Source organism: Centruroides sculpturatus, unplaced genomic scaffold (assembly GCF_000671375.1).
Source record: "Centruroides sculpturatus isolate CEXI.00-Female unplaced genomic scaffold, Cexi_2.0 scaffold7, whole genome shotgun sequence".
NCBI lineage: Eukaryota > Metazoa > Arthropoda > Arachnida > Scorpiones > Buthidae > Centruroides > Centruroides sculpturatus.
Window position 1 is genome coordinate 256,694 of NW_019384510.1, and position 59,492 is coordinate 316,185.

Below are 59,492 nucleotides of genomic sequence, written 5' to 3' on the forward strand. Positions count from 1 at the left end.
TTTCCCCGAAAAACCGTGTTTCCCCGAAAATAAGACAGTGTCTTATATTAATTTTTGCTCTGAAAAATGCGCTAGGTCTTATTTTTTCCAGGAAGAAGAATTCACATTTATTATTGAACAAAAAAATTCCCAAGTCGAATTTAGAGAGAGTGACGTATATCCGGTGTGTCGAACTGTCGCCTTTTTATAGCGTCAACATCGGACTCGCTGACCAATTAGTGCTTACTGAACCCACATGACATTTGCATAGTGCTACGATAGCACTATGCAAATGTCATGTGGTTTATCAACCTTCTTGGCCCCTGAAATGTTTGGTGAAGAAAATATGGCCCGTGGGCTACGATAAGTTGGACAGCGCTGCTGTGGAGAAATGTTTTCCTAGTAGAACACCAGTCGAAATATTATAAGTTGCTATGACCATGCTCCTTTTGTCCAGTCCCGTCTCACGTGATCGTGTCTCGATCGTCCATTCTGGAACTTTACAGTATCGCCGCTCCAGATAATGGACGAGAGACGAGGCGCTGTCGTCCAGAGTTACGACGACCATCCGTTTGACGTCGGGTGTATGCGACTCCTCCTCCACATCTTTCGGAAGCACCCGTATTACACGAAGCAAAGACCAGGCGCCATCCTCGGGCTCGATATGACCCGAGGTGTGCCACTTCTTCAATTCTTTGAAATTATCCATTCTGCAAAGAAAAATGAGCGACTATTGTGAAAACAGAGCTTGCATTAATTAAGAAATATCCTATTCCTTAATATTGATTTATATAAGTACGAATGTTATCTTACGTAAGGGTCTATAGCACCAAGTGCCTAATGTCACGCATTTTAAAAATTCTTTAAATTGTGTACAGTAGTTGAATAAAGAATTTTGAAAATGTGTTAGGTAAGAGTTTATCATACCAAGCGAACAATGTAAGATAACCTTTCTAGTTATATAAATCAAGTACTGTAATGCAATAAATACTAAAACAAAAGACATATAAAGAGTTTGGTTTTTTAGCCTACCATTGTCACGTTTATCACGATACTCGAACGGTACGAAACGACTCGATTTCATTGGTCAAGTAGACACTAATTGAAAATGTGGTATATTAAATTTTTTCAGATATCGTAACTTTTTCTCTACCTCTAAGAATGTTACTTCTAAGAAATGATGCAAGAACTTTTCACTTTTTACATTATCTTAAATTGTTATTATTTAAGATAATGATGTAAAAAGTGAAAAGCTTTTGCCCGAAACTATATACATTGACTCCAGAATTCTAACTTAATATTTGTTCTTTGTTATCCATCTCAAAGTGCACTACTGTATTAGTAAAGAGCAAACGGGACGTATCGACGATGAACTATCGCCACTGCGAAATAATCACGAAGCTTATCCCGAGAAATCTTAGAAACCGGATAGATTTTTACTGTAGATTTTATACCACCCACTTATAATATGCTAAAAATTTGTTCTTTAATTAATGTCGGTCTTTCCTGATTTTTCACAAGAATACGAATCTCGGCATCGTTTTCTTTCTTGGTCTGTTCTTGTCTCATCCTTGATGTAGAATTAATAATTCCGATAAAGATGAAAATAACACGTCTCACTGAGATCCATTGTACAAAATGCCAAAAAAGTTTACCGTTGAAATATGAAAGAAATTAGTTGGGAAAGCGAAACTCGTATTGTTTTTCGTATTGCCCTCTTGTTTTATTTTTCTTGTAGAAATTCAAAACTTCTCACATCGATATATTTTGAATAAATCGATCCCGATAAATATCAGGATCAATTTATTAAAAAATATATCAATTTTTTCTCGGAATCTATTAGTTACAAAAGTTTTAAATGATGAAAATGTGATTTAATTAAAAAGAATAAACACTGTAAAATACGAGATTTGGTGTTAATCCAGAATATCTTAATAAACAAAATTTCGGTTAAAGATATGTTTCACACGCTAAACTCCGGTTTCAACTGTTTATTCCTCCGCATTTAGAAATGTCTTAGAAAGAAATTTTAGATCGAGTCGCAAACTGGCGGCCTGTTAAGACTTCACATCTGGTCCGCGGCCTTGGTGAATTCTTTTCTAAAAATCAATGTTTCTAACATCTTGAGAAGATTAAAACAGAAAAAAATTTTATTTACATTTTCAACTGTTTACGTAAGTCTTAAGGGCCTGATAACAAAAGGGCCTTTGTCAGAGTCTTTTTTTTTTAGTTTACAGTATGTTTTAGCTTTTTTTTTTAACTCTTTCCGCCCTGTGGGCACTAAGAGGGCCTCTTTTTGCAAGCCCATTATGGGTTCGGCCAGGCCCACAATGGGGCTGTCGGGTGGTGAGGGACGGGGCCCGACATATCCGAACGGGCCACCCCCGTTCGGATATGTCTAAGATTTCTAAGATTATCCCGTTCGGATTCGAGCCCGGGTCCCCCAGAGCGGTAGGTTGCCACCTTGACCGCTCGGCCATCCGGCCGCTATGTTTTAGCTTACCAAAAGATTATATACATGGCCCGTTTCGAAAAGTATAGTGGGTGATTGGCTAACGAACATAATCCATTCCAAGACTTTGTTCGCTATCCGAATTGTTCGTTAACCGATTTACCATAGGTTTTTATGGGAATTTGGTTAATTCGTTCTGGAGATCCAAAAAAATAAAATAGATATACTTTCTTATTACGTTAATTTATATGTAATAATAAAAATACATATATACACAGTCTTGCATTTTTATTAGTCATATTTTTTCCGTTTATGGGGGTTAAAAATCTGTAATGTCGAAGTCTATTAACCTCAATCTGATAGGCCGGATGGCCGAGCGGTCAAAGTGACAGCCTACCGCTCTGGGGGACCCGGGATCGAATCTGAACGGGTCAAGGAATCTCCAGGAACTTTTCGGGGAGTGGTCCGTTCGGATATGTCGAGCCCCGTCCCTCACCGCCCAGCTGCCCCATCGCGGGCCTGTCCGAACCCATAATGGGCCTGCTACAAGAGGCCCTCTTAGTGCCCACAGGGGAAAAAAACCTCAACCTGATTTGGATGCCATTCTAAGATCGTTGTTCTGACATCCTCTCACTTCTTCAAAAGATTTTTAATAGAAGATATCGGCATTAATTCTCTTTTTCAGAAGAAAGCATATCTCGCAGAGTTTCTTGGTGTTCTGTCGTCAGATCAGTCTCGGGTTCCATTATGAGCTCTTCAATACTCTTTATTTTTCAGATGTGATTTTTGTTACTCCTTTAGCCGCTCGAGTCTTCTCGATTATACTGTATCTTTCTTAGATAAGATTGAACCGCGGCCTACTGTAGACCCATTCGAGCCTGCCCAGAAACATCGGACATCTTCTGTCCACTGTCTACCTTTGCTATTATACCTTTCGAAAATAAAATCGCTCACATTTCGAAAATAAAATCCCACGCAAAACTTAACGTGTGCCCGCCCGACAGTCTCGCGAATACTATAAAAGTATTGTTTTTGCCAAAAAAAATAAAAGGCTGAAATTACGAGGGAGAGTTTCGGAGTTCGAAGGAATACAATCCAATCAGTATGTACCGGGTCGAGCGTCGATGTCGACGTCTCCCGCACTCCGAATAGTACCAAATTGTTGCCCGAAGACGAGGGAGGACCAATCGGTATTCGTTATTTTACGTCGCTTCTTCTGGTGTTTGTTCCGTGAGGTGTACGTTGTCCAACATAAAAATCTTTCGCGAAAGTGTTCGTTATTCGATTTGTTCGGTAACCGATCACTCCCTGTACTGTACATCAGGGGTGGCCAACAAGTCGATCGCGATCGACCGGTCGATCACGAAGCCAATTTTGGTCGATCGCTCGCGATGTCTTGAATTAGTGTGTTACACTTGTAACCGAACGTAACGCGCAAACGCAAATATAGTGATATTGGACCACCGCGTCCTCCCTCAGATGCGGTTTTGCCGGTCCATGTGCTATTCATTTGCGTACAGTTGTAAAAAGGGAATAAGAAATGTAGACAAATGATCGTAAAAAAAAAAAAGGTGGGAAGAGCGACAGAGAGACTGGTCAGGACACGGTAGAAAGAGGAAGGGTGAAGTGATGGTCCCCGAAAGTGACAACGTTGAGTTTCAATTTTTCTTCTGTTTACAATGCAAGTACTGTACCTTTTCTTCAGGTTTTAAATTAAATTGTGACTTTTCTTACCTATCTAAACATAGTATATATTTCACACCATCCCCTTGCCACTTAGACTATCCCTACGACAACAAGTCGATCGCGACACATTTTTAAGATAAAAAGTAGATCTTACGTACACAAAAGTTGGCTACCCCTGCTGTACATGAATGAATTCGAAGAAAATTTGACATCGATTAAATTTAAAAGTCATCGTTCCGATAAGCTAAAATAATGCAAATTAATAAACAACGAATAAAAGTAAGCGTTAAAATAATAACAATATAATTTATAAAAGTATAAATATATAAGTGGGCAATTAAGAAATAATAAAAATATGGGAAATTGGCAACACGTAGGCAATTTATTCATCGGGATATAAATATTAGTTCGGATCTTGTATTAAAACTAAAGCAAAAAAATACGAATAAAATGTATTTTTATTATTCGAGTGTAATTTAAGGCGGACGACGAATTCTACGGGGAATATTAATTACAGAAAAAAAAAAAAAAACAGCAGCGATAGCGATTAATTATCGGACAAGATGGTCGGTTAGGCGGATGACGTTTCGAAGGTAGACGGAATGAATGAAAACAAGGAAATTAGTTGATGATTATGTAACTTAAAATGTCTGGTAAATATCAATAACCGTAAAACTATTCCTATTCCTATTAATTAACGCCTGAAGGTGCAGTAGTTTCTGCTTTCGGGACAACTCGTCCCGTCTACCACCGTTTAAAATCTAAATATGGGCGTATGTGAGGGGTGTATATTAATATTTTTAGGCGAAAAAAGTGGTGGTAGAGCGTGGGATTGGAAGTGGGCGCGGCCGTTTTATTATTAATATCCAAACAATGAATTGAAGGCGATACGAAATCCACTTGGACGTAAGCCAAACCAAATTGTCAGGAGTGAGAAAATCCGCAGATGTTTCGCTTTTTTCAATTAATTTAAAAATATATTTGCGCGATTTCGTCATTAAAAATGTACTTTTTACGTATGTAATCGAATTCTACGAAAATGTATTTAAAATCTATCCTTTCTATACCCAAATATGTAAAGTGTTTTTGCCTAAATTACATTTTTTCCGCTTGTTAAACCGTTTCGTTGCGAAAAAGTTCTTTACAACGTTGTCGAATCGAATTAGGTCGTGTTGTTTCTTGATTTCTTCCACTGGAAAATATCAACCGATCGGTCGATTTATGTCCCGTAACGTATATCGCAATTGTTATATCTTTGTTTCTGATAAACTAATTTTGAGGCTTGTTTTATAAATATAATGATTCGTTCGTCTCGTGATTGTTTTTTGGTGAAAGATAAATTCAAAAAAATGAATTTAAACATTTTAACCATCCTAAACGAGATATTGAAAAAATCTCTAGTGATCAGACAAAAAATAGTTTGTAGTAATCTCTAGTGACGTGTCGATTGTAATTATAAACCCGGAGACGTCCTTAATTTTTTAATTACGAAAAATGTTCCGATCGATAAAATAAAAATCCTGCCAAAACCTTAAATTATAATATTTTTCCACGTAAGGAGCGGTTATTACTTCTGCAATTCTGATTTTTCTTTTATATTTCAAAGTAATAATTTGGATCCTTGAAAATTAAGTTATTTTTAACAAATATAAAAAATAAGAAAGAACAATTAGAATGCTTTGGAATTTTTATGGTCAAATATACTAATTTTGCTTTGAATTCTTACCACTAATTTGTAATCGTTACGAAGTAGAAAAAAATTGCTTCCTAATTATTTTTATCTGCTAATTCTAATAAAATAGTTTACGTTTTTATTAAAATGCATTTTTGAAGGTCGAGTCTTGCCTGTGACTTTTTTAAACTCTATTTTAGAATAAATAAAATATAATGAAAATGGACGGGAAGAAGTCTTAAAAAAAAAATAGACTTGGTAACAAATGCAAAAATTATAAATATGTCGTCTTTGTTGATGAGAAAATAAACTATAGTAGTAGCAATATAAATAGACTAAATATAATTTAACTTTTTAAAGTTTTATTATGCCTAGGATAACTATGGTGTCCGAAAGAGGGATGCGGTCTCCGATCTAACTTATAGAATGTCCGAGAATTAATGCCGAAATTAAAATAATGCCGAATGAATAAATTAACTGACGATGATTAACGTATTTTTTGTAATAGAATTTGTAGAAATTACTCTTTTATTAATTTCTATGAATTATTTTAATTGAGCCTATTCGAACGTGTGGTAACGTTCTTTTTGAAACGGTACGTTTTCCGTTTTGTAACCGTTTTGGTCCGGCGAACTCGATTGTCGATGTGTTTTAACGACGACGACCTACGATTTCTTTAGATATCCGACGCAAATATGTATTTTGTGTAGTAATTTTTATTGCTTAGATAAAATATTAGACTCGAGTTCATATTTTAAGATTATTAAATAATTTTAAGTCGTGTTATATGTTATGGATTTGTAAGTTATGTTACAACTAATTTAAATGTAGAAAAAAAGCTTAAATTTAAAGCTGATGAATATAAAGCTTTAAATTTATGCCCGTACTGATTGATGTTATTTCCTACTTTTGACAATGTTCTTCATTTATTTTGCATATATGTATGTATTATTAATTTCATATATTTTAAATTTTACTACCTTTATAATAGTTATTTTATTTATACAAAAAAACAAAGGGTAAATTTTTAAATTGAATTCATTTTACTACAGATACTAATTGATGATGATATGGTAGCAAAGTAACAGTTAAATGTTGAAGTTCATACTGCTAAATAAATTTAATTTGTCTAGGAGGAAAGAATTTTGTTAATATAGTAATTTATCTTGAAAAATCATTCATTTTTATGACGACAAATGAAAAAAATGTAATACTCAAATGAAAATCAATATAAGTTAAATAATGACATTTTTTGTACAAATTCCTGCAATTCTTTAAAATTACTAATGTAACTTGGAACTAAATTATATGATATTGGCATTTTGTATTAAACATAGTAATTAGAAATTATTCAATTAATTGAGAAATTTCTAAAAAACAGATTAGTTCAGAATGGAATTTGAACCACATAATTCCTATATACAAGCAGATGTGTTATATAATCTGACATCATTTGACTTATTGTATTTTGGACTAATATTTTATTTATGTAAAATTAATATACTAAAATGAAAGAAATGCATAGTTTAATTAAAACAATGGTGTCCAAACTATGGTCTCTGGACCAAATTCGGCCCGTGGACATATTTGACACGTCGCTTATGACTTGTGCACAATTGGCCCACTAATTGAAAAGTTTTGGCACTGCATATTTTTGCCCAAAAGAATAAAAGTGAAAGTAAAATATTTCTGTAATTTATTAAAGTAATAATATCTAGCCCATTTGCCATCTGTACTTGTTTGATATGCAGCATTGACATTATTAGTTTTAATACAATATATGTAAATTTTTATAAGAAAGAAAATAATTTAGATCAAATAAAAGAAGCCAAATGTAACATTCATATAAATGTTACATTTGGCTTTGTTACAAATATGTCAATTGTGAATATTCAGCATTTTTATAAAGTAATTTAAAGATGATATACAGTATCTTTTCTAACATTGAAATTTGTAATCACAATTGTCTTTAGTAAGTAATATGTGCAAGAAGTAGTTTACTAAAAAAATAAATATTTACAAAAAGAAAATAATGAATCCTTTTCTATCTGAGTAATTAAACTAATAAAAGTTAGAGAACTTTCTTAAAAGTTAATTCTAACAAGTAATAGCAGTGTGTCGGGTGAAAGCAATTGAATTATTGAACTGTTTGATACAGTGAATCTTGCTATAAATGGTAATTTATTTCAAATTTAACATTATTTCCTATTATCATCATGACAGATATTGCCATTTATTATCTCTGTTTGCTAAAAGATTCTAGTTTAGATACTTAATTAAAATTTCAATTTCTTTTATGTGTATGAAATTAATGTTTAAACTAAATTTACAAACGTTGTTGTTTGGTAATTTAAAAGATGTAGATTTATGGTGATTTTAAAAAAATGTTAAGATATATAGATATATAAATTAATTTATTAAGGCGGACGACGAATTCTACGGGGAATATTAATTACAGAAAAAAAAAAAAAAAAAAACAGCAGCGATAGCGATTAATTATCGGACAAGATGGTCGGTTAGGCGGATGACGTTTCGAAGGTAGACGGAATGAATGAAAACAAGGAAATTAGTTGATGATTATGTAACTTAAAATGTCTGGTAAATATCAATAACCGTAAAACNCAGAAATTTTTACATTTTTTTTATTTTGATATATTAACATGAGTCAATCTATTCCTGTACTTAGATTAATATGTCATATTTGATATTTCACAATTGATTTTCTATTGGCAAAATTCTGCATATTGTGTACTTTTTGTCAAATTAAATGAAATATTACTCTGCACAATTTCAATAGACTATTGCATTTGTCTCTTAATTTTTATAAATAATTTTTTAGATTTTTAGAAGCATAGTGTAGCAAATCTCTATTGTAAAGAAGTGATATCCAGTGATAAACTGCATAAAACCATGCTTATCCAATGATAAACCTGGTTTTATGTGGCTCAACACTTCCATGTTGGTAATCTTTGCTGTCCAGCTATGCATAACAACCTGTGCCAGCACCACATCTCAAAGGCATCTATAGTCCTCCTATCTTCCTTCTTCACAGTCCAATCTCAGATCCATAAATGGCTGTTGGGAAAACAATAACTTTGACTATTCTGCACTTGGTTTTGATGCTGATGTTTCTGTTCTCCCAATTTTTTCCATACTTATCATTGCACTTCTCCCTAAAGCTATTCTTCTCTTGATTTCTGGGCTCATTTCTCCATCACTGTTTATTTTTGATCCCAGAAAAATAACATTCTAAACACATTCTATGGCCTTATTGTTGATTTTTAATTGAACTTGACCATTAGACCATGTGAAAAATATATTTAAATGTGAAAAAGACCAAAGTCATGGTCTTTTTCACATTTAAATATAGGCCCATGAGGATATAGACTTTGAATTAAGCATGTTGATTTCTTTTATTGCTAATTTTTACATAAATATATGCTAATTATTATGTATTTTACAATTCACAATGCATTTTTATTAAATTCTTTGTTAGATTTCAAAATTAATTTTGTATTTCTTTCTATATATAGTGAATCCAAGAATGTAAAGCTCTCTCTTTAGTCATTTATTGCCTGTATATCTCAATAAAATAATTCTGACTTGAGTATTAAACTCTTTAATTGAAAAAAATGTATTTATATTGCTATTACTGTTTGATTCCATTATTATTAATACTATTATTTGTTTCAAATTTTTCTATTATATAAAAATATTTAATCACTAAATATAAATACAATAAAATCCATCATTAAATACCAATTATCACAAAATAGAATATTTATATCATATTCCACATAAATATTTACAAAATGTTATTATATTGCACTAGTTCATTTAAAATTAAATATGTTTATCGTTTAAAAATTTACTTGTAATTAAGTACTGTTTCAAAATATTTTAGAATACCAAATTAGGTTTACTTCAATATTATAATTGTTCTTTTAGTTTATTATAAATAACTACAGTGTCAAGATTTATATGCACATGATTGTTTAGAATTAAATTCTTTAAATGTAAAAGGCAGTTCGATTAAAATCAAAAAGCTTTATAACATCTCGACTTATTTCCAGAAAATTATTATTTATTTAAAATATTTAACCTGAAAAATATAAATTATTTATTAGAAATAATTTAAGACACAATTTGTGGCAAAGACAATTCTACAATTTCTTCATGCAATCATTTTTGCTTTTTTAATAATTTTAAGAGTAAAAATGATTAAAGCTAGATTGCTAATTACTTGGCAGTTGCCATGCATCTGAATAATAAAACAACAACAAACAAATAAATCACAAGAATATCCTCTTGAAAAATACAGCATATGAACAGTAGTGGAATTCAAGTAGTTTAACAGCCAGTTGGTTATACTAGTGATTCTTTTAAATATAAGAAAACAACTTGTAACAATAAGTATAAAAAACAAACTTATAAATAAATTTATTTGAGGGTTTTGTGGTATTTTTTTGCACCAATTCACCCTAAAAATTAAAAAAACATATACAAAATACTAATTGCCAAATCCATGATGCACTTGAAAAAGCACTCTGTGCCCACATGATGGAAAGAAAAAAAAATGTCAGTTATGTCTAATTAATTGTAAATGTTAAAGTAACAAGTACTGAAAATAAATTTTTTCTATCTTGGAAGGATTCCTAACAAAATTATTGCTTTGTTGGTAAATCAATCTGTTCTTTTGATATTCTAAAAAGTTATTTTAAAAAGTACACATAAAATTCATTAATTTTTGAATGTTGTATATTTGAATTATTATTATTATATCCAGTAGGATTCTTCCACATGTGACCGATATGTTTTAAAACCTCTTGACAAAGTGAAAATTTGCGTAAAATAGCAAACCCTATTAAGTATTTCCTGTACTAAAACACCTACCACAAATTTTTTCATATAAGGCAAATAAACAAAATAACAAAATAGCATGATACTGTAAATGACAATAATAATTTTAAAAATTTTTTGAAAGCAGACTTTTTCTTTTCTCATTAAATAAAAAGTTTAATTTTTCCCTCTAAAGTAGGTACTTTGTCTTTTCTTTGCTGTTTTAGAGCTACCGGCGTCATTAGCATTGTTTTGGAGCCATATTTGAGAAGTAATTAGCACAAATGAAACAAAAAGGAGTACTGATGTCACAGACTGATGTGTTACAAGTGAGAACTCCAGGCAAAGACTGATGCAAGTCCCTCTGTTTAGAGCAAAACAAAGAAATAAGTCACAGTAATGCATTTCCAGAACAAGAATGAGTGAAATACTGCAATGAACCTTAATTGTACACTAAATTCATGCCACTTTTTAAGAATTTTATTATATATATTTTGATTATTTATTTATGTTTTTATTTTCTCCGATTCTTAATAGCATAAATCTGAAACAGCAAGTAATGATTTTGCATGGTGGGTTCCTACTGTATATATCTTTCAGTTTACAGATATTTTTAAAAACAGAACTACAAATATTCCTGAATTCCAGTACTTCCCATAAAATACTCAATGATGAGAAATTGGAAAATTTCAGAAACCCTAAGTGATACACAAAATCATCCAGGAAATATCTTTATTGTCCTGCATTTCCCATATCCAGATGTTTGCGCCTATGGCTTATCACTTTTACCCATGAGTTGAGCAGAAAACATCAATTGCTTGATTATGATAGGTGGTTGCAGATTAATTGCAGTCACAGAGCAACAAGTTCACACTTATACTTATTTCTCTAAATGCAGACTTTTGCAATAAATTGACTAAATAAATGTTATAAGTACAATGTTAACAGCTGTCTTGCCAAACTAAATATATTTTAGGAAGAAATTCTGCCAAACAAGTGCAAACCAGCTGAATCCTACTATTGCATATGAGCCTATGAAGAAAAAAATTTTTTAAATGATGATTATTATCACAATTTGAGTGTCTTAATAAATCAATACTTAAATAATATATTTTACATATTTATACAAAAAATTTGCATTGTTACATTTTGACTATTGAATATTGTAGTACATCCATTGTAGTACTTCATTGAATTGCTATATATAATTATTAAAAAAATAAATAAAAATAATAATAATGAATTTTTGTAATGTTTATTTTAACATGCTTTAATTTTCAAGTGAATATAATTGTGAAAACCGAACTTCTGTGTTAAAAGGCTATATGATATTTATTTTATTTATTCAATTTTCACAAAAATTTATTTAGCATTTTAATTAAATGATCAAGTATCACAGCAGTGTCCAACGTGCGGGCCGCATGCGGCCCAAGACAAGTTCCAATGAGGCCTAATAAATGTGTAAACAAAACCGACAAATTTTTTTATTTTATTTATTTATTTCAATGGCATAAATTCAAAAAAGAAGTTTCACAAAGCTGTAAACCTTTATACATATTTAATTTTTGAGAGGAAAGGAAATAATTTCAAATACTTGGAAATGTGTGAATGAGGAAGTAATACTAAATAAAGCTAAAGTTGAGACTCAAAGAATTATAGACCCAAATTCGGAAAGGAGAATAATGCCAAAAGATAAAAAGTAGTGAGACAGGTTACATAGACTTTCTGTTAAGCAAATATGGACCCTTAATTTCCCAAACCTTCCTCACTTCTTTATCTTTTGTCCTTTCTCTCCTTTCCTGCATTTGGGTCTATAATCCTTTGAGTCCAACTCAGGCTTTATTTAGTATTCCTTCCAGTGTTGCATGATTTGGCTACTTTGTGCCAAAGTTGGTTATCCTTTTTTTTTAGTTTGGCGTAAAAAATATCATTTGGTGCATTGGCTACTTTTTGGGCTACATATTATTTATAAATATATTAGTCGAATAAAAATGCACTTTAAAATAGTGTTTTGTCATTTTTTATTAATTAGAGACCCAAATAAAACAAATATTTGTGTTTTTCAAATACATTTTTGTTTGTCTCCTGTATAATAAATGATTTTTTCTATTTCTAAGTAAAAATTGGAAATGTCTGTAGAAGTAATTTTTTAAAATATCCTTTTTTGTGATAAAGATTTAATACTTATTACTGTAATCTAGACATGTTAATCCTTGAATATACAAGCATATTTAAGGATTGGGCCACAGTATATTATATATACTTGTGGCCCAAACCTCCATGACATCTTCCAATGTGGCCCAGAGAAACAGAACGGTTGGACATCCCTGAAGTATCACTTATATTAGGACTGAATGATGTTCTAGGGCTGTTATTTCATTTTGGCTCATAAAGTAGATTTAGATGAAATAAAACATTATAATTTAGACAGTTAAAGTAGAGAAAGCATGATTAAAAAGTTAGACAATTATAATAATATAAAACTTAATATTTAAAAAAAGATCCTCCAAATGAAATATTAATTAATTTCAGTATAAATTTTAGGATTTTCTTTATGAAAGATTAATGTATCTGCATTTTAAAAGATGTGAAGTGTACCTTGAATATGATAGTTTTTATTTCCTTATCAAATGTATAGTTTATGAAAACTACTTTTACAAAATCATATTCAAATTTTGTTATTTTAATCAGAATAAAAATAAAATCAACTGATGCTCCAAATATTTATTTAAATCTGAAATTTTTTCAGGTCTTTTGGCTTATTTTTTTATCTGTAAAGTTTATTGTATTTTTTAAACTAAATTGATCCAATAGAGTTCCATGATAGATAATTTATGAATTCTTTAATCTTCAGTCTTTTTTTAATTCCTAAGTAAAAACATAGATTATCTATATTTATTTACACTATTTATATTTATTTAAACATTATTTACATTTATTTATAAATTAGTTCTCTAAGTTTTTAACAATTTTAGAGTTATTTACTCAATTTTTAAAATTCATATGCAATGTACAATTGAAAGTACAGTATACTTAACTTATTTTGCATCATGCAGTCATGTACAGGTAGTAGACTTGTTTACATAAGGTAAGCTATCAATATTATAAAAATAAATTACTGCAATTTGTTTACTATTGTATTTTTATAGATCTCTTGGAATAATAATATTTTTTAAATTAGAATGTTATCTTCATAGATTATGATCCTGCATTATAATTAAGTTTACAGTATTTGGCTGTTTATTAAAATTAAAATAACTGTTTAAAACTAAATAATAAATAATCATATGAAAACTTGAATATATTTTATAACAGTAATGTATAGTTAATTGTTGTATGAATTAAAATAATCATTGATAGCCTTTTAATCAGAAATTTAAAAGAATAGTGGTTAAACAGTGTACAAAGTTAAATTATGTTTATATTGATTAAATTAAATTTAGCTGTTAAAACCATTAAAAATTGCTAGTTTGGAATATCATTTTTGGTTTTGCAATATGAGACGTAATGATTTAAAATACTGATTATATAAAATTCTGTTTATCTTTGATCTTTTCTATTATTATTATTTTTCCTGCTAATTATAATTTTTTAAACAAATATATATCTGATTTATTTTTAATTGGTATTTTTATTGTCTATGTAATTTTCCTCTGTACAAAATTCAACATAATATTTTCATTGTCTTTTTTTTTTCTGATAAATAAAAATTACGTAAATTTCAAAACTTGCTAATCATTATAAAAATTTTTTCGAATTTTTATTTGAAATAAAATTAGATTTTTAAAGTTTAAAATTGATAAGGAATTAACTATAAATGATAATTTATTAAAAATATAATTTCTAAAAATTATTACTGGAAATAGGAATTAGTTATTTAATAGTTATTTTCTATAAATATGTAGAATGCAATTAGAGATATAGGTCTATTTAACAGCCTAATTCTAGAGTATTTATAGCTGATGACAACAATATATACCAGTAATATAAAAATTAGGATAAAAATGTGTATGAAGTAATTAAAATTAGTATATATCTTTCATTTCAATTGTTAATTTTATCAACAAAGCTATATTTAATAAATGAAATAAAAGTTGATAAGCTGTTTTTAGTTATAATGTATTTTTCTAAAATATGACCTCCCCCAAGCAGAAATAAACCCTTCCTGACTTAGATCAATACACTGCAGACTGTGACGCAATAGCTAATGCACCTTTTCATGGCTTCATTCATTTCCACTACAGGCATTCTGAAATGTTATTTTCTCCTTGCTTATAGCATTTATCCTTTGGTAAAAACTTTTGATAAACAAATAGTTTGGAAATTCAAACATTTTATGTAGAAAAGTAAGTTGAGAAGGATTGTTACAATTTTGAGGAAAATTCTGAAAACATGATTCAGTCACATATACTTTTTCAACGAATGAAAGGTCTAAATGTTCCTAAACAGAGACCGTCTGTATTTTGGATTGATTCTCTGAAAGCTTTATGGAATTTAGTTCACCATCTTCATTAAAGTATTAAGAAATGTCAGTATTGAAAATGGATAAAGTAACTAAATTTACAATATGGAATGTTTTTTAAATTTTGTTCCCATTCAAACATAAAATAGTTGTTAAATGGAAAATGAATGGAAATTGATTGAAAAATATACTACCTCCAGAAAGCCTTTTTTTATTATTTAAAAAATGGCTTTTCTGTCACCCAGCTTTCAATGTTGTGCCCATCGTGGATGGTTTGGATCTATTTTAAAGCAGTGTGATGCACCAGATTGTAAGTTTTGTTATTTTTATTTAATACAATTTTTATATCTAATGTTGATGTGTACAGGTCTACAGTTAGATTAACTCATAAGAAATTATACATATTTGAACATCTATTTAAATTATAAAATTAGTGAATATTGTTGGTTTAGATTTGAATTTTTGATTGCATGATATAACTTGCATGTTGCAAGTTTTATTTTTATTAAGAGCATTTTATTTAGTAATGTTTTGTTAAATTTATTGCATTAGTAATATTACTTAATTATTTTATATTTCTTACCTTTTGGCAAATCCTTTTAAAGATATAGTTTTCTTAATATGCAGTTTTTAAAATCTTCAATACAGATTTACATTATAAAAATTATAATAAAAATTTAAAGGAATACTTGATGTTTAAATTACATAGACTATGCTTTTAAAGATAAAGAATTGAAAATTATTTTTGTACACCACTTCAATTAGAAACAATATAAAATAATTATCTGGCTTTATTTATTAAGTATATTTATTAATATTTATTTATATCACTTTATTCAAAAGGTCTAAAAACTGATTCAATTTATTCTAGACCAGACTAACTTCTTTGGACTTGAAAATAGTTAATAATTTATGAAGATGGGTGGAAAAAAAAATGTTTGACCAATAGCTTTATAGCTACTGGTCAAACATTTTTTTCCACTTATCTTTATCTAATAATAGAACTACATTTTACTAGGTAAATTATTTGTGAAATTCATGTGTGTATAAATAAGTTGTTCTATTAAATGTTGTTAATAAATTTTTTAAACTAAATTCATTTAGTGGTGGTGTTGCATATTGTGTATTTAAATATACTTTATATGATGAGTAAATTTTATTTAGAATTTTTTAACTAAAGTAATAGAAATGGGTAATAACTTTTTGTATCTTATTGGTGGACAAATTAATGGAAAAATTAAGTTTTTGTTTTTATTTTAGGAGTTTTAGAAAATATATGATTGTATTAAAAATGTTTAAATAACATTGATGGTTTGGATATTTAATATTTAGTGTAAATAGAAAAATCATTAATCAGATAAGTTTCTGGTAAAAACTTTGATCTTTTAAGTTCAAAAACTTTTTAATTATAAACTGTTAGAACTAGATTTTTTTTGAGAGTTTATATACATTAATAAAATATTTTAGAATACATATCATCATAAGTATAATTTTCAAAAATTTTTAAAATAAAAGACAAAACTTTTTAAATGCAGGAACTATTCTATTCTTAGCACTGGGATGAAAATAACGTCACACTATCGGAACCTGTGACCGGTGCTCTATCAAGTTTGTCAAGCGATATTTAACATATATGCATAGAGCACCGGTCACAGGTTCCGATAGTGTGACGTTATTCAAAACTTTTTATTATTCTCTTTTATAAGTAAATGTTTTTAAATATATGATGATCTGATTTATGAACTAAATAGGAATTAGCTGTATGAATGGATGAATTGGTAATAGAAATTCTATTTTGGAAAGCTTTATTATTATTTATCATAGCATAATTAAATTAAACATTATATTTACTAAATTAACAATTTATTTTTGGAGTTTCCAAATAAATGCTTATAACTACTGTAGCTCATTAACAATTAAAAATTTAATATAAATTATCTTCATGTATACATGTACATCATACATACATGTACACTTGTATACGTGTACAGTTAGATACATGTACACATATGCGGTGACTTATAAAACTATTTGTAAGGTAAAACTTTATTCTATAAGTGCTTATAACAATGAAAGTATAGGAATAATTTTACAGATATTTTATTGAAATTAAGAGTAATTTATTAATTTCCATATTTTGAAAATATAAATATTATTCAATGTGTTTTAATAAAAACAAGATTTAATTAGAATTGTCCTTGATATTGCTCACAAAAGTAATCATACACAATCCTTACTCTTGTATATTTCTGTAAGAAAATGGAAATTATTAAAAATTAGGTATTATAACTATTTAAATTAGATCAGTAGTGTATGATATTAAGTTTCAAATCAAGTTTTGAAATGGTAGAAAAAGCAGAAGTAATAACAGTAAAAAAATTTTATCTTAAAACTAATTAAAAAAGATAAAACGTTTTTTAAACTTTCTGAACTAATTGGAAGATCCTTTAGTGCTGTTCATAAAAAATCAAGAGATTTTTTTTTTAAATTATAAAAGCAAATTTAACATATTTGGCTTTGAGAATGAAAAATGGTGTTAAGAAAACCCAGAAGTGATATTGAAATGAATCATCTAAGATCTGGCCCATGGATGCCAACTCTTAAGGGTCCAGAATCTATTAGGTCCTTCCTGATAACATTTTAAGTGGTGTTGGGTTGTCTGATGATAAAAATTTTTATCCTTTAACTTTGGGGCTTGGCAGCACTTAAAATATTATTGAGGCCAAATGTGTTCTAGCTTAGAGTTGGTGCCCATATCTAGGCTTATAGTTGTAATGGAGGATCAGTTTTAGTTTGAGAATGCATGTCTGTATTTGATATTGGAAATATGTATTTATTGATGGAAATTCCAATTGAAGATTATATATAGAGATTGGCAAAAATAATTTGTTCACAACCATTAAAAAGTAAATTTTTAGCAGATAATTTATTTTCTGGCAAGGCATTCACTCAAAACACACTGGGAGATTAGAATATGATTGCTCTGTATTGTCTCATTGTTTTTACAGTTAGCCTAATCACCACATCATAATGTAATAAAACATTTATGAAGTCATTTGAAAAACTAAATTTGGAAATATATTTGTAGCAAGAACTTAAAATGTTCTTAAGAAAGGCATGGAAAAATGTTCCAATGGAAAGTTATAAAAAGATAAATCTTTTCAATGTTAAAATGATTTAAGCCATTATTAAATCTAAGGATTATTCCACTAAATATTAAATTTTGAATACATAAATGAATTATATGCTCATTCTGTTGAAAAAATATTTACTGTACAAATAATATTGTGAGTGCAGTTAAATACAGATTCTAATGAACACTAATTAAATGATGATGCCATATTCATTGGGCTATAACTTGGCTAATTATTGTAAATATATATAAAGGAATTTGGACTTGTATAATTTTAACAATATAATTTATGTAATTGTAACAATATATATAAAATTTGTAATTTGGAATTAAAAGAAAGGTAACTTAATTGCCTTACCTTTCGTTCAAATTATCAATACTTTATATATACAGGATGTCCAGCTTATAGTAGGTTTAATAAAAGAAAAATTTATAACTTGCATTGTGTTCACATGCAAGTTATGAACATGAAATGAAATCGATGTGTGTCAGTCTTTATGTTGGCACTTTTGGCCATTTGTGAGAAATACCATACCTTGATGCTGCACGTGTACTGAATGGAAAATAAGTGCACGTTAATGAAGGACTAGGAGATAAGTCACAGTGACTGGAGAAAGTTATTTGGACATGCTGAAACTTAAGCAATCCCTCAACTTCCTCCTGTCACTATTTTGCAAAAAGATGTGGCTCCTCCCCACTTTGCAAGTTAGATAAAACAATTTCTGAATGAAGTTTCCCAGACAGTAGATTGGTCCTTACCATATGGGAAACTTTATTCAGAAATTGTTTTATCTAAATTGTTATGAAATCTTATTCAAGAGAATCCACTGTTTATTGTAATAATGTTCTAGTTAAGGATGGACAACTATTTTAAATGACAGGGCAAATCAAATATGAAAGTGCATATACAGGGGCCAAATTTTCTATATTTTTATGATTTATCAGTCAATCAGGTCAACAAGTCAACTGCAATTGACTAATTGATTGAATGCAAAGGCAAAAACAGTCAAAGGAAGTATTGGTGTATAGTAAGAAATCTAGCAAGAATTTGCATAACTTTTCTGTCTGTTATGAGATTTTATTTAAAAAATAACATTTATATGATTAATTTAATCATATTAAAAAAAAGTGTGTATGGTGCCATCTGTTATGAAAAAAGTGTACATATGCTCAAAACATGCCAGAAAATAAATTATCTGCTAAAAATTTACTTTTTAATGATTGTGAACAAATTATTTTCGACAATCTCTATATATAATCTCCAATTGGTATTTCCATCAATAAATACATATTTCCAATATCAAATACAGACATTCATTCTCAAACTATAACTGATTCTCCATTACAACTATAAGCCTAGATATGGGCACCAACTCTAACAGATGGCACCACACACACTGTTATGAATTTTTGTTATAAAAATCTTTTTGTATTATCTATATCTATATTTTTTGTATGGGGATTGATTTCTTCGAAATATTAGATGTAATAAAGACAGACATTTTTCCAGTTTAACAAAAGTGACTGAAAAGTTGTAAAGTTTGGAAATTTCCATGGATACCTGGTCCTAAAACAAATTAGTTATAAAACAAATGACAGACAATCATAGATTTTTACAGCTATGGTGAGAAACGTTTAAAATTTACAATCCTGTCATGTCCTTTGAGGTATACTGGTGATGTGACAAAAGAGACATTTGACATTGACGGGTATCGGCATCCTCAAGATTTGGCTGCCCACGTGCATGCATGCATGCACTGCACACCTACCAGGACTGTCTCCGATTCCATTCATTAGCCACTCGTAGGGAGCTATTTCACTAAGTGGATTGTTTTAAGATTTAAAAAGTAAAGAATATTTTGTTATTTTTATGTACATTTCTTTACAAAGTTATATTTAACTAGCAGGTAGGCATGGTGTTGCTTGGGCAAAAGTAATGATAACTAAGATTAAGATTATTATGTTACAGTCACAGAATGCAAGAATTGGGTCCCCTTGTTTCCAGACTAATTAGAGAATTTTTAGATGGTTCTAAAAATATGTTTTATTTCCTGCAAAAATGAAAAAAACTGCATCTGTGTCTTGCACGTCGCTTTCTCTTAACAATTCCATTGTTACTTAAAACTTTCATTGTTACTTAACACTTCCATTGTTGATGGAAGTGTTAAGCCTTAATCCTGTCCCTCTCCCCGTGGAGGGAAATTTCGAAAAATTCCTTCTTAGTGTTCGTTTTCGTGACGTACCCTAACTGTACCAAATTTCAACTTTCAACTCCTAACCGTTTGGGCTCTGTGCTTATTATTATCATTATCATTATCAACTTGTCTCGATTATATATATAGATTATAAGTTTCTTTAAAAGTATATTAATACAATTGAAGAATATTTTGTACCAGGTATGTATATCCACAACACATTTTATTTTACCAAGTAAGTTTTTATAATTTTATTTTTAATTTTAGCCCTTGTATTGTAGCTAGCGATTCAAAATGTAATTGTTATATTGAAAATTTAGTTTAAAAAGTTTTGGCTCGAGACCATATAATGAAAAAGAAAACATTATTAAAAGAGAAAGACCAATGCCTAAATTAAACATAAATACTTCAATAAAAAAATTTGTTTGACATTTTTACAATAAAATTTATGAAGACATAAAATGGCTTTGTGGATGAATAAAAATGCAAAAATTGTTTTGTAGGCCTTGCTTACTATTTTCAAATAAAATTACTGTGTGGAATAAGAATGGCTTTGACGATTTAAATAATTTGGGTAAAGCTGGCAAAAGACATGAAAATCGTAAATGTCACATTGATTCTTTGATAAAATTGAAGTAATTTGGAAATCAAAGCAGAACAGAGTTTAACATTAGTAGACAATTTAAAATAAATATTGAAAATTATAACAAGATAATTACAGCTAATAGATATAACATCTATTAATTTAAATATAATATATGTTTTTTCTCAAAGCAAGAATTGGCATTTAGAGGGAATCTATTGAATCTAATAACAGAGGTAATTATATTGAACTTGCTTATTTATTAAGTATGTCAGATAATCTATTAAAAATACATTTAGAGAAGTGTACGGTTTTTACTGGCTTATCGAATAAACGAACATGAATGGACCCTGACGTGCAATTAACTGGTTGCCCCTGTAAGTCAACTTCTTACAGAAACACAGCTTCATCATCAAATGTCACGCCACGCCACTGTTAAAAAGGCTCTGTACATCCAGAATATTTAAAGCTCTGTATATTCATAGCTTAATCATTGACAGTATTTAATACCAAATCCTAGCAAATCACAATCTTAAGTTACATTTCAGGGTACTTTACATTAGTACTGCATATGATATAATTGGCTAAATTATTGCAATTATCCAATGGATATATTAGAATGGCAGGCATTTCATTTGAGTAATGAAGGGTGAAGTGACAGATTGCCTGCCTGAATGGCAGGTAGTTGAGAGGATTATGCAGTTAGTATTTGAGAGGACTCCAGATATATAGTATATAGTAATACGTCTTTTAAGCATATATTGTATCTGTTAAGCTTTGAAATTTTAGGCTAATATATTTTATTTAGTATATGATTTTTATATATGTGAGTTTTTAATGTTACTGAATGGACAAAGATCAACATAAATCTAAAGATTATTATATATATATATATATATATTAAAANTTATTGTAATTTTTATTTACAAAACTTTTATTTTTTATGTAGGTGAATTTGCTAATAATCTTCCAGACTTCCAAAAAATAGAAATTATGATGTTTATCATGAACAAAGTGCCATTACTTATGGATGATTCTCATGAAGCAGATGTTTTATTACAACATATTTTATTAAAAAGTTTGCTGAAGGTAAGAAAAATAATAAATTTGAAAAAATTGAAAATGTTTGAAATGTGAAGTAAAGTTTCAGTACTCTCTCTCTCTCTTCTATTTTAAAAATCCTAGCCCAAGATTTTTAATATTTTTAATATATATGATTATTTACCTTTATTTCAGAGGTTATAGAAGTTAAATGAAATAGGTTAATCATAAAACAATAAATAATCATAGTTTATTATGTCTTAATAAGATTACATCATATTAAAAATACAATAGAAGTTTGTTAATCTAGCACCTATGAGAACAGAGTGGGCCAGTATATTTTTGTAAAATTCATTAAGTGACATGCAATTTAAACATTGCAGATGTTGCTGTACATTTTGTACTAGCTGATGCTGTTATATGCTTCCCATTTGTTTATACATACTCTTTATTCAGTATAAATATGATATAGTTCACGACTATATTGTGTTAAGATTGAAAAACCTGCAAAATGCTAATGAACATATTATTGCACAGAATCAACATTCACAACGATTCATGTTCATATAATAATTATTTTCCAGACATGTAATGTCTACATATGATTCATAAAAGATACACATGCTTCAAGTAGAGAAATTGTTTTTAAGTCTGTTGTCCTGGAATTGGCGTGTGGAAAGGAGAATATGTCAGTCATGCATATTACCTAACACAAAATGATTGCTAACAAGCTGTTTAGTGTACATGTGTTCTAATAAGTTCTGATTTGTGGAGTACTAGAATGCTGGACTATCATCAGACAGCTTGTATTATTGGGTGCCAGATTAACATATAGTGTACATTATAAAATTTTTGTAAAATGCACTGGTAATATTTATATATACATATAATCTATTTCAGGTTGTTGTGGTTGCTGTTCTGCTCTTAGACCTAGATATCGAAGATTAGTTGATAATATCTTTCCTGCAAATCCTCAGGTATAGCAAATAATTAAAATTATTATTAAGTTTTTAAACATGTAGGAATGTTTTTCTTAAATTAATTTAAAATTTTTTAATTAACTATTTTGAATTGATTTTAATATTTTTCAACTCTGATGACTTTAACTTAAATGAGAAAAATAATTAACAATTATTATTCAATTAAAGTTTTTATTAATTCGTTAAAATAAAATTTTTACCAGTTCAATCAATGCTTAAATAAAAATGAAAGAAATTTTAAATGATTTGCATGCATAAACATTAAAGTACTAAACATAAAATGGATCTTTTATTTACTATAATAAAAGAAGCACTGATACTGTATTTCTTTAAATTTATTAGAACTTTCTATGTATCATATGAAAACTAGAGTTCAGAGGTGGATTCACAGGAGGGCTACAGGGGCTTAAGCTCTCCATGTTGACGCACAAAAAATTAAAATTTATTTATTCATGACATTCAAGATACTTATATTAATTCAAATATTTTTAATTTTTGAGTTAATCCCATTTGGGTTCTTCTGGATCTGGTAATGTTGAGATATTAATTAATACAAAAGATTATCATTAAAAATATTAAGTGAATAATCAAAAATATTTTTACAAATTTAAGTAAAATAACATGTAATTAAACAGAAAATTAATTATATGCACTGTTCCTCAAAAGTTTTATATAAAAATAATTTTCAAATTTAACAATTTAAGGTTATTTAACTAGATGTTTTGTTCATTATTATAAGAAATTTATTTTAAAAAATGTAAAATTACTTTAAGTAATTTATAATTTAATGGTATTTAGGATGGATTGGTTCGAAGTAATATGGAAAAACTTACATTTTATGCCTTATCTTCACCTGAAAAATTAGATCGTATTGGAGAATATCTTGCATGGAGAGTTTCAAGAGATATTTCAAGGCATAGAAATGGGTATGTGACAGAATTTTAATTTATGTTAGATATCATAACCTATTTTGCACATTCCTGGCATTTCAAGAATGGATCTGGGATCTTTGTCATTTGTAATGACCCTTCTGAGTACCACTTACGCTCTTAGTCAATAGAAATCACATCCCACTTACAACCTAGAAAAGATACTCTCCTCATTCCATACATTCTTATTAGATCAAAACTATTGTTAACCTGTATTTCTTTGTACAATACCAAAACAAAGATACAACAATCTTTTTCTAATATACATCTCTTGTGTCTCCACTTTTATAAAATAAATGTAAATGCTTTGTATTCTTCCATTTAACTTTTGTAAATAACATGATTTCTTCAAAACTGCTCATAGATAGTCTTTCAATGATGACTTCTCTCTGTTATTCTCATAGCATTACTTTTACTCTTTGAGAATGGGTAGTCACAAACTTTTCAACACTTTTCATATATTTTACATTTAAATGTGTGTAAATAATATAGTAAGTTTTAAAACTTATTAAAATAAAATTAATCTTATAATAATAATAATTTTATTTTTATAGTTTCTATNGCGATATTTAACATATATGCATAGAGCACCGGTCACAGGTTCCGATAGTGTGACGTTATTCAAAACTTTTTATTATTCTCTTTTATAAGTAAATGTTTTTAAATATATGATGATCTGATTTATGAACTAAATAGGAATTAGCTGTATGAATGGATGAATTGGTAATAGAAATTCTATTTTGGAAAGCTTTATTATTATTTATCATAGCATAATTAAATTAAACATTATATTTACTAAATTAACAATTTATTTTTGGAGTTTCCAAATAAATGCTTATAACTACTGTAGCTCATTAACAATTAAAAATTTAATATAAATTATCTTCATGTATACATGTACATCATACATACATGTACACTTGTATACGTGTACAGTTAGATACATGTACACATATGCGGTGACTTATAAAACTATTTGTAAGGTAAAACTTTATTCTATAAGTGCTTATAACAATGAAAGTATAGGAATAATTTTACAGATATTTTATTGAAATTAAGAGTAATTTATTAATTTCCATATTTTGAAAATATAAATATTATTCAATGTGTTTTAATAAAAACAAGATTTAATTAGAATTGTCCTTGATATTGCTCACAAAAGTAATCATACACAATCCTTACTCTTGTATATTTCTGTAAGAAAATGGAAATTATTAAAAATTAGGTATTATAACTATTTAAATTAGATCAGTAGTGTATGATATTAAGTTTCAAATCAAGTTTTGAAATGGTAGAAAAAGCAGAAGTAATAACAGTAAAAAAATTTTATCTTAAAACTAATTAAAAAAGATAAAACGTTTTTTAAACTTTCTGAACTAATTGGAAGATCCTTTAGTGCTGTTCATAAAAAATCAAGAGATTTTTTTTTTAAATTATAAAAGCAAATTTAACATATTTGGCTTTGAGAATGAAAAATGGTGTTAAGAAAACCCAGAAGTGATATTGAAATGAATCATCTAAGATCTGGCCCATGGATGCCAACTCTTAAGGGTCCAGAATCTATTAGGTCCTTCCTGATAACATTTTAAGTGGTGTTGGGTTGTCTGATGATAAAAATTTTTATCCTTTAACTTTGGGGCTTGGCAGCACTTAAAATATTATTGAGGCCAAATGTGTTCTAGCTTAGAGTTGGTGCCCATATCTAGGCTTATAGTTGTAATGGAGGATCAGTTTTAGTTTGAGAATGCATGTCTGTATTTGATATTGGAAATATGTATTTATTGATGGAAATTCCAATTGAAGATTATATATAGAGATTGGCAAAAATAATTTGTTCACAACCATTAAAAAGTAAATTTTTAGCAGATAATTTATTTTCTGGCAAGGCATTCACTCAAAACACACTGGGAGATTAGAATATGATTGCTCTGTATTGTCTCATTGTTTTTACAGTTAGCCTAATCACCACATCATAATGTAATAAAACATTTATGAAGTCATTTGAAAAACTAAATTTGGAAATATATTTGTAGCAAGAACTTAAAATGTTCTTAAGAAAGGCATGGAAAAATGTTCCAATGGAAAGTTATAAAAAGATAAATCTTTTCAATGTTAAAATGATTTAAGCCATTATTAAATCTAAGGATTATTCCACTAAATATTAAATTTTGAATACATAAATGAATTATATGCTCATTCTGTTGAAAAAATATTTACTGTACAAATAATATTGTGAGTGCAGTTAAATACAGATTCTAATGAACACTAATTAAATGATGATGCCATATTCATTGGGCTATAACTTGGCTAATTATTGTAAATATATATAAAGGAATTTGGACTTGTATAATTTTAACAATATAATTTATGTAATTGTAACAATATATATAAAATTTGTAATTTGGAATTAAAAGAAAGGTAACTTAATTGCCTTACCTTTCGTTCAAATTATCAATACTTTATATATACAGGATGTCCAGCTTATAGTAGGTTTAATAAAAGAAAAATTTATAACTTGCATTGTGTTCACATGCAAGTTATGAACATGAAATGAAATCGATGTGTGTCAGTCTTTATGTTGGCACTTTTGGCCATTTGTGAGAAATACCATACCTTGATGCTGCACGTGTACTGAATGGAAAATAAGTGCACGTTAATGAAGGACTAGGAGATAAGTCACAGTGACTGGAGAAAGTTATTTGGACATGCTGAAACTTAAGCAATCCCTCAACTTCCTCCTGTCACTATTTTGCAAAAAGATGTGGCTCCTCCCCACTTTGCAAGTTAGATAAAACAATTTCTGAATGAAGTTTCCCAGACAGTAGATTGGTCCTTACCATATGGGAAACTTTATTCAGAAATTGTTTTATCTAAATTGTTATGAAATCTTATTCAAGAGAATCCACTGTTTATTGTAATAATGTTCTAGTTAAGGATGGACAACTATTTTAAATGACAGGGCAAATCAAATATGAAAGTGCATATACAGGGGCCAAATTTTCTATATTTTTATGATTTATCAGTCAATCAGGTCAACAAGTCAACTGCAATTGACTAATTGATTGAATGCAAAGGCAAAAACAGTCAAAGGAAGTATTGGTGTATAGTAAGAAATCTAGCAAGAATTTGCATAACTTTTCTGTCTGTTATGAGATTTTATTTAAAAAATAACATTTATATGATTAATTTAATCATATTAAAAAAAAGTGTGTATGGTGCCATCTGTTATGAAAAAAGTGTACATATGCTCAAAACATGCCAGAAAATAAATTATCTGCTAAAAATTTACTTTTTAATGATTGTGAACAAATTATTTTCGACAATCTCTATATATAATCTCCAATTGGTATTTCCATCAATAAATACATATTTCCAATATCAAATACAGACATTCATTCTCAAACTATAACTGATTCTCCATTACAACTATAAGCCTAGATATGGGCACCAACTCTAACAGATGGCACCACACACACTGTTATGAATTTTTGTTATAAAAATCTTTTTGTATTATCTATATCTATATTTTTTGTATGGGGATTGATTTCTTCGAAATATTAGATGTAATAAAGACAGACATTTTTCCAGTTTAACAAAAGTGACTGAAAAGTTGTAAAGTTTGGAAATTTCCATGGATACCTGGTCCTAAAACAAATTAGTTATAAAACAAATGACAGACAATCATAGATTTTTACAGCTATGGTGAGAAACGTTTAAAATTTACAATCCTGTCATGTCCTTTGAGGTATACTGGTGATGTGACAAAAGAGACATTTGACATTGACGGGTATCGGCATCCTCAAGATTTGGCTGCCCACGTGCATGCATGCATGCACTGCACACCTACCAGGACTGTCTCCGATTCCATTCATTAGCCACTCGTAGGGAGCTATTTCACTAAGTGGATTGTTTTAAGATTTAAAAAGTAAAGAATATTTTGTTATTTTTATGTACATTTCTTTACAAAGTTATATTTAACTAGCAGGTAGGCATGGTGTTGCTTGGGCAAAAGTAATGATAACTAAGATTAAGATTATTATGTTACAGTCACAGAATGCAAGAATTGGGTCCCCTTGTTTCCAGACTAATTAGAGAATTTTTAGATGGGTCTAAAAATATGTTCGATTTCACAGAATGCAAGAATTGGGTCCCCTTGTTTCCAGACTAATTAGAGAATTTTTAGATGGTTCTAAAAATATGTTTTATTTCCTGCAAAAATGAAAAAAACTGCATCTGTGTCTTGCACGTCGCTTTCTCTTAACAATTCCATTGTTACTTAAAACTTTCATTGTTACTTAACACTTCCATTGTTGATGGAAGTGTTAAGCCTTAATCCTGTCCCTCTCCCCGTGGAGGGAAATTTCGAAAAATTCCTTCTTAGTGTTCGTTTTCGTGACGTACCCTAACTGTACCAAATTTCAACTTTCAACTCCTAACCGTTTGGGCTCTGTGCTTATTATTATCATTATCATTATCAACTTGTCTCGATTATATATATAGATTATAAGTTTCTTTAAAAGTATATTAATACAATTGAAGAATATTTTGTACCAGGTATGTATATCCACAACACATTTTATTTTACCAAGTAAGTTTTTATAATTTTATTTTTAATTTTAGCCCTTGTATTGTAGCTAGCGATTCAAAATGTAATTGTTATATTGAAAATTTAGTTTAAAAAGTTTTGGCTCGAGACCATATAATGAAAAAGAAAACATTATTAAAAGAGAAAGACCAATGCCTAAATTAAACATAAATACTTCAATAAAAAAATTTGTTTGACATTTTTACAATAAAATTTATGAAGACATAAAATGGCTTTGTGGATGAATAAAAATGCAAAAATTGTTTTGTAGGCCTTGCTTACTATTTTCAAATAAAATTACTGTGTGGAATAAGAATGGCTTTGACGATTTAAATAATTTGGGTAAAGCTGGCAAAAGACATGAAAATCGTAAATGTCACATTGATTCTTTGATAAAATTGAAGTAATTTGGAAATCAAAGCAGAACAGAGTTTAACATTAGTAGACAATTTAAAATAAATATTGAAAATTATAACAAGATAATTACAGCTAATAGATATAACATCTATTAATTTAAATATAATATATGTTTTTTCTCAAAGCAAGAATTGGCATTTAGAGGGAATCTATTGAATCTAATAACAGAGGTAATTATATTGAACTTGCTTATTTATTAAGTATGTCAGATAATCTATTAAAAATACATTTAGAGAAGTGTACGGTTTTTACTGGCTTATCGAATAAACGAACATGAATGGACCCTGACGTGCAATTAACTGGTTGCCCCTGTAAGTCAACTTCTTACAGAAACACAGCTTCATCATCAAATGTCACGCCACGCCACTGTTAAAAAGGCTCTGTACATCCAGAATATTTAAAGCTCTGTATATTCATAGCTTAATCATTGACAGTATTTAATACCAAATCCTAGCAAATCACAATCTTAAGTTACATTTCAGGGTACTTTACATTAGTACTGCATATGATATAATTGGCTAAATTATTGCAATTATCCAATGGATATATTAGAATGGCAGGCATTTCATTTGAGTAATGAAGGGTGAAGTGACAGATTGCCTGCCTGAATGGCAGGTAGTTGAGAGGATTATGCAGTTAGTATTTGAGAGGACTCCAGATATATAGTATATAGTAATACGTCTTTTAAGCATATATTGTATCTGTTAAGCTTTGAAATTTTAGGCTAATATATTTTATTTAGTATATGATTTTTATATATGTGAGTTTTTAATGTTACTGAATGGACAAAGATCAACATAAATCTAAAGATTATTATATATATATATATATATATTTAAGNACTTTTTGGGCTACATATTATTTATAAATATATTAGTCGAATAAAAATGCACTTTAAAATAGTGTTTTGTCATTTTTTATTAATTAGAGACCCAAATAAAACAAATATTTGTGTTTTTCAAATACATTTTTGTTTGTCTCCTGTATAATAAATGATTTTTTCTATTTCTAAGTAAAAATTGGAAATGTCTGTAGAAGTAATTTTTTAAAATATCCTTTTTTGTGATAAAGATTTAATACTTATTACTGTAATCTAGACATGTTAATCCTTGAATATACAAGCATATTTAAGGATTGGGCCACAGTATATTATATATACTTGTGGCCCAAACCTCCATGACATCTTCCAATGTGGCCCAGAGAAACAGAACGGTTGGACATCCCTGAAGTATCACTTATATTAGGACTGAATGATGTTCTAGGGCTGTTATTTCATTTTGGCTCATAAAGTAGATTTAGATGAAATAAAACATTATAATTTAGACAGTTAAAGTAGAGAAAGCATGATTAAAAAGTTAGACAATTATAATAATATAAAACTTAATATTTAAAAAAAGATCCTCCAAATGAAATATTAATTAATTTCAGTATAAATTTTAGGATTTTCTTTATGAAAGATTAATGTATCTGCATTTTAAAAGATGTGAAGTGTACCTTGAATATGATAGTTTTTATTTCCTTATCAAATGTATAGTTTATGAAAACTACTTTTACAAAATCATATTCAAATTTTGTTATTTTAATCAGAATAAAAATAAAATCAACTGATGCTCCAAATATTTATTTAAATCTGAAATTTTTTCAGGTCTTTTGGCTTATTTTTTTATCTGTAAAGTTTATTGTATTTTTTAAACTAAATTGATCCAATAGAGTTCCATGATAGATAATTTATGAATTCTTTAATCTTCAGTCTTTTTTTAATTCCTAAGTAAAAACATAGATTATCTATATTTATTTACACTATTTATATTTATTTAAACATTATTTACATTTATTTATAAATTAGTTCTCTAAGTTTTTAACAATTTTAGAGTTATTTACTCAATTTTTAAAATTCATATGCAATGTACAATTGAAAGTACAGTATACTTAACTTATTTTGCATCATGCAGTCATGTACAGGTAGTAGACTTGTTTACATAAGGTAAGCTATCAATATTATAAAAATAAATTACTGCAATTTGTTTACTATTGTATTTTTATAGATCTCTTGGAATAATAATATTTTTTAAATTAGAATGTTATCTTCATAGATTATGATCCTGCATTATAATTAAGTTTACAGTATTTGGCTGTTTATTAAAATTAAAATAACTGTTTAAAACTAAATAATAAATAATCATATGAAAACTTGAATATATTTTATAACAGTAATGTATAGTTAATTGTTGTATGAATTAAAATAATCATTGATAGCCTTTTAATCAGAAATTTAAAAGAATAGTGGTTAAACAGTGTACAAAGTTAAATTATGTTTATATTGATTAAATTAAATTTAGCTGTTAAAACCATTAAAAATTGCTAGTTTGGAATATCATTTTTGGTTTTGCAATATGAGACGTAATGATTTAAAATACTGATTATATAAAATTCTGTTTATCTTTGATCTTTTCTATTATTATTATTTTTCCTGCTAATTATAATTTTTTAAACAAATATATATCTGATNGTTGTTATTGCAATGGAGGCTATGGATCAATTGTTGATGGCTTGTCATGCTCAGAGTCTGAATTTGTTTGTGGAAAGTTTTTTAAAAATGGTACAACGCTTGCTTGAATATCATGCACCCGAAATGCAGCTTTTAGCCACTCAATCTGTAAGTTTTTAATTTCAGTTTTAAAAGATTGTGTAAAAATTTTTCTTTTGATATTCATAATTTGTTTGTTTATAAATTATTTTATAGTTTATTAAATTTGCTCATATTAAAGAAGATACTCCCTCTTATCATCGTCGCTACGATTTTTTTGTTTCAAAATTTTCTTCCCTTTGTCATAATAATCATAAAGATCCTGATATAAGAAATAAGTAAGTTTACAAGGAGTATTTTTATTTAATTTCTAAGAATTGTGATTTTAATGATGATTTTGTACATTTTATAACATTCTGTACATTTGACAGATTACGAGTTGCTGGACTAAAAGGGCTTCAAGGAGTTGTAAGAAAAACAGTTAGTGATGATTTGCAAGTCAATATTTGGGATGAGGCTCATATGGAAAAAATTATTCCTTCCCTTTTATTTAATATGCAAGATCACTAGTAAGATTTTAAATGATTATTGTTTAGCTACTTAAAATTCATATTATATTAATTTTAAAACAATTGTTTAACCTCTAAATAATTTTATATTATGAATTTCTATACATTTAGAATACTTTTATATTTTAAAAAACAAAAATAAAATTTTTGCTCTTAAACATTTTGATTAATTTCAATTCCATTGTCATGCATAGTTAAGTAAAATGTAATAAAAAAACAGTCCAAAATTTGCTATGTAGTCAGTCAAATTTTGGACTATTTTTATGATTAAAATAGAAATTTGTAGGGAAATGTTTGAATGTAAGCATTTCTGTATGTGTTCTGAAATATGAATAAGAAGAAATTTCTCTGATTTTATAAATTCTTAGAATTTATACAAAAGTGTTGGCAGTCAAATGTCACTAAACAAAAAGATGCAAAATCAAAAGCACACTTAATGGCAATTTCACAATAGATACAATGAACAATGAATGTCTTTTGGCATTAAAGATTCTTTTTATTTAACACAAAATTAAAAAAACAAGCACTTTCAGCAATGCATTACCATCTTCTTTAGCCAAATTATTTAGAATGGAATGTTGAATGTAAACTTTCAAACAAGAAATTCAAAGAGAACATACTGTGAAATTTTTCTGACATATGTAAATTCTTAACAATCTTTTTAAAATCTCTACAACAGACTGAGTACAAAATGAACTCAAATTGACACATAACAAATTTTGAATTTTGGAATAAATTTTAAATGTGTGTAGCTAAAATGGCACAAATGTTGGGTTTAAAACTATAGTGGCAGACCATGTTATATAGCCACAAGTTAAGTTCTGAGAGATTTGAAAAGTGACATCCAAATTTCTAGGATGTCTAGCATGGACCTGTTACAGGTGTTCATAATTGATACATATAAAGATTCACAGATAAATATGGTTCACCTTTTCACATTGTTGCCGTAATGAGGCTTCCAACTATAAGGGTTTATAACTATGTTCTAACACATTTCTAGTAAGCTTGGAACATCTATTATTCAAAATGTCCTCTTGATGCTCTGCTAAACAGTTTACAAGTTTCCCAGTAATGGCACTTATGTAATATAGCTTTGAACTTGTCTACGAATGTTGCATTTGGAATTGTGTACACCAACCTCACCAAGTTTGAATACCTATCTCTATCATTATAGAGGATTCTTTGCAAGGATAACTGCAGCTTGATGGGTAAGGTAGCTTTTTGTTTTTTTGAAATGGCTTTAGTCAAGTTGCTTACTACTTTAATTTCTTGCTCTGTCTTTGTGGTTTCATCTGCCTTAGAAGCTAGGATTATTATTGATAATGTGGTTGGATGCTTACCATCATGATTTTATTATCTCTGTAAATTTGATGATGATGCTTTATACCATTTAGTACCTTATTTCAGTGCTGTTACATCTGCTGCTCAAGAAAGGGTTAGTGTCCAACAGGTATTGCATATATAAGAGACCCTTTTGTTAGTGCCAGGAAATAATTATTTTTGTTTTAATAATGAATGTTACCAACAAAAATAGGACATGTCTATGGGCACTTCTCTGTAACTCAGCAAGAGTACTGTACAGTTTAATCAAGAAGTTTGGTAGCATGCAACTTGATATTAAATAACAGAATAATGATAAGAGGTTCAAAATGTTTAAATACAATCAAGTATTTAAAAAAATTACATAAAGAGATTGCCTATGCCAGAACCTTTCATTTATGCTATAGAAGAAATTCTACAATTTATAGCCTTCTTGGGAAGGTATAGATCCACTAGAATGTCAACATCTCCCATGATATACAATATTCCAATCAAAGATCATAGTTTTAATACTGACTTAAAATACATTGGTACAACCTCTTGTTTCGTCTTTGTGAGAATTAAGGAACATGAATTAATTATAAGAAAAAGGCATCCTCCTACTGCACTCACAGCCTATGCAATGGATAATGATGCGGAGGTCAACCTGCAAGAGGGAGGATTTTGAGACCAGCCCATGAAATAGCTGACCTGAAGTATCTAGAGTGATTAGAAATATACAGAATTCTTTAAGGGCAAATTCATCAACTATAAAGCATAAACACTGATGGAATATCATATGCATGGAGATCAATTTATGAAATCTCTTAGCACATAACTCTGTTTATTCTTGTCCTAATGTGTGATGTGGTTTTTGTTAATTTATACCTATTGTAATCTACAATTGTATCATTGTAAATGTTTCCGCTGGTTTTTAAGTTAACCTTATATGTAAAGATTGAAGGCATGTTAAAATTCACCAATTGTGGGTATGTTTCAAAATTAAAAAAAAAAAAAACTCTTAATTTGTTTGAAATGATGTCATTTGAACAGCCTGATGGTGGTTATTAAAATATGGTTGAAAATTTTAGTATGATTAAGTTTTTGGTTTAAAGTGTTGGAATTTAAAGGTTTTATAGCCTTTCTTAACGCTTCCTCCAGTTAAGTTTTTACTATAGAAATATAACTGTAAAGACTGCTTGCCATGCCAACTGGAACAATTCAGTACACACAGCCCAGTCAATATTCCCAACCAGTTAAGGCTTCATTCAGGCATCAGAGCATACTAAATAGTTAGTATGCATAGCAATGATGAATAATTAATTACAAATGGTTTACCTAAAGCGCAAAGACATTCGGCAGAACACTGTTGAAAGTGAACTGTCCATAACTATCATTGTCATGTACTAAAATCAACATAACTACATCCAATTCTCATGAAATAACTTTCAAAATACCAATAAGATACTACATATTTCCGTTATGATTGCAAAGAAATACCATAATATCTTGTCTCCAGTTCAAAACATAATGAAACAAAAAATCATAACTATCATTGTCATTCACTATGACCTACATCACTATATCCAATTCTTTTTAAAGAACACAGCAAGCAGCATGCATGTCGAATACCATCAAAAAGAGTCGAGCACGGATTCTGGCAATTCCTAGGTTTGCCACTATGCTTTGCTGGTGCTCGATACGCCGACAAAGATTAGCCATTTTTTCAGTTTTATATAGTAGATAGATAAAAATAGTAATAATGAATTCCTATTACAAATAAAAAAAATAATATACTGAATTATATGGTAATAATATAAAATATATATATAATAATTTATATTGTTAATTTAAATAATAGCTAGGGGTGCCCCTAGTGTCATACCGTGACAGAGACTGCCCAGTTTTTCAGTTTTATATAGTAGATTGGTGCAACTAGGGTTCAGTATGGTTATACAGGGTGTCTGTAAAGTCCGTGTGCAATTTAAAAAATTTATAACTATTAGTATTTCTGATAGAAAAAAATCTGTGAAAAGTATTAGGAAGCCTAATGTATTGTACCTAGTTTTAAGTAAAATTATTTAGTAACTCTTCAACACAATAATTTAACAATTTTTGAAAACTTTAAAAATACTTCTTTTTCCAAATTACGTATGACCCGTGGCTTCAATCGAAGAAAAACTAAACTGTGTCCTTTGGTTGGCTGAAGTGAAATCTACTAAAACTCGATCGTTAGAAGATTTGAAAGTTAAAATAACTAATGTGATTTCAGGCATTACTGTAAATCAATTGGTAAATGTTTTTAGAGAACTACAGAATCGTATTATCCTTATTACTAGTGATGGTGGCCATGTGGAAACTTAATAAAATACAATAAAACAATAAAAACATAATGAATAGGTTTTCATATTTTCAATACATTCTACATAATTTCTCTATCACAAATACTAGTAAAGTTATACATTTTTTAAATTGCACACAGACTTTATGGACACCCTATATTTCTTAAATTAATTAATTGGCAAGAGGTCCTGGTAGTGTTATAAACAATGCAGCTGTATGGTAAGCTAAGCAAAAATTGCAGTATTTCAGATCAATCTGTTTTCCAGAATAGTCTTAATTATTTATTTGAATTCAAAACAAATGTAATTATTAAATTCAGTACAAGATGGTATCATAACAATCTACTTAAATCCAAATTACTAGCAAAATTAAATCCAAAATATTTATTAGCAAAGTTTTAGCTTGAAAGCTAATGTAGATATTTTCTTCCAGAATATTCTAAATTAAATTTATTTATTTCTAATTATTAAACTTAAAACAAATGGCAACTTAATTGCCTACCTGTAGCCAAATTAGTTAATAATTATTTAGCCTTAAGTATATTGGTAAAGAAGCTGGCCATTTATTTGATACTTAAATTAATTATTGGATTGGTTGCATATGAAATTCAATATTTTTGGGTTATTTTCATAAATATAATTGCTAGTCATTTTGAAACATTTCAAAAGGATTCAAATTTTAATGCAAAGTAATTATCTAGCTTTCTAATTTTTATCATTTGTAGTAGTCAACCAACCGAAACCCCAGATTCCCCGCAGGAAGAAACTAATCCTTGGACACTTGCCGAGAACTGTTTGAGGGAATTAATGGGACGAGCAACTTTTGGTCATGTTCGTTCTGTGATGAATCCTGTTCTGAAGTAATAATATAAAACACTTTTATACGAGAAAAATAACTTTTTCATATTAAGATGTATGATTGATTTTTTTCTATGTAGACATTTAGATAATCATGATCTTTGGGTCCCTAATGATTTTGCTGTTCACACATTTAAAATTATCATGTATTCAATTCAGGTATAAATAATTTTCATTTATATTTAAAGAAAAACAAGAAAAGATATATAATACATTGCTGTCATATTTAAATTCAATATTAATATTCTGTTTTTGAATAGGCCCAATATTCTTATGCAGTTATTCAAATACTGATGGGACATCTTGATGAGAAAACGAAAGCAAATGGCTATCAGAGAAATAAAAATGTTAGCAAGTCTCGAACAGATTCTAAAACCTGTACAGAGACCAAAGTTCGTACGAGCATCGTGAATGTGTTATCAAATATTGTTTCAATAGCTGCAGGAGAAAGCATTGGTGAGGAAAAATAACAAGTTTTATAAAACTATAAATAAATATATTTGAATCATTGTTCATGTAATGCATATTTTTAAACTTTTAATATTTTTAACTCTTTTTAGCTTTTAATATGTTTAACTTTTTTTAGTAAAAAGCTTTTTAGCAGAAACTTTTTACTAAAAAACTAAATATTGTAAGTGTAATATTATAAGTTTTAAAAAAATCTTTTAAAATTATTATAGTGACTGTGAACTTTTATGTTGACCTCATTTATTTTATCTATTGTTACAATTTATATTGACAAAATCGTAGCTTATCTTATGACCAATTAACGTTTCAGTTAATTAGTTGTCATATTTGCAAATATACAGTTTATTTAAGAAATGAGTGCTCTGTTATTATTGATGCATATTTGTAATGCATGTATTCAAGAAACTGTCTTTAAAATCATTTATTGAATTTTTCAAAACTTTTCATTTCATATTTTTATTTCAAATTTTATGGCTAAAGATTATATATAGTTAAAGTTTTCAAATATAAATTCCTGATTTATTTTAACTGAAAATAGAGTCTCTAACTAGTTTTTAATTTTTTTAAACAATTATCTCCAATTTCTAATGATATATTTGCATTTAGTTTTGATGTTGATTCAATAGTTAACATTGATAAAATGAAAAAAAGTAATTTGTAATTTACAAGTTTTTATGAAGTCACAAACAAGCACATTTTTAATGTTTCTTGATTATGTTGAATTTGAATAGGGCAAATACATTACCATTTTAATTAAATCATATATTTTTGAATTTTTGTAAAAGAAATTATATTTATCAGAAATGTTAAAAATAACTTTTTGATGTTTTAAAGTAGCAATTGAATTACAAGTTTGAAGTCTACTTATATGAGTTCAGTAACTACATTTCAATCTCTTACATTGTAACTGTCATATAAGTTACTACATTCTTTAAAGTGCATTCTTTTATACAACAAATTGTAAAGTTGGAGTGGATGATCTTTCAGAATGAATTGCTTTTTAAAATGTTTTCATTTTTTATTTTTAAGTGTTTTTTATATGCAAATATTTCTTTTTGATTAAATTAAATTATTCTAGCACATTTAGTAATTATTTATTTTTATATCTAATATTGTAAAATAAATTTATTATAATGAAAATAAAGAAGTGTATTATAAAAGTAAATTTTTTGTTAAATGTTTACATTGCTCTCATTTCAGGTCCGTCAGTTTTAGAAATATTTAATTCGTTATTAAATCATTTGAGACGATCTATTGATGTTCGAACGACTAACGAAGCCGATTTGCAAGACGAAAAAGACTTTCAGGATGCCGTCATTAATACTCTTGGTATAAAACAGTTATTGCTGTTGTTAATATTGTTATAATAAAAATAATAATATATATTATTTATTAATATTATAGTGATTTTTAGAATCTAAATTAATGTAAGGCATAATCTGTAATTTGTGTATGTTTAAAAAAATTTAACATAGAAAAAATGGTTTGTATCTTTAGCTAGGTAACTATATTTTTACAGTTGTTTTAAAAATAAAATAATGTTTGTTGTTATTGTAATTTTTATTTACAAAACTTTTATTTTTTATGTAGGTGAATTTGCTAATAATCTTCCAGACTTCCAAAAAATAGAAATTATGATGTTTATCATGAACAAAGTGCCATTACTTATGGATGATTCTCATGAAGCAGATGTTTTATTACAACATATTTTATTAAAAAGTTTGCTGAAGGTAAGAAAAATAATAAATTTGAAAATAAAAGAAACTTAATAAAATATTTTCTTATTTATTTTATTTATGTTCTTTTAAATTGATAAATATTTGAGTGTAAATTTTCTTTGATTTTTCTCCTTCTCTATAATTTTTTTATTAAAGATCTAATTGTCTAAATTTTTTAAAACTTATTGTCTTATGAATGCTAAGAGGGTCTTTTTGAAGTCCACAATGGAAATGATTAGGTAGTGAGAGACTGGGCCCAGCATATTCAAGATAGATCATTCCAGAAAAATTCAAGGGGTTTTATTGATCTGCCTGAATTTGATTCTGGGTCTCTCAGATTGATAATTATAAAATTTATCCATATTTGTTTAGAAGAGTGTAAGTTTATTGGCAATTAGAAAGAAAATGTTAATATTCTTATATCCACTATCAAGCAGTAGAGATTTGGGCACTATTATTATTTAAAAGTCTTTTATTCCTGGGAAATTGGGGTTCAAACTACTGATTTACAGGTGCAAGGGGAATTTCTTGGAACAGAAACAGCAAAGTTGTTTCCTTCACAGTCTTCATTTCAGATGAAATTCCTGATTTTTGCTTTCTGCCTAGACTATAGTGAAGTTTTGCTGTATTATATTTTAATTTACAAGTTGTTCAATTATAGTATTTGGAGATTATACATTACAGCCATAGGCAGGGAGGAGACTTTTGGGACTGAAAGTTATCTTCGAATTTTGGAAGAAGCCTACTACCAGTAGCAAAATGACAGCTGGAAGTCAAGACAGCTTAGGTGTCGGCTGTTAAATTTAAGAAATAAGTTCCTCAAAAGAAAATTTTGGCTACAGGACTGACACATTACATCAGTGTTTCCCAACCTTTTTTGTTCTATGCTCCACCTAAGCCTTTCTAAAATTTTTATGCCCCCCAAGCCTTTCTAAAATTCTTATGCCCCCCTAACATATATAGCGGCTATATGGTTAACTTAAACTCTGGACAAGTCCATTTTCGAATTGCCCCCCTTAACAATCCAATTGCATCCCTGTGGGGCGTGGGCCCCACGTTGGGAAACACTGCATTAGATTATTTTGTTGCTGTTACTATTAACTTCTTTTATTAAAGAACTACAAAAAGTAGCACAGGAAATTAATTATATAATTACTTATTTTATATAAATTTAAAAAATAAAAAATTTAATAATGGATATCTAATCTATGAGATCTACTAAGCTGATTTTTAATATTTTCTTAAATGGAAACTTTTAAAATAAAATTAAATGCAAAAACTTGCATATAGAGCATCTTGTGTCCTTAAAGACAGCATTGTCTGTTTTGCATTTTACCATTTTGTTTCTTTCTAAAAGGTCAAAGTATTTGCAAATTAATGGATTTATTGGGCTGTTTGGTTTTTGTCATCATAACGAAAGAATAAATAAAAGTCACAAAACAATTTAAAATTAATATAATTGTACACAAAATATACCCAAACCTGCTTTACTGGCTCTGAAACTTAAACTTAATTTTTAAAGTGAACTTGACAGTTGTAAAGTATCATAACAGAACCATATTTGTAGTTGTATTGTATATTTTAATTATTTTTAATTTATTCATTTTATTTTTATCATAATTATATATATACTTTGCTCTTGAGATTACCAGAAATTCATCTCATTTCTCAGGAAGTATTTTTGTTAATTTAAAGTTTGATTTCCTGGGATTTTAGGATCTGAGAATCTCAAGGGCATAGTCCTATTATCAACCTTGACTAGTACTAAGATTAAAATATGCCAAGAATATATGATCTAAAATTATTATGTTCCAGATGTTTTAATTATTTTCAGATGTTTACTAGAGAAGAAAGCCAACTCCCCCTCACTTCAGCCACTTGTTTCCTATATAGACTATTCATAACAAAAATTTTAATATGTATACTTTCATCTGTCTAGTTCTAATAGAGGATTTCATGATGTAAACTAAGTTCAGGTCAATTTTGAAATGCATTTCCACACTCAAATCAATTGCAAAAAAACAGTTTTTATTCAAATCACACAAAAAACTTTCAGATTTTCCACTTCAGACGTTTCTCTCTATCAAAATCAAACAGAAATAATAATTGGATTTCAGAACAAAAAGATATTTTTTGTATCAATTGAATGTCATGATTTTTTTTTATTATTCATAGAAAAACATTCCAGTTCTATGGTTACATGGTTTCCTATGCTCACTCACCCTACTTGTTTCTAATAGACTATGCATAACAAAAATTTTGTGACGATTCAACTCTCTGCAAGGGACTTTCACTGTCACTTTGCTCTCTTTGCCCTATCTCCCATGGAATGGACTCCCAACACTTCCACCTCCACTTGCTTCACTCAACTCAACATCTTTCTTGCTTCTCTTCCCTCTCAGTCCAACATTCTTACTCCTGTTTGCTTCACTCTCCAATCCCCTCAGGCCAACCCATTCACTTCACTCTCCTTTGGGCTAACCCACTCATTTCATTTCCCTCCTTGGACATTCAGCTAAGTATTTTATACGAGGGGTGTTCAAAAAGTATCGGACCTTTATTTTTCCCACATAAACCAATGATGCATGGGAGGTCTCTTTCGGTGGAGTTGTGGAGGGGACAGTCATGCACAGTCCTGATTTTTTCCCACCTGCAGAAAGTGTCAGTCGCTGGCAGTCAGCCTATGAGTGAGGACATGTAGTGAGTGCTCGTTGGATTCCACTAACAAGGAGAGCCTACGGCTTTGGGGTAACGGATTTTGATGATCTTTGGTGTAGAGGTAGTACACCATGTGAGTGTACTACCTGTAAAATACTAAAGTGCAATACTCAAATATAATCGAGAAAATCGAACTTAAAGTTTTTTAGCACTTTATATATAAATTATACGTATTTCTATTTGAGCGTCCTGTGGCAGAGTGGTAACGAGTCTGATTCATAAGCTTGAGTTCTCGGGTTCGATTCTCGCGTATAATTTTTTTTTTAATTCATAAATACTTATAATGTATTTATTTATTTACTCATTCATTTATTTCTTATTATTTATTTATTTTAATTTAATTTCTACTATTCCAAGTCTAATATTTTTATACTTTTGTTGACAATAACGGCGCATTCTTGACACCTATGTGTCAACTTTCCCATCTAATTGTTATCACTAACGGTGACCGATCTAATTCTCACTAGGAGCGTTTTTTCTATCGGAGTTCTTTTTCACTCACTCTTTAACAGTTCGTTTCTAAATTTCGACACGAATAGACGTATTTGTGTAGTAAAACTTATTTTGAAAAATTATTTTATAATCAAAAAATGTCGTCAAGAGAAGCAAGTTCTTCACGTTGTGACGAAAAAACTGTTGATGATAACTCTTTATACAGTGATGTAAAATACTAACTTGTAAAGTGCAAAACTCAAATATAACCAAGAAAAACGAATATAATTTATTGAAGCAATATTATATAATTACATATCATTGTCAGATGTACATGATCGTGAATGATACTTATGATAAAAACATTCAAAACAAAAATTCTGTCTACACCAAGAACAACAAATAAATGCTGCTTTTTTAAAAGGTATCATCAACAGTTTTTTCGTCACAACGTGAAGAACTTGCTTCTCTTGACGACATTTTTCGATTATAAAATAATTTTTCAAAATAAGTTTTACTACACAAATACGTCTATTCGTGTCGAAATTTAGAAACGAACTGTTAAAGAGTGAGTGAAAAAGAACTCCGATAGAAAAAACGCTCCTAGTGAGAATTAGATCGGTCACCGTTAGTGATAACAATTAGATGGGAAAGTTGACACATAGGTGTCAAGAATGCGCCGTTATTGTCAACAAAAGTATAAAAATATTAGACTTGGAATAGTAGAAATTAAATTAAAATAAATAAATAATAAGAAATAAATGAATGAGTAAATAAATAAATACATTATAAGTATTTATGAATTAAAAAAAAAATTATACGCGAGAATCGAACCCGAGAACTCAAGCTTATGAATCAGACTCGTTACCACTCTGCCACAGGACGCTCGAATAGAAATACGTATAATTTATATATAAAGTGCTAACAAAACTTTAAGTTCGATTTTCTCGATTATATTTGAGTATTGCACTTTAGTATTTTACAGGTAGTACACTCACATGGTGTACTACCTCTACACCAAAGATCATCAAAATCCGTTACCCCAAAGCCGTAGGCTCTCCTTGTAAGTTGACTGAACAACGTGAGCAGTGATATTGCATCAAATTTTGCCAAAAACTTGGCAATACCCAAGTGGAAACCATCCACAAAATTCAGCAGGCTTTCGGGGACGATCCTCGAGGCCAAAAAAAGCGTGGCAGGTCCGCAGCAATGTCAAGGTCATGTTGCCAGTTTTTTTCGACTCTCGTGGGGTGGTGTATTGTGAGTAGCATCACAAGGCCAAACCATCGCAAAGGAGTACTACCAGGAGGTCCTTCATTGTCTTTGTGATGCTGTGTGACGCAAACGACCGGATCTGTGGTCAATCAAAAGTTGGCAGCTCCATCATGATAATGCACCCACCCATTCTGTGCATCTGATTCGGACTTCAGTCGCCAAACACAACATTCCTGTGGTTCATCATGCTCCGTATTCTCCCGACATGGCTCTGTGTGACTTTTGGCTATTTCCCAAGCTGAAAATGCCACTAAAAGGAACCCGATTTTAATCAAGAGAAGACATCATGTGGAATGTGACGGACCGGCTGATGGCCATTCCAAAAGATGCGTTCCAGCAGTGTTTCCAGCAATGGCAGGAGCACTGGGAAAAGTGTATACATTACCAAGAAGACTACTTTGAAGGGGATTAGGATTTTGTACCTCAAAATCAATAAATGTATTTTTGCCGACCAAAGGTCCGATACTTTTTGAACACCCCTTGTATATACAGGTAGATGTGTATCAGCAGTGGTTATGATAAGCACTGCAGAACTGGAAGCAGTCTCATGGAAAGATAAAAATCATAAAAATTGTCTCAATTTTTACTACAGTTATTATATAAATTATTATTTGTTAAAATTAATGTTTTTATTATTACAATTGAAACTGTATATAAAGTCAAGATGATTCTATTAGAGTTGTGTGTTGCATATCTTCCTGCAACAACAGCCTCATATTATAGAGCCAGAATCTGTCACTGATATGTAAATACATTCTGTAGCAATAATCTGCATGATCAATATACTTTTAATGATGACTATAAATCAAACTTAAATCAAAATAAAATATATATGACCATTAATTGATGGTCATATATATTTTATAGTTTATGTTTTCTCTGTTGTTTTTTATGCTCTTTGATTTAGGAAGGGATAATTACATAAAAAAAAATTTTGAAGACATTTGATTTAAAATATTTTTTTAAATATTAATTATCCAATATAATATAATTTATATAGTAGAAATTTCTTAAACTTTTTGATAATATGTATTCTGTTACTTAATGAAATATAGTAAATAAATTTTTAAATAATCTTTATTTTGTTTTTTATTTCTCGACATTCTAGTCTAATTTAGAAAGTTTCTTTTTGCATTTTTTTCTATAATAAAATTTATGTATTGTAGGTGGGCACAAAATATCGTACTGTTCAAATGGCCCAAACGTTTTCATCAGCTTTTCTTCAGCCACTTCTTCAGATGTCCCTTGCACCTGATCCAGCTGTACGTTTAGTTGTTCAGCAAATACTTCATACTTTACTCGATCGTCATGACAATCTTCCAAATCTCCTTGAACCATGGTATTAATTTTATCTTATATTATCTTTATAATTAGGTTTAATTTATAACATTTCAAATTTTTCAGTGTTATTGAGCCATTTCCCCAGTTAAATGTTGAAAAATGTTCAAGACAAGATTCAATGTTTATGAAGAAAGTTTGTCCAGAAATTTTATTACATATTTATGAAAATATTCAGTTAGGAAATAATTCTAAAGAAAACTTTAGTGCACTATACACTACCTTAGCTTTGTTATGTATTGAGCTTGGAAGCGAAGAAGCATTAATAGAATTGCTTCGCATTACATTTGCATTGCAGGTATGAATTTGCTCTAGGTTTTGTACATTATCTCCTTAATTTGCATTTTTGAAGATACAAATAAAAATGAAATTATTTGTTTTTAGGAATTGCCTTCTACAAACACTAGCATGTCTTCTGCACAGCGAATAGCTATTCATCATATTGTAGCTGGTTTCTTATATTTAATTGGACATCTTACAGCCATTCCTGCTTTGTGTACACATATTGATCAAGTAAGTAGTTGTTTTTCATTCATAGAGGTGAATTCTTCATATTCATGAATGCTTTCTTCTCTGATTCTTTATTAATAATATGAGTCACAGTGACTAATTTAATGTATTTAAAATAGTTTTTTCACCACCATCAAATGAATAAGTTTTTATAATTTATTTTATTTACAAAGTAAGCATTTAGTCTATATATAAATAGTGAAAATATATTTCAATCAATACAAAACATTCTTTAATCTTTCTTTAAAAACATTCAAAACTGTTTATGTTCCTGCATATATATATATATATATAATGTGTGTGTACATACATACATACATACATTAGACTCTATTTATTGTAATAAACAGAGTCTACTGTGTAGATGGATGTGTGATATGACAAGGAGGGACAGAATTAGGAATGATTAAATCAAAGAAATTGTCAAGCCGAGTCCTATAAGTAAGAAGGTGTTGGAACGTAGACTGAAATGGTTTGGACCTGTGGAGAGAAGAGGCAAAGAGTATGTTGGAAATAAAATTGGGAAATTAAGTGATAGAGGGAGGAGGAGACCGGGAAGGTCGAAGCCGAGACGAACCGACAAGGTGGCAGAAGATTCGAGAGGAGGAGGACGGAGGAGAGAGAGGATGCCACGGATATGGAGAAATGAAGAAAATGGATCAAAGATGGAAATGCTGACCGAATACAAACATGTGGGGGAGCAAAGATAAAGATGACTGTTTAATCATATTATATTTTCGTCTACTTTGGACATTCTTATGAACTAGGACTTGTTATATTGAGGGAAGAGAAAAAAACAATTTCCAATTAAAATATATTTATTGTAATGTGCTTTTAAAGACTGTTTAATCACTTTGGGATTTGCTTGAACTTAAACGTTATGCAAAGTAAATAAATCAAAATACAATTAGAGGAAATTCTGATATTTACTCTAATAAAATAAGGACATGGTTAAATAATTTTAAAATGTGTAACTTGAAGGCTTAATTATAATTATTATTAACTAGCAGACCCTGCTAGGCGTTGTTGTGGCTCAAAATGTATCTATTACACAGGTCAACAGTGATTTTGGTGCCCAGGTATTTTGAGCTGATTTCATATGAATTTGATGTCCTGAATTCAAATATGGCATTAGTTTTTGCCTAGGAGCTCTAATTTTTAAGATATAGCATTTTAGCGAAATATACATTTCAATATCTTAAGTTAAATCCATGGATCAAGTAAAAAAACTAAACACGGAATTTTTATTATTATATTATGCAAATATTATTCTATACAAAGATAGAGGAAAAAGTCATCAATAAAACTAAACAGTTACACATTGAGGAAGCTTCTTTTCCGTGACTTTCGTGAATGTATTTTGGAGCAATCCCTTTTTAAACTCCAGCAGTAATCTGCCATCATATGCGTATCCCATCTTCCTTGGTAGCGGTCCTCCATAGTTTTAATATCCTGGTGAAATCTTTCACCTTGTTCTTCACTGGTGTCTCCTAAATTTTCAGGAAAACGGTCTAAGTGACTGTGTAAATAGTGCACCTTAATACTCATATTACACCCAAGGAATTTGAAACTGTTAAGCATCTCGTTTACCAGTTCAACATAATTTTCAGCTTTGCGTTTGCCTAGAAAATTTCTGACAACTGCAACAAATGAAGTCCAGGCTTTTCGCTCAGCTTCATTCATCGAATTTACGAAGGCAAGATCGTTAATGAGTTGTCTTATTTGTGGGCCGTCAAATATTCCTGCTTTAATTTTTTCTATACTTAACTGAGGCATTTTTTCCCCTATATATGCAAAGCATGATCCCTTCTTATCAAGAGCCTTTACAAACTGCTTCATTAGGCCTAGCTTGATGTGCAGTGGAGGAAAGATGATTTTCTCTCGTTCAACTAAGGGGTCGTTAATGACATTTTTTTCTCCAACGTCCATGTTTTCTCTCTTAGGCCACTCTTTTCTAACCCAGTGGTGTGTTTTGTCTCTGCTATCCCAGAGGCACAAGAAGCAAGGATATTTGGTGTAGCCAATTTGCTGTCCAAGGAGAAAGTTTACCATTTTTAAGTCTACACAAATTACCCATTGATGTTCACGATACTTTATCTTCTCCAAGACCAGAGCTATGGTGTTATATTCTTCTTTCATTTTCGTTGAGTGAGCAATTGGTATTGAACCATATTTGTTCCCATTGTGTAGAAGGACACATTTCAAACTTCGTTTTGAGCTGTCAATAAATAGGCGCCAATCATCTGAAAAATATTCAAGAAGGCCCATTTTTTCCAAGAGTCCTCTAATTTCGTGACAAAACACAAGATTGTCTTCTTGAGAGAAGAAGGGTAGCAGATCCTTTTCTCTTGTACGGTAAAAGGTAATTTTGGTTCCTTGCTCCAGTAAATTTTTCTCCTTCAACCCAGAAGCCAATAATTCAGAAGCTTCTTTTGGCAGGTTGAGATCTCTGGTGAGGTCATTTAACTCATCCTGGTTGAAACATTGAGGAATTGATGACATTCTCTCGTAATCACAGTCACCTTCATTAGGATCAGAGGGATACTCATCCTCACAGAGCTCTGGTAGCTGGTGAAATGATGGAACTGGCACTTCCTGTGTGTGAGGGACCGGGCGTCTTGCAGAGTCTAAATCAGGATAAGTCCACTTGCTACGGTTGTTACGATTGATTCCGTTAATATTTACTAGGCAGAAATAACAGTCATCGAAGTGATTTTTGGGTTCTCTCCAAACCATCGGTACGCCAAATTTCAGACTTTTTCTTTTCCCAGTAGTCCACTGTCGTAAATGTTCTGTACAAGTTTTACAGACCTGATGCGGTGCCCAGCTTTTATCCTGATCACCAAGTTTAACACCAAAGTATCCAAGATAAGCTCTCTTTACAAAGTCACTAATAGTTTTTCTGTTTTCTTTTAACGTATATTCTCCGCATATGTAGCAAAACACATCAGAATGATTTACACAACTTCTTCTATTTGAACTCATTTTATTTCTATTCAACAACACAAATAAAAGCATCTAGAACACAGTACTTTGTTCTTTGTTTCCCTTTCTTTCTAGAACTTTCCTTTATAACCCTTTTCCCTTGGGGTGGGATTAACAATTCTTGGAACCACTGAGAACAAAGAGATGAATGAAGTCCTGATGAAAGAGGAGAAAGGACATTCTTTACCCAGACCTTGAGGTGGATAGACATGAGTTGTGTTCCAAGTCGCGTTTGGCAATGATTGGAAAGTACAAGAGACTTTGATGAAAGGATCAGGTTTTATTGTGGTTACGACGAAACAGTGTGACAATTAAATGTATACATTAGGGGGCATAAGAATTTTAGAAAGGCTTAGGTGGGGCATAGCACCAAAAAGGTTGGGAAACACTGATCTACACACTGCACAGCTAGAACTTACAAACTTACCTCAACTCTAGTTGAAGCACTGAACATCAATTTGTTACCGAATGCTTACTTCATTTGGTGGATTTACCTGGAACTAACTGGACGGCAGACTAACAATGGGGAAAATATACAGGAATTAATTCTTGCATATGTGATTTTAGAACTATACAAACTGGAATTAGAGCATCACATTTCATGTAGCACTGTACATTAAAAAAACACAGATCTAAAAAAGTAGAGCTGATAGAGAAAAACTGATTTTATATTTGGATTCAGTGACCCAAATATAGCTAAAATCAGTTCTAAAATCCTAGGCACCAAAAAAAAAATTTTTTTTGTAGGCTTGTGTAATTGATATGAGATAAAATTTATCATGCATATTCTGATGACATGTTTCTCTGTAATACACTTATAATTTGAAGCATTTTGAAAATGACCAATAAAATGGCATACAATTAACTCTTGTACATAGCACAATGAAATTTACACAAATAAGGTTGTTATTCCTGCTGCTGTTCTTTTTTTGAATAGTTTTTACTCTTGAGTCATACCTTAAAGCTTTGGCTATAAATGAGCATGTCTTATCCAAGAAAGTCAACATTCCTTTACAACTTTCACTTTTGTAGCTTATACATGAGGGTAGCCTATAGCCAAAGTTGTAGAGTAATAAAAAATATTATGCCAAAAGACCATTTTTCAGATTCTTCACCCACATGGATTTTGCAAGCAAACCCCATTTATATTCAGTATTTCAATAACCATAGTAATTGTTATATAACACCTACCGCTGAGAATGATGAGAATTGCTGAGAATCAAATGAACTATTTTCAATTTGATCAATTTTCTGGAATGTTTACAGTTGTTCTATAATCAAACCAATATGCAATAACAAATTCGAATTTAAAACAGTTCGAACATTTGGTTAAAAAATCGAAATACAGTGGTACCTCAGGATACGAAATTAATCCGTTCCGAAACTGAGATAGTATCATGAAAATGTCATAAGGTGGATCATCTTTTCCCATACGATTACATGTAAAACAAAATAATTCGTTTCAACGCGAAAAACATACTCAAATTAAAGCCAAGTAATACATTAAAAAAAATAACTGTAGTAAGAAAAACAAATGAAAAATGTGAACTAATGTAACGTCATATGGTGAGTTTTTGTTCGTATCGTGGAGCAAAAATATGTTCGAATTTCATGTCGTATCCTGAAAATTTCGTATGCTGGGGCGTTCGTAACCTGAGGTACCACTGTATATAAAAAATATAATGTCTGAAATGTTATAAATTTAATACACCTAAGTACTCAACGAAGACTAAGCATAGGTGAAACAAAAAATCTCATCTGAAATAGTACAGTAAAGGCTGTTCTTCAGGTTAAGACTTAATCCTCTCCCACTCCCCCATGGTGGGAATTTTGAAAAATCCCTTCTTTTGTGTGTGTTTTCATGACATACCCTAACTGTGTACCAAATTTCACCTCTAGGTTCAGCAGTTTGCTCTGGGAGATGATGAATCAATCAATCAGTTAGGACAATTAATTTTATATATTTAGATAAATTTAAAAAATTTATTTTTAATTTATCATATCATATATATGTTTGCATATGTACTAAGCAAATATGTACAGTAAGTTTTATTTTATGCAAGATTAATCTATGTGAATGTTTTTTGCATATGGGAATGGTTAGTTCTTAAATGCACAGGAATAATTGACAATTAATGCACATGTTTTATTAATTTTATCATAAAATTCATTTTGGGGCATAAGTAATGGAATAAAAATTGGAAGAAATTTTTAGGACCTACTTTTTAAGAAAAAATTATCAATAATTTTTAATTTTATAGAATGAAAATAGAAGGTTAACATAAGAAAGCAGAAGAAAAATGTGTTTGTACAGTATATGAGTTATGTAAAAACTTTTGATATTACACAACAAAACTAAAACCACGATGGAAGAGGATTTCAAACATACTTAAGTGTTTTTCTGTTAACTATAAGTGACTGCATAAATATCTAGGAATACTAGGGGTGAGGCACCAATTACATTTAATTTCATTTTACATGGTGTTTGCTGACACAATCCCTGCATAAAACAAAACCATATTATACAACTTCTTTGAACTTTTTACTGTAAAATGAAATTATAAAATGTTTCCAATATTGTAAAACAATGTTCCTTTTTAATCTTATAATAATCCTTGGTGGGAACAGAGGAAAAAATAATACTAAGTTTTTTATTCTTCTTAATAAATAGCATGATACTTTAATGTCTCGGCTGTAATAATTTTTTAAAAATCTTCATTTATTTGAAATATTGGGTAAATAATTAAGTATACCTACAGTTCTCTACTATTGACTTCTTGCATGATTTTGTTTTCTTCTCTCAATAATTTTTTTTTATCTTAAGATATAATTTTAGGTAGAGTAATGCATATTTATACTTGTATTGATAAGACTATGTAGAAAAACTGGAATGACATCCAACTCATATTACAGGAAATATGGAAATAATAAAGCAAAAATCATACAGATTTTAAAATATTAGAAATATCCTAAAGAGAGAACTTGTTTTCCTTGTCTATCCTGTTTTGTACTTTAAAGAAAAAACATTATTTTATTAAGTGTAAAAGTAATATGATATATTGAATGTAATCTTTATAATCAATGGTTTTTATGGTTTTTAACATTTTCTGCAACTTGCACATCTTAAAATTTAAAATATGCTCTCATGCTCATGTAAAAAAAATCCATTAAGTTTTTTTATTTATTTAAAGGAATAGATTTGTCTCAGTTTCTCACATGTATTTTAGCCTAACTTTATGTACAGCATAAATGAATTTCTTTGTTACAACTGTTTTTATATTGATGAATAAGTTAGGGATTTATAATAAAACAAATTTGTAACTACATTCTTAATTTGATATTTATACATTTTTATTAAGATCTTATTTTAGAAAAGACAGTTTTCAATGAAAAATGCACCAAAATATTTTTAAAATTCGGCCAAAGAAAAAATTAAATATGGACTCAAGAAACGGATTTGTTTATCAATATTTAAACACACTCAAAAAAAAATAACATAAGTACTAAGTTACTAAGAAAACTTATCAAATTGATAAATGATTTTAAGGTTGTTGTAAAGTAAATAATGATAGTTTTTCAAGAAATGTTTCATTATAAACTCTGATCATATTTTTATTACTAATTTTATATATATATATATATATAATATTTAACACCTTATAAGGTTATAAGATGTTAAATGTTTTATTAAGTGTTTTAAAAAGAAGCTGAGTTTGATATTTAATTTAATATATATATCTCTAATGCAAAATTTGCATTCTAGGTTACTGCTATAAACTTGTCTCAGAGTAAAAAGTTATTAAAAATTTACTTAAAAACATATTCATAACTTTTAAAATAATGCTTTAAAATCAATAAATATTCTAATGTTTTGATATATCTTTCAGATAGATAATTTACTACATCAGATAGCATCCAAAGGAGGTTATGATTATGCACTGCCAGTTAATGTTCATATTCCAGTAATAGATGTGAAAAATTAGGTGAGTATAATCAATGATTTTGGCATCTAGATAAGCTAAAAAGCAAATGGAATGTTGAAACACAAAATTATATATATATATACACACAAGTATCTCTTGTATATCACAGTAGTTATGTTTCGAAAAAGTGCTGTAATGTTAATCTGTGCTATGCAAAACAAAGGACTAGTGCAGGGGTTGGCAACCTTTTGAGTCGGAAGAGCCAAAATTACAATTTACAAAATTTCAAAGTTTTTAAAGCCACAAAATTTTTTCTTGCCAACAATAAATAGTACTCGCATAAATAAAGTTTTTTGATAAAAAAAAAAACTAATCTATTTATTCATATATAGTTAGTGTTTTTCACAACAAATTAGATAATAGAAACATCGGATGACGGCGTCATTCGAGAGCTTCTGACGGACTGACGACAGTGACAACGCGTGTCACGGGGGAGGGGTGCGGTGAAAAGCGAGTACAAGTGGCTGAGAGATAAACAGTGCCTAATCCTCGTTAATCCATTCAGAACGATTTTTAAATGTTTTTTTTTGATAAAATAAATAATATTTGCGTATGGAACTAAAGAGCCACAGCTTCACATCCAAAGAGCCGCATGTGGCTCGCGAGCCGCAGGTTGCCGACCCCTGGACTAGTGCAAAATGTGGGATTAGGTTCCAAAAGTATACTATTCGTTTTCATTACTAAGAGAAATATGTTTATGAAAGCAATCAATAATTCACTTATAATCAATAATAAACTAACAATCACAATTAAAAGTATTGTTTGATGCATTCATATTAATATTAGTTAAATGAGGGCATTTTTACAAAGTATCATCATCATCTGAGCTTTTTCTGTTGACCTTGACAGATATATCAACATCATTTTCATTTTTTTATTTTTATCATAATTTTTTGTGGATGACAAAATAAAAATACAAATATGTTATTAATTGAAAATTTGTTCTAGAGTCGTGTTTGTTCAGTCAAGTAAGAGTTTTTTTTTTCCCTCCAGCATTTGTGTTCAAATACCAAGATACTACTGTATTTCATTTGTAATTTTTACAAATGAAATAATCATTCATAGCTAAGTAATACCTGCAGTTAAAAAGAAAGCTTAATAACACTTGCTTAAAATGTTTAAATAAACTTTACTAAATGCAAAGATTAATCTATAAAAAGAAAACAGTGACAATCTTAAGGGCTAAAGTCTGAAAGCAACAACAATGACATGTTGATAGTGCAATTTTTTCTTCCTTGTTCTAGCTTTTCTATCAGTTTTCATTAAAGTAAACCTGACAAAAGGCACAAAACAAATTGAAAATTTCAGTATTCTAAAATCTATGGAATGGACAAATTTGAGACATGTATGCTTATTTGAATAAAAAAGTTCTGAATAACAGAGGGTATGTTCGTAAAGTCAAACAAGTTAAACATGTTAGTAACGAATCGTTCAAAAAGTAGTAGTGCTCTGCAGTGATGATGTTTCAAACGAAACTCTAAGCTCACAAAGAAAAGAGTTAGTTTACTTTGTTAAGAAAATGGCTCCCGATGATATCGATGTTTCTAAATCTACTTGAGTGTTTAAATTGTGAATTAAAAGGTGAATGATTGAAATAACTGTCCACCTGAAGGAATCTAAGAAAAATATTTCAGATAAGGCTGTACTAGCAACATTTGTATCTTCGATTTTAGAAACAGCTATTTAGTTAGACTTTTCGAATGATTTGTTTATAACGAAATAAGAATAACAATGACATCATTCTCATTTAACTCATTTGACTTTACGAATGTACCCAGAGTTTACACTTAAAAATTGTGAAATTTTGTACAGAGGATTCCAAAATGCATTGTATAAGTGCCATGTTGTATGAAGGATACTTGTATATATCTACTTGATTATTAAAATATTATATTTTCTTCTCAAGTAAAGTTTTATAAATTATTTAAAAAGCATAATGTTGTTGTTATTTTTATTAATCTAGTCATTATGATATAAGGTGTACTGGTCTTTAAATGAATAAAGTTCAAAAGAATTTTATACATTTTATTTTTTCATTTGCTTTAATTTTGTTTGCCCAATTAATAATTATTTGTTGCAAGTATGCATATTGGGTGATTGTAATTAATGTGTATCTATTCAATGCTGTCTGGAGAGATATTTAGCAATTCAAATGCAACCAAAGTTTGCATGGTGACATTTCAGGACATTATTGACATTGATACCAAAACTCACCATTATGGCACTTTTGGTGCTACAAGCAACAAACATTGTTTGTACAGGACCCTCATGCTATACACAGAGCTGTCTAGCATGAATATCTTGTGCAAATAGTATTCAACAGCTGACCAAAATTGATTCTGTGTCATGTTTTTCACATGCAGTGTGATACTGTTTTTTTAAGGTTGCCAAATTTGCAACACATTCTAGATAAATCACAATTTTTAAGTATCCCCAGAACCAAAAATCACAAGGATAAGATCGAAAGAACTGAGGTGCCATGTGATAGGAAACACAACTAATCACTTAATTATCGGTGAAATATTGTCACAGAAACTGCTGTATGTAATGTCCAATATATGAAGGTGCTTCATCTTGCATGAAAGAAGTTGCATCAAGAGACTATTGCTGTTACAGTCAGGATATGACAAAAGTATTGAGCCTCTCCCATAATGGACACAGACCCATTGGGACTAGCTTCTTTAAAGCAAAATGTATTTAAGAATAAATGTGGCTGTGAATCTACATCACGCTGTAACTGTTAGGTGAGTACAGTGGAATTTTCTGAAAAACAGAGTTTTCTGTGGTCTGAATTTGACAGTTATGGATGTTTACTGTTTTATTGAGGTGAAAATGTGCTTTGTTCCTCCAGAAGATCATCTATGATCATGACACATCCACATCATTCTGACAGAGTCAATACAAAGATCAGTCAAGTTTTCTTGCAAGTAACTGCTAGTTGTGACTGATGTAGAATGTTTTGTTAATAGTAAAATATTTCCAAGACTACATTTAGCATTCAACTTCTACATTTACCAATAGATTCTGAATTAGTGATTTTAATTTGCTATAATATAGTAATTTATAAATTATGAAAGATACTTTTCATAAAATATTTTCTGTATAATTTTTCATATTATTATGGTGATCTCCAAAAACTGTATAAAAATTGAAATTAAGGTGATTTTTTGAGAATATTTAGCAACTTAAATAGTGAAAATGAATATATTTATCATCACTTTTAAAATATTAAATATTTGGATTGTTTAAATCAGTGTTACCCAACTTTTCCATTGGCAGACCAAATCGAGCATAAATTTTAGTTAGGTAGGCCACAAATAATTTGTATATTTCATATATAGCAAAAGTACGTCTATTTCTATAAATACAAATGTTTGCAGGCTGGATTTGGCTTGGGGACTGTAGTTTGGGCAATTGGGCACAGCTAGTTTAAATAGCCAAAACTATCAAATAATCTTAATTGTGGTCTGAAGTCAAATTTTGTAATTTAAAAATTTCTTAATTATTTTTCCAATCAATTATTTTAACTTTAAAAGATTTTCAGTTCTAGAAATATTTTAATAAATAGTGGATTGCACACATCTAGATTTAATGTATTGTAAATATTAGTAATGAATGTGTTAAAATTAATTTCAAATAAATTTCTTTTTTAGATAAATTTCAGTGACTTGTATTAGAAGAGTGTTGTTTTTGTATTTTGGCTGGATTTAAGTTTTATGGATTGGATCAAACCATAGTTGCAACACAAATATGGGAGTCAAACATGTGGAAGCAGCTCTCCTTCTATCAAAATCTGTAAATATGTGATATTTTATTGGGACAGTTAATTCTTGTAATATGTAAAAATGTTCTTCATTTCTTCAGTATTTGAAAAAATGAGAATCGCTTTTATATTTTATTGTGAATACAACCTTTTTAGTACTGTCAGAATGAAATTTTCATGTTTTATGTAAGAAAACACAATTTTATAAAAGAAAATTGTGCTGATCTGCATTTTTTTTAAAACATACTTGAATTATTTTTGATATGAATATTTCATTGTAAATTCTCATTATAGATTAAAGAAATTTTATAATTGATGTCTTTGTTTTTTTTTTTTTAATACTTAAGGTGCAAATTGAATGTTACATATTTAATTTTATATAACATAGTACCTGAATATCTTGTTTAATGTGTGATTCCTGTTTAAGTTAGTGTGATTTACTGTATACATACCAAAAATTCAATTCATAAGATTCACTACACAGTAGAGTCTTGGAAACTCAACTGTTGATAACTTAAAATTACTTAAAACTAGTCATGTCATCCAAAAAATAAAGGTAAAAGCTAGATTACATATATAACTTAACACTAGGATCAAATAAGTTATTGTTCTTCACTGGTGACACTTGATAATAGCATTAATTACATGTGTTATATAACAAAGAATATAATCCTTTTTCCAAGATGTCACTGCAAAATGCTAAGATGCAAATGTCACTAACACAAAGTCATCACTAAATAGCTAATATGTTTTCTATTAAAATTTAACTACAAATAGAAATAGTCAATATTGATTCTTAGTTAATATATATATAAGAATTTAAACATATAATACCTTTATGAGAATTCTGCTATTACTGATGTAAAACTTTTCAGTAACTTGTCACCTTCTCAGTCCATGTTGACTTGTTTTGTGAAACTATTGTAATGCGGTCACTGTCAACCTAATATAAGAGAATCTAAGTTAAAATTTAAGAAAATGGTATAATTATTAGGTTGTTCGAAAGTAACTTCGTTTTTTTACCACTAGACGGATTAGTCGTACTTTTCCCGTCATTTTCATTCTAAACCGTATTATCATTATATATTTTGACAGCTAGCTAAATTTTAAGGCTTATTTGTAAAAAATTTTGTTTGATTTTGTGCAATTGTTTATTTTTTGTCCCATCAAATATGGAAGATAGAAAGCAGCATTTTCGGCATATTTGCTTTTTTATTACCAAAAAATCAAAATGCTGTTCAAGCAAGAAAAAATTGTGGTACATGTATGGAGATGATGTGTTGAGAGAAAGACAGTGCCAAAACTGGTTTACAAAATTTTGTTCTGGCAATTTCAATATTGAAGATGCACCATGTTCTGGATGGCCAGTTGAAGCCAATGAAAACAAAATAAAGGTACTGATTGGAGCAAACTGCCGAATAACAACACGTGAAATCACTAAGAGATTAAATTTGTCAAATTGAACTGATTATGATTACTTGAAACAAATTGGTTTCGTTTCAAAGCTTGATATATGGGTTCCACATGTTCTTAGATGCTCTCTTTGGTGGGATTTTAAGGAAATTTTTTTTTGGAGCTTTACCAGACAACTTAAAATTGATTCAAAGTGTACTGCCATCGAGTAAACAAATTGAGTAATGTCATCAAGAAGAAAAGGCAGCCAGAATTGATCAACAAAACAGGTGTAGTGTTTTACCTACACCTGTTTTGTATTAGAATCATTAGAATTTGTATTAAATCATGTCAAATTTCACACAAGTTTGGTAACTCATCAGAAACTGTTATAACTTAGATTGGACATGCTATCACACCAACCATACTCACCAGATTGAGCACACTCAGATTATTACTTGTTCCGGTCTATACAATTTTTTTTAACCGTAAAACATTTACTTGAAATGATAATGTCAAAAATCACTTGGATCAGTTTTTTGTAAGCAACGATCAAAACTTTTATGAATGTGAAATCATGCTACTACCAGAAATGATGACAAATGGTTGCTAAATAATTCAATAAAATATTTATTTATTATAAAAATATTGTTTTTTTCCACAGAAAAAAAAAATTACTTTCCAAACAACCCAATAATTTTTTAAACTGTGTTAATTCACTTTTAATCACAAACATAATTTTAAAACATGCTATTAACTTAAAGTTATTTTAATAAGTTACATAATGCAGTACGTATCATTTTAAAAAAGACATTTGTAGATGTAAGCACCTATTAACTATTACTGTGTACTTACTATAAATGGTACTAAAACTATTTTATTATATTATTGTCAACTAAGGACTTATCATATTAATAGGACTATTATACTGGTGTGCCAATTTTTGCAAAGGAGGAATACTTATTCAGAAAAAAAAAAAAATTTATTTTTCACCACATTGCAAAAATCAGCACACCAGTATAATAATCCTACTAATATGATAAATCCTTAGTTGACAATAATATAATAAAATAGTATAATATAAGAACATAAAGGCAATTGAATTAATGGTATTAAAACTATTTTATACTACTAGTGGCATGTTGCCAATTTAGCTTGATGCAAGCCTTAGCAAGATGACCAGCTTCTCACCTCTCATTATCAAGTCTAAATTGTATGGCACCAGAAGGTGCCATACAATTTAGACTTCATTAAACGTATGTTTTAAAAGATTACTTGTAGCACAGTTTTGTATGATGATGCAAATGAAGAATGCAATATTTGTGCAAAAGAGGATTACAAAATAATTGGTACTACCAAGAACTTCATGCAGAAAAGGTGAGGTGAGTCCAAACATTGGATAATTTTTTTTTTATATTAATAAAAACATTAAAAATTTACTTGTGAAGTAAAATAAAGATGCTATTAAATGTAAATTATATACAGGATTCCTACTCAAATTTTTGTTTTAAATTCCATGACTTTCCCTGACTCTCATGTCCCTTACAATATGGCACATTGAAAAAATAAAACAGCATTTGAATTACTATGCACATATTCTATTGCTTCTCCAGATTTTAAATTAGTTGTTTTTTCTAATTAACAGTTATATATTTTTTATAATTGCCAAATTATTAAAACAAAATAAAATGTTTTATTAAATGAGCAATTATTTATTATGACATTGTTGCAATGCCGAGTTGCAATTTTTAGTTATAATCTTAATTTATTTAAAATATATGTTCATATCAAATTTTTAGTGACCCTATACATCAGGGGTGGCCAACCTTTTGCATACCATGCGCCAATTTTTTGATAGACGAGTTCAGATGCGCAGTGGCATACCATGAGTGTTAGCCGCCTGGAGTGGAGAAAAATTTTGGCCACCCCTTAATTAGGTATTTCAATTTATAAGACGAAAATTCAGTTTTGCCACAGAACAAGCAATGAAAAATGCGGTTGTAGTGTAGTTACCCGTATAAAATAGTTCTTTAAGATATTAGTGGTGTACATGAACACGAATGTATCGTGTACCATACAGGCAAAAAAAAAAAAAAAAAAAAAGGTCAACAGGTGTCGCAGGAACTACTCGGGAAAAGAAGTTAGTAGTCTAATCCGATTCCGATTCCCGGACAGTCCGGACGGTAGCACTATCGTGGGACGTTAGCACTGTCATTTAGACACCTGTAAACTGATCGAAAATAAACATACATGCATACACTGTAATTTACTATGTGGAGAACACTCATTTTATCTGTAAAGTTGATTGCAACGAATTGTGCAACAAATGAACTTGCCAAGACAGACTATAAAAAATTAATTT

General features: G+C 29.2%; 1 protein-coding gene and 1 long non-coding RNA gene across 3 annotated transcripts; both read left to right on the forward strand.

The window, feature by feature from the left end:
• Positions 1-14,695: 14,695 nt before the first annotated feature.
• LOC111622375 (protein EFR3 homolog B-like) lies at positions 14,696-45,073 on the forward strand. 2 transcript variants are annotated; one of them, XM_023364731.1, is made up of 14 exons: positions 14,696-15,400; positions 22,943-23,019; positions 23,821-23,952; positions 31,463-31,609; positions 31,697-31,818; positions 31,912-32,049; positions 36,419-36,550; positions 36,629-36,707; positions 36,809-37,004; positions 38,217-38,345; positions 38,607-38,746; positions 44,326-44,498; positions 44,564-44,795; positions 44,882-45,073. In XM_023364731.1, exons 1-14 carry the CDS (start codon positions 15,316-15,318, stop codon positions 45,056-45,058), a joined length of 1,959 nt encoding a protein of 652 aa, XP_023220499.1. In that variant the 5' UTR covers positions 14,696-15,315; the 3' UTR covers positions 45,059-45,073. The 2 variants fall into 2 exon arrangements, with proteins under 2 accessions (XP_023220499.1, XP_023220498.1); XM_023364730.1 differs by having other exon boundaries at positions 14,698-15,400; positions 36,416-36,550.
• Positions 45,074-50,071: 4,998 nt separating this feature from the next.
• LOC111622361 lies at positions 50,072-56,007 on the forward strand. The gene is made up of 3 exons (XR_002756254.1): positions 50,072-50,437; positions 51,880-51,975; positions 55,629-56,007. It is a non-coding gene; the product is annotated as an uncharacterized LOC111622361 (long non-coding RNA).
• The last annotated feature ends 3,485 nt before the right edge of the window (positions 56,008-59,492 follow it).

Bases quoted from the DNA above. Each gene is read 5' to 3' on its own strand.
- LOC111622375 (XM_023364730.1), top strand. From the start codon at position 15,316: ATGGCTTTTCTGTCACCCAGCTTTCAATGTTGTGCCCATCGTGGATGG. The intron at 38,747-44,325 runs GTAAGAAAAATA...TATGTATTGTAG, and splicing joins TATTAAAAAGTTTGCTGAAG to GTGGGCACAAAATATCGTAC. The intron at 44,796-44,881 runs GTATGAATTTGC...ATTTGTTTTTAG, and splicing joins GCATTACATTTGCATTGCAG to GAATTGCCTTCTACAAACAC.